General features: G+C 35.2%; 1 long non-coding RNA gene across 2 annotated transcripts, besides 1 other annotated feature; it reads right to left on the reverse strand.

Moving 5' to 3' along the window:
* Window positions 1-6,229: 6,229 nt before the first annotated feature.
* LOC105374827 (uncharacterized) lies at window positions 6,230-48,788 on the reverse strand. Of its 2 annotated transcripts, none has more exons than XR_940291.2 (3): window positions 22,524-22,607; window positions 19,230-19,423; window positions 6,230-6,294 (listed from the first exon to the last, which is right to left on the reverse strand). It is a non-coding gene; the product is annotated as an uncharacterized LOC105374827 (long non-coding RNA). The 2 variants fall into 2 exon arrangements; XR_940292.2 differs by lacking the exon at window positions 22,524-22,607 and adding an exon at window positions 48,629-48,788 and having other exon boundaries at window positions 6,245-6,294.
* Window positions 13,705-14,206: an enhancer, noted in NCBI's record as "OCT4-NANOG hESC enhancer chr2:81147049-81147550 (GRCh37/hg19 assembly coordinates)". NCBI's record gives its function as "activates a minimal SCP1, AML or CMV promoter by ChIP-STARR-seq in naive H9 embryonic stem cells {active_cell/tissue: H9 hESC(naive)}" and the evidence as "EXISTENCE:reporter gene assay evidence [ECO:0000049][PMID:30033119]".
* Window positions 48,789-72,089: the final 23,301 nt, after the last annotated feature.

Here is a 72,089-nt window from a genome sequence, read left to right on the forward strand (position 1 = left end):
TATAATATATATTATAAATATATGTAATATATAATATAATATACATAATATATAACATATATTATAAATATATAATGATAAATAATATATACTATATACTATATAATATAAATATATAAAATATAAATATACTTTTGCATAATTTTATATAATGTTTATATAACATTTTTATATATGTAAATATATTATAAAAGATATAATTTGTATATATTATATATTTGTACATAATATTAAACAATATAAATATTATATAATAAAATATGTTATAGGTATCAATATATATATTTATTTATATTTAATATTTATATATTATATTTATTTTCTATATAATATTTATATTTTTCTATATTTATATAATAAATAATATACAGATATATCTTTTTAAAGCATATATGTGTCATACTTTATCTTCATATAAATTATCATGTATGTATTTGTGTGTATATAGCACTATGTATATATATGCACACATGCACAATCACATATAAAATACCTGTGACAAGCATTTTCAACAGTTTTCTATCTAGCAAAATTTTTGAAAGAGAAAGCCAAAGTATGCCACTTCATAGTAAAGAAGATGCTTTAAATGTAAGAGAAAAATAACTTTTTCAACATGGAAAAGACAAAAATAATTGGAAATATTTATTGTTATTTGACTTTTGCCTCTAAAAACAATATAGATATATGAACTATACATTCTTCCAAAGTTGTCCTCACAAAGAATTTTGGAATATAATTTTCAATCTGTGTAAAAATAAAAGTTGTAAACTTTCAATTAGTTTTCAAGAATAACTTTGTATAATAATAAGGTAGATTTGCTTGTTGAGTTTGCTTATACACATCTTTGCATAATTAGTGGATAAGATTACAGAATACAGTTCATGACATGAACCAGTGACCCAATTTTTCATTTTGATTAATTTTTAATGAGAGGTACATTTTCAAATATATAGTTATTAAAATAAAGTATTACAATATATTGGACTTAGAAACATACCTTCAATTTAAAGTAATCTAAAGGGTTACATGAAAATTTTCTGGAATTAAATAACCATTGAATTATATTCTATTTTTTTGATTACTTCATTAAGATTTAATTCAAATACCATAAAACTCACCCACTTCAAGTGTGTAATTTAGTGGTTTTAGCATATTCAGAGTTGTACTACCATCACCACTATCTAATTTTGTTTCACTTATTTATTTTATTAATTTTAATTTTCTAAAATAATTTTTGGGGTACATAGTAGGCGTATATATTAATGGGTTACAAGAGAATTTTTGATATAGACATGCAATGTGAAATAAGCACATCATGGAGAATGGAGTATCTGTCACCTCAAACATTTATCTTTTGAGTTACAAGCAATCCAATTACACTCTTTAAGTTATTTTAAAATGTACAATTAAGTTATTGATTATAGTCACCCTATTGTGCTATCGAACAGTAGATCTTACTCATTCTTTGTAATTATTATTTTTTGTACCCATTAACCATTTCTACCTGCCCTCTCATCCCTCCACTACACTTCCCAGACTCTGGTAATCATCCTTTTACTCTCTGTCCATGAGTTCAATTGTTTTGATTTTTAAGTTTCCCGAATACATGAGAACATGTGATGTTTGTCTTTCTGTGCCTGGATTATTTCACTTAACACAATGATCTCCATTTCCATTCATGTTGTTGCAGATGACTGGATCTCACTCTTTTTTATGGCTGAATAGTATTCCATTGTGTATATACACCACATTTTCTTCATTCATTCATCGCTGATGAACACTCTGGTTGCTTTCAAATCTTAGCTATTGTAAACAGAGCTGCATGTAATGTAGAAGTTTAGGTATCTCTTCAATATACTGATTTCCTTTCATCTGGGTATATAACCAGCAGTGGGATTGTTGGATCACATGGTAGCTCAATTTTTAGTTTTTTGAGGAACCTTCAAACTGTCCTCCATAGTGGTTGTACTAATTTACATTTCCATCAACAGTGTATGAAGGTGCCCTTTTCTCCATATCCTCGCCAGCATATGTTACTGCCTGTCTTTTGGATATGTGCCATTTTAACTGGTGTGGGATGATATCTCATTATAGTTTCAATTTCCATTTCTCTGATAATCCGTGATATTGAGCACCTTTTCATATGCCTGTTTGTCATTTGTATGTCTTTTGAGAAATGTCTATTCAGATATTTGCCCGTTTCTTGATCGGATTGTTAGATTTTTTTTCCTGTAGAATTATTTGAACTCCTTATATATTCTGGATGTTAATTTCTTCTTAGATGGGTAGTTTGCAAATATTTTCTCCTATTGTGTGGGTTGTCTCTTCAATTTGTTGATTGAATCCTTTGCAGAAGCTTTTTAACTTGATAGATCTCTCATATAGTCTATTAAAAAGCTTTTTTAGTGTTAATAAGGAAATCATTTAAGATCTTTATCTTTTAGTTATTTTAAAATGTTGATTTTAAGGTAATATAGTGTTATAAATATATTACATGTGTTCAATGAGATAATCCTGTAACACAAATTATTTAAAATTTGTAAACCAATAGAAGTATACATTTTTGGTGTGCCTGGTAATGTTATTTCATAAACAAGCCTGTGTAATTAAAAACATTTGAATTCTGCTGCTCTGGTCAAGGTAAGTCACCTGCATTTTCTATAAGGGACTTGGTGCTGACTTAGATAAATCCTAATTTCTTTTTTTTTTTTTTTTTTTTTTTTTTTTTTTTGAGACGGAGTCTCGCTCTGTCGCCCAGGCTGGAGTGTAATGGCGTGATCTCGCTCTCGCTCACTGCAAGCTCCGCCTCTCGGGTTCACGCCATTCTCCTGCCTCAGCCTCCCGAGTAGCTGGGACTACAGGTGCCCGCCACCACACCCGGCTAATTTTTTCTATTTTTTAGTAGAGACGGGGTTTCACCATGTTAGCCAGGATGGTCTCATTCTCCTGACCTCGTGATTCCCCACCTTGGCCTTCCAAAGTGCCGGGATTACAGGCGTGAGCCACTGTGCCCAGCCAATAAATCCTAATTTTTTATACACGATATACTGTATCTTTTGGTCCACAAATGACCTCTCCTTTTTTTAAAAAAAAAAGCTTTTTAAGATATATAGTTAGATATTTTTAAAAAGTAAGAAATATCTATGGACCCACCATTCTAAACAAAAGCTAGGACCTTGACAGTAGCCTGCCTTGAATCCTATGCTTCCCATGGACATATTTCCTGCATCCCCATATCCATAGGGGTCACACATCCTGAATCCTATGTTTGTCCTTCTTGCTTTCCTTTTAAATGAGATTTTATTGTTTAAAGTTTCATTTTCTTCTAAAAATATTTTTAAATTTTATTTGTTTCACACTTTAGAGAGAGGGTATCATATTTACGGGCCACTTAGGGATTTTGCTTTCCCCCTTAATGTTGTCTTATGAAGGTCCATATCATTGCATGTTGCTGTAGTTCATTTGTTTTGACTCCTAGAACATATTGCATTGTTTGATACGCCACAACTTATTTGTCTACTCTCCCACTGACAGGCATTTGTGCAACTTCAAGTTTTCTGTATTTGATCAGTAGCTCTAAAGACATTAGCAGAGATGTCTCCTGATAAACTAAGTAAGCATTTCTCTTGCATAGATAATGCTGGGTCATAATGTAGGTAAAGAATTAATTTAAGGAGGTGTTTGCCCAAGTGTTTCTGTTGATCTATCAGGGTTTTTCCCATTTTATCTTGACATTCAAAGCATTTCTAAGAAAAATTTCCTGTTATCTTATGCAATAAGACCATTGTATCTAAAACTCCTAAACAAAAATTCTGGAGACAACATTATACTAAAGGAAAGCAAAACATATGATGGCAAATGACTTCATAATCTCTGTCTCTAGCTCGACACTTTCTCCCCAAGGCAAACATAACCACAGTCTTGTATGAAGATTCGTGCCATAATATTTAACTTTTCTCCAGTGACACACTTCCCTATGGGTGTTACATGGCAACATGTAGAAGAATTCTCAAAAATTCTCTTTACTGAAGATTTCTTTGTAATAATCTTGGAAAAGAACCGTGGCTCCCCTAACCCACATCCTACCGCTCCATGCCATTTCTTCCTTCTCTTTTGCTCTGGCCCAGAATGCTGGAGATATCTTTGGGCTCATATACAATTTATCTGCAAATTTGGTTGGTTCTTCCATCAAAGTATGTCTCAAATGGCACTTCACAGCCCTCCCTTGCTGTCACTCAGCTCCAAGTTGGTATCATCTCCTACTAGAGTAGTATGATAGAGGTATATCTTCTTCTATGCTTGTGTCCTACAGACTCTTCTCACATAGGAAAAGTAACCCTTTAAACACATGAATTTCATTACTTCTCTTCTGAAAATACCTCAGTAGGTTCTCAATGAGTTAGCATAAAATTCCAACCCCTTATCATGGGCTTACAAAGACCCTGCATGCTGCAGCCTTTAACTAACTCTGATTGCATTCCCTATCACTCCCTTCTGGCTTCCTCCTCTCCTGTCTCAGTGTCTTCTTTAGTTTAACTGAAATGAGTCAACAATGACTCTGCATCAGCACATATGAGTTGTTCTTTACTCTGAACATCCTTTCTCCAAAATTGACAGAGAGCATTTTTTTCCACATATTAACTTACCTGCCTCACTTTAAGAATGTTGCTGTTCAAATGTCATCTCTTGATGCCTTACCTTACCATCCTTTCAGAAATTAACCTCTTCATTATCACATTACCTCGTTTTAATTTTCATCAAAAAACCTATCACTCTCAGATAGATCTCATAAATACATTTGCTTATCTGTTAACTGTAATTCTCCCTGACTAGAGTATAAAATCCCTGGGGGACAGATTTGTTCTGTCTTGCTCACTACAGGCTCTCCAGCACCTATTAGAGTATAAACACATGGTACTACATTCAAAAAAGTCTTGAATGAATACATGAGTCTATCTATTTCATCTAGAGACTTCCAGAACTTTCAAAGTAATTTTCTCTATACTTCATGTTTTCTTTCTTAAGATTTTAACTAATAATTCAACAAAACAAGTTTTTATCAAGATATTCATTTTTGAAATCTGCTTTTCAATGTTGGGCTTCTGTGAAAAAGTTCTGTGCATAATTTCATTTTTATAAAGTATTCTGCTGAAAAAATTAAATATCACTGTTAGATATAATCATCTCAATAACACAGCTAGGATTGTACCATATACCTGTTTTATTGATGATTATATTAGACCTCAGAAGCTTTAAGTAATTTGTCCAAATCACATAGATCTTAAATGCTATGGCTCAAATGGGAGTCATTTTTGCTTCACTGTAAAGCTCGTGGTTTTCTCAATTATCCGCGTCTTTAGGTCCTCATTATAATGAAGGTGAGTGCATTGAATGTAAGATGTGATACAGGACCAGAGATAAATTAAGTATGTTGATATACAGAGATGATACCACTATTTTCAAATAATTTCTCAAAGAGCTATGTTTAAATTGTTGAAGTAGAGGGACATGGGAAATACATTGATGGATGTTGTATAAGAGGCTCTGTTTTATATTAACAGGAATCACATAATATAGTCTGAAAGGCAGAATGGTCATTGGATACATGGGTTTCTTTCCTGAAACTTTAGCACACTGGATATGTCAATCTATATGCCATGCCAAGAGCATTTCTCTGTAAATGATTAGGAGAATGGGCTATCCATGATCCTGCTGCCAGAGGTGACTCAGTAGCACCAGTTGATGCTGGCTGCTGTTCACACAACCTTATTGTATGAACAGAAACATGGGGGAAGGGAGAAGTGATACATGGCCATAGGAAGAGCTACATCTTCTTTGATTTGGTATTGCCATGTTTTTCCCTAAATAATGAATGTGGGAATATTTTCAACCAGTAAAAAGAACAAAAAATTAATAAATACCCATAAAACAAAATTCAAATCCCTTAATGTAAAAGAAGTGTATAAAATTAAACTGTAGACAACAGATAAAAGCCAACAATACCACTGTGAATTATCACAAAACTACTTAATTGCATGAAGATAAAAATCAGGGAGAATAAATTTGAGGAAGTGCAATTAAGACTAACTTTAAAGAAATTGAATTTTATTTCCTTGTTCTAATTAAAAACAAGCAAATAAAAAATAAACAGCTGTTGCAATTACTTGGCTTCAGTTAAAAATGTCTATATTTGGGCTTCTTTTCTTTCATTTTTACTTGACATATTTACCTTTTGAGGGAAGCTGACCAAATGTGGAGAGTCAGAACTGTTCTGTAGAGTGTCAGCAAAGTGCACTAGTAATTAAGACACCAAACACAAATTAGTAAACTTTGAAGCTCAGCCAAGATCTGACTGTGGAAAAATGCAATTATAAACAAAACCATGAAACTTTATTGGGAAATATAAATATTTTAACTGTCATTAAGGACCTTAAGAAATAAAGAAACCTCCAAAGAATTTGTTCTGACATTCTTTTTAGATTCTTAAAGTATTATTTTCTTTCTCAGATATGCATTTTTCGTTTGAATGTTCTTTTTATGTGGCATAATATAAAAGCTTTACACAACCTAAATCACAATAGTTTTCCCCATTTAATTCTGCAGGGATAGGTTGAGGCTAAGGTCTTGGTGTCCTCTGAGTCATGCCAGACTGGAAACATTTGGAAATCAAGATGAGATATACCCACATATGAATGATGATGTTAGTAGAAACATTCAATTATAAGTAGTTTACTTGTTTGTCTAAGAGCAATACCAGTAAGATGGCACAACTGGCATCTAAGAAGATAGAGATCACTGTCAAGCATGTATGATGGTGGGACTCTCAGCTTTGGCAGAGAATTGATAAGAGCAAGGTGAGAGATGGATGGAAGGAGGAAGGGAGGGAGAGAGAGAAAGACAGAAAGAAAAATGTGTCACAGAGAATCTTTTTCACAAAATCAAGGGCTCCTAAACTAACAAACAAGCTTTTTACATCACAGTTGACATAGTGAGCAATTATCTGGGCATCTGGGTTGTTTGAATCTAAACGTAGTGGTTGCCAAAGTTTGGTGTATATTGGAATATGAATTCTTTAAAAAATTCTAATGCTTGGCTTCTACTTCCAGGTATTCCGATGTAATTGGCATGGGATAAGGCATAGGCATTGGAGTTCTTAAAGCTGCCCAGAAGAGTCTAATATGCAGTAAAGTTTGAAGAAACATGGGCTGAAGGTCAGGATTCACTCCAGAGATTCAATGCAGGGTTGATAGGTAGAAGGTAGAGAAGTAGTTCTAACTATAGGGGGAAGCTATTTTGATCGAGGAAATTTACAAGTTCCCAGGATCAATTGTGAGTCAGAAATAAGAATGGGAGCAACCCCTATTAAGTATTACCCCTATTAAGGTAATATGTATGCAATAAAGCTTCAGTAGTTAACACTGGGTGGTATTAGTCATGAACGGATAAATATCAATAGAAAAAATAGAGTTCAATATAGATCCAGACGTATGGCAATTTAGTACTTATTCAAGAAAACAACACAAATCAATGGTGAAATGAAAGAAAATTCATGAAATTGTGTTGGGACTATCAGTTAGTCATCAGGAAGGGTCACAATCTCCCAGCCTCTAGAAGCCTATCTCCAGGAAATTTAGGAATATTTTAGGGCAATAGGTTTGATGATCATAGGCAATTTAGGCAAGGTGATAGCTCTGATAGTTAAGGTGAGGTGTAATCATTTTTCTTCTGTTTTATATTCAGCAACTCCTCTAAGATTATAGGGGGTATCTTGTTTACATTAGTGCATCCCCAGATGTAACCACAATTTAAGCCACTATATTTTTTTAATTTTTAATTTTTGTAGGTACAAAGTAGGTGTATATATTTATGAGCTACATGAGATACTTTAATATAGGCATATGATGCCTAATAATCACATCATGGAAATTGGGTATCCATCCCCTTAACCATTTATCTTTTGGGTTATAAACAATTCATTTATACTCTTTTAGTTGTTTTTAAATGTTCTATTAAATTATTTTTACTATAGCCACCTTGTTGTGTAATCAAATAATAGGCCTTATTCATTCATTATAACTATTTTTTGTGCCCATTAACCATCCTCACCTTCTACATACTCCACACTATTCTTCCCAGCCTCTGGAAACCATATCTCTACTCCCTATCTCTGTGAATTCAATTGTTTTGAATTTTAGACCCCACAAATAAGTGAGAACATGCAGTGTTTGCCTTTCTATGCCTGGTTTATTTCACTTAACATAGTGACCTCCAGTTCTATCCATGTTGCTGTAAATAATAAGATCTCATTCTTTTTTTATGGCTGAATAGTACTCCATTGTGTATATATACCACATTTTCTTTCTTTATCAAATCATCTGTTGCTAGACACTTAGGTTGCTTCCAACTCGTGGCTATTGTAAACAGTGCTGCAATAAGCATGGGAGTACGTATATCTCTTTGATATACTGATTTCCTTTCTTTGGGGTATATATCCAGCAGTGGACTTCCTGGATCATATGGTAGCTCTATTTTTAGTTTTTTGAAGAACTTCCAAGCTGTTCTTCATAGCGGATATACTAATTTACATTTCCACCAACAATGTACAAAGGTTCCCTTTTATTCACATCTTTGCCCCCATTTGTTATTGCTTGACTTTTATATAAAAGCTATTTTAACTGGGGTGACATGATATCTCATTGTAGTTTTGATTTGTGTTTCTCTGATGATCAATGATGTTGAGCACCTTTTCATAGGCTTGCTTGCCATTTTTATGTCTTCTTTTGAGAAATGCCTATTCATATCTTTTGACCATTTTTTTAATCAAATTATTAGGGTTTTTTCCTTATAAAGTTGTTTGAGCTCCCTGTACATTCTGGTTATTAATCTCTTGTCTGATGGGTAGTTTGCAAATATTTTCTACAATTCTGTGGGTTGTCTTTTCACTTTGTTGATTATTTCTTTTGCTGTGCAGAAGCTTTTTAACTTGATATGATCCCATCTGTCTTATGTTTGCTTTGGTTGCCTGTGGGGATATGACTCAAGAAAATTTTGACAAGACCATGTCTAGGAGTTTCCCCAATATTTTCTTTCAGTAACTGCATAGTTTGAGGCCTTAGATTTACGTCTTTAATCCATTTTGATTTAAATTTTTATAATGACTTTGGGTGAGAGATACGGGTCTAGTGTCATTCTTCTGCAAATGGATGTCCAGTTTTCCCAGTACCATTCATTGAAAACTATCTTTCTCCCAGTGTATGTTCTTGACACTATGGTCAAAAATGAGCCCACTATAGGTGTGTGCATTTGTTTCTGGGTTCTCTATTCTATTCGACTGGTCTATGAATATGTTTTTATGCCAGTAATGTGCTGTTTGGTTACTATAGCTCTTTTTGCTTAGAATGGCTTCAGCTATTCTGAGTCTTTTGTGATTCCATATAAATTTTGGGATTTTTTTTTATATTTCTGTGAAGAATATCACTGGTATTTTGATAGAGATTGCATTGAATCTGTAGATTGCTTTGGGGAGTGTGAAAATTTTAACAATATTAATTTTTTTCAATCCATAAACATAAAATATCTTTCCATTTTTTGGTGTCTTTAATTTTTTTCATCACTGTACCATAGTTTTCATTGTAGAGATCTTTCACTTCTTTGGTTAAGTTAATTCTTACATATTTAATTTTTATTTGTGGCTACTATAAATGGGATTACTTTCTTGATTCCTTTTTCATATTATTCACTGTTAGCATATAGAAATGTTACTATTTGTAGGTTGTGCAACTGTACTGAGTTTGTTTATATATGCTAATAGTTTTTTGGTGTAATCTTTAGGTTTTTCTAAATATAAGATCATATTATATGCAAACAAGAACAATTTGACTTCTTCCTTTCCAATTTGGGTAAATTTTATTTCTTTCTCTTGTCTAATTGCTCTGTGCAGGACTTCCAGAACCATGTTGAATAACAGTGTTGAAAGTGGACATGCTTGTCATGTTCCAGATCTTACAGGACAGGTTTTTAGTTTTTCCTCATTCAGCGTGATACTAGCTATGGGTCTATCATATATGGCTTTTAGTATGTCGATGTATGTTTCTTGCATACCCAGTTTTTCCTGGGCCTTTTATCATGAATGAATGTTGAATTTTATCAGATGCTTTTTCAGCATCAATTGAAATGATCATGTGGTTTTTGTCCTTCATTGTGTTCATATGATGTATCACATTTGTTGATTTACATATGTTGAACTATCCTTGCATCCCAGTGATAAATTCCACTTGGTATGATGAATGATCTTTCTAATGTATTGTTGAATTTGGTTTGCTAGCAGTTTGTGAAAGATTTTCACACCAATATTCATCAGAGATACTGGCTTGTAGTTTTCTTTTATTGATGTGTCTTTGTCTGGTTTTGGTATCACAGTAATATAATACTGGCCTCATAGAATGAATGTGGAGGTGTTTCCTCCTTCTCTGTGTTTCAGAATACGTTGAATAGGATTGGTATTCATTCTTCTTTAAATATTTGGTGGGATTCAGCAGTGAAGCCATCAGGCCCCAGGCTTTTCTTTACTGGGAGAGTTTGAATTACAGCTTCTTTCTTGTTACTTATTATTTGTCTTGTCTAGGTTTTGGATTTCTTCATGGTTAAATATTGATAGATGGCATTTGTCTAGGAATGTGTCCATTTCAGCTATATTTTCCAATTTATTGGCATATAGTTGCTCATAGTAGCCACTGATGATCCTTTGAATTTCTGTAGTATCAGTTGTAATGTCTCCTTTTTCATCTCCTATTTTACTTAGATTATTCTCCTTTTTTTTCTTTGTTAGTCTTGTTAAAGTTTGGTCGATTTTTTTTATTGTTTCAGAAAACCAGCTTTTCAATTGATCTTTACTATTGTTTTCCTCATTTCAAATTCACTAACTTCTGCCCAGGCGTGGAGGCTCATGCCTGTAATCCCAGCACTTTGGGAGGCCAAGGTGGGTTGATCACCTGAGGTCAGGAGTTCAAGACCAGCCTGGCCAACATGGTGAAACCCCATCTCTTCTAAAAATACGAAAATCAGCCAGGCATGGTGGCAGGAAACTGTAACCCCAGCTACTCGGGAGGCTGAGGAAGAAGAATTGCTTGAACTGGGGAGGTGGAGGTTCAGTGAGCCAAGATTATGCCACTGCACTCCAGCCTAGGTGACAGAGCAAGACTCTGTCTCAAAAAGCAAAACGAAACAAAACAAATTCACTTATTTCTGCTCCAACCTTTATTATTTGTTTTCTTCTACTAATTTGGGGTTCAGTTTGTTCTTGCTTTTTTAATTTTGTAAGATACATCATTGGTTTATTTTAATTTTTTCTTCTTTTTTGATGTAGGCACTTATAGCTATAAACTTCCCTCTTAGTACTGCTTTTGCTGTATTTCATAGGTTTTACTATGTTGTCTTTCCATTATAATTTGTTTCAAGAAATTATTCAATCTCCTTCTTACTTTCTTCATTGATGGACTTATTATTTAGGAGCATATTGTTTAATTTCTGTGTATTTGTATAGTTTTCACAATTTTTATTTTTGTTGACTTATAGGTTTATTCTATTGTGGTCAGAGAAGATGCTTGATATTATTTCAATTTTTTTGAATGTTTAAAAACTTGTTTTTGGGAACCAATATAGGGTCTATCCTTAAGAATGATCCATGTGCTGAGAAGAAAAATTTGTATTCTGTACTGTTTGGATGAACTGTTCTATATATATCTATTATGTCCATTTGGTCCATAATGCAAATTATGGGAGATCTTCACTCTGGGAGATATTTCCAGTGCTGAAAGTAGTGTGTTGACATCTCCAGCTATTATTATATTGGATCCTATCTCTTTCTTTAGCTCTGATAATATTGGCTTTATATGTTTAGGTGCTTCAGTATTGGGTGCATATATATTTACAATCATTATATCCTGTTGCTGGATTGACTCTTTTATCATTACATGATAACCTTCTTTGTCTCTTTTTATAGATTTGTCTTGAAATCTATTTTGTCTGATGTAAGTCAAGCTACTCCTTTTCTTTTCTAGTTTCCATTTGCAGGAAATATTTTTTTCCATCCTTTTATTTTCAGTCTGCATGTATTTTTATAGATGAAGTGTGTTGCTTATAGGCAACAGACCACTGAGTCTTGTTATCCATCCAGATTCTGTTTGTCTTTTGATTGTAGAGTTTTCATCTAATTTACATTCAATTTTATCATTGATAAGTAAGGACTTATTCCTGCCATTTTGTTATCTGTTTTCTAGCTGTTTTGAGGTCTTCTCTTCTTTCTTTCCTTCCTTTCTGTCTTCCTTTTAGTAAAGGTAATCTTCTCTGGTGGTATGTTTTAATTTCTTGCTTTTAATTTTTTTGTATCCATTGTATTTTTTTATTTGAGGTTACTATGAGGTTTGCAAATAGTTTTCTACAACCCACTACTTTAAACAGATGACAACTTAACACTGACTGCATAAACAAACATGCAAAAATAAACTCATAAAAATGCTACACTTTAAGTTCATCCTCCCACTTTTTAACTTTTTGTTGTTTCTCTTTATTTCTTATTGTACTATGTCTTGAAAATTTTTCAGTTATTGTTTTTGATTGGTTCATTATTTAGTGTTTCTAATTAAGAATAGTTTATACAACATAATTACAGTGTTATAATATTCTTTGTTTTTCTGTGTGCTTACTATTACCACTGAGTTTTGTACCATGAGATGACTTCTTTCTGCTCATTAAAATTATTTTCTTTCAGATGGAGGTACTCCCTTTAGCATTTCTTGTAGGACAGGTCTGATGTTAATGAAATCCCTTAGCTTTTGTTTGTCTCCAAAGGTGTTTATTTCTCTTCCACGCTTGAAGGATGTTTTGGTCAGATATAATATTCTAGGGTAAAAGTTTTTTATCTGTAGGTAATTTAAATATGTCATGTCCTGGCCTCTAAGTTTTCCACTGAAAAGTCTGCTGCCAAACATATTGGAGCTTCATTGTATGTTATTTATTTCTTTTCTCTGGCTGCTTTTGGGATTCTTTATTGTTAGCCTTTGGGAGTTTGATTACTAGATGCCTTGAGATAGTATTTGGGTTAATCTGCTTGGTGTTCTATAAACTTCTTGTACTTGAATGTTGATATCTTTCTTTAGGTTTGAGAAGTTCTGTGAATGTTGTGGGAAGTCAGGGACCTGGAACAGAGGTACTGGCTGAAGCCATGGCAGAAGAACATGGATTGTGAAGATTTCATGGACATTTCTTAGTTCCCCAAATTAATACTTTTATAATTTCTTACACCTGTCTTTACTGCAATCTCTGAAGATAAATTGTGAAGATTTCATGGACACTTATCACTTCCCCAATCAATACCCTTGTGATTTCCTATGCCTGTCTTTACTTTAATCTCTTAATCCTGTCAGCTGAGGAGGATGTATGTCACTTCAGGACCCTGTGATGGTTGCGTTAACTGCACAAATTGTTTGTAGAGCATGTGTGTTTGAACAATATGAAATCTGGGCACCTTGAAAAAAGAACAGGATAACAGCAATGTTCAGGGAATAAGAGAGATAACCTTAAACTCTGACTGCCAGTGAGCCAGGAGGAACAGAGCCATATTTCTCTTCTTTCGAAAGCAAATGGGAGAAATATCATTGAATTTCTTTTCTCTGCAAGGAACATCCCTGAGAAAGAGAATGGGCCCCTGAGGGTGGGCCTCTAAAATGGCCCCCTTGGGTGTGGCTGTCTTCTGTGGTCGAGACTGTAGGGATGAAATAAACCCCAGTCTCCCATAGTGCTCCCAGGCTTATTAGGATGAGGAAATTCCGGCTAATAAATTTTGGTCAGACTGGTTGCTCTCAAACCCTGTCTCCTGATAAGATGTTATCAATGACAATGGTGCCTGAAACTTCATTTGCAATTTTAATTTCGCCCCGGTCCTGTGGTCCTATGATCTTGCTCTGCCTCCATTTGCCTTGTGATATTCTATTACCTTGTGAAGCATGTGATCTCTGTGACCCACACCCTATTTGAACACTCCCTCCCCTTCTGAAAATCACTAATAAAAACTTGCTGGCTTTATGGCTCAGGGGGCATCACGGAACCTACCGACATGTGATGTCTCTCCCGGACACCCAGCTTTAACATTTCTCTCTTTTGTACTCTGTGCTTTTATTTCTCAACCCGGCCGACGCTTAGGGAAAATAGTAAAGAACCTACGTGACTATCGGGGGCAAGTTCCCCGATATGTGAACATTTCTTTGAATAAGCTTTCTAGCCCTATCTCTTTCTCTGTCTTCTCTTTAAGGATAGTAATGCTTAGATTTGCCCTTTTGAGGCTATTCTCTAGGTCCTGTAGGCATGCTGCATTATTTTTTATTCTTTTTTCTTTTGTCTCCTCTGATGGCATATTTTCATATATCCTGTTATTAAGCTCACTGATTCTTGCTTCTGCTTGATCAGTTCTGCTATTAAGAGACTGATGCATTCTTCTGCATGTCAATTGCATTTCTCAACTCTAGAATTTCTACTTGTTTTTAATTATGGTAATATTTGTTAAAATATCTGATACAGTTTTGAATTTATTATCTGTTTTATTTTGAATTTTTTGAGTTTTCTTAATACAACTATTTTGAATTCTCTGTCTGAAAGGTCATGTATTTCTGTTTCCCCAGGATTGGTAGCTGGTGACTTATTTAGTTCATTTGTTGAGGTCATGTTTTTCTGATGATTTTGCTGCTTGTAGATGTTCATCAGTTTCTGGGCTTTGAAGAGTCAGGTATTTATTGTAGTCCTCATAGTCTGGGCTTCTTTGTGCCTGTCCTTCTTGAAAAGGTTTTCCAGGTATTAAAGGGGACTTGGGCCCCAAGCCCAAGAAGATTATTTTTGCAGACTTGTAGAGTTACTGCTTTGTAGTCTTCAATAGGATCCAGATAAATTCTCTGGATTATCAGGCAGAGACTCTTGATCTTTCCCTTTACTTTCTCCCAAACAGCATCTCTTTCTCTGAGCTGAGCCACATGGAACTGGGCATGCGGTGATGCAAGCAACCATTTGGCCACCACAGCTGGGACTACTCTGGGTTTAACCTGAAGCTGGCACACCACTGGATCTTGCCCAAGGCCAGCTGTAACCACTACCAGGCTACCACCTTTGTTTACTCAAGACCCCAGGGCTCTATAAACAGCAAGTCATAAAACTAGTCAGGTTTGTGTCCTTCCCCCAAGGCAGGTCTAAAGATACTGTCTGCAAGCCAGTGATTGGAATTAAAAAAAAAAACCTAGAAATTTATTTCTTCCTCTCTCACTCTCTTCCTCTCTGTTTTTTGTATATACTTTTGTGGGGTGACAAGGTCTCTACTCAGCTCATATTTAGAAGATTCTTTTTTTTCTCCAGAGAATCTCTCATCATTGTCATCAGTGTTAGGGGCCTCCTCCATTAAAATGGTTGAATTAGCTCCCTGACTGTGCCACAAATATACCGTAGGTAATTTTACTTATAACTTGGAGATCTATATCTGTTTTGATGACAGAGGCATATGCAGTAACATCAACAGTAAAGACATTTTGTAAGGTTTTATTGTGCCATCTGCTTTTAGGAGTGTGGATCTTGGCATGCCACCTAGTAACAGCTCCTCTTCTGCTCAAAGTGAACCCACATATTTTATAGGGTATCAGTCTTTCCCCTGATGACTCTATAGAATGGAAGCCAGTGCCCGGTTAGGACACAACCAAGAGTCACAGGATGAGAGTCATTCTTCTCAGCATAAAGTTCTGCCACGGTGTATGTTGAAATTGAGACACACAATAGGTCCAGGCTGAGGCTGAGACACACAAGCCAAGGCCACTATAAGAGGGGGCCTCAATTTCATATGACTCATAACAAAGACTGGGTAGAGCTCAGCAAATGCAGCACTGTGCAGCACAGCTGAAGGCACAAACTTGCCTGAAGGCAGCAACACAGCTCAAAGAGCTTGCTAGCCAGCAAGCAGCTGATCAAAAGGATTGCTCCACTGGCAGGCAGCAGAGCCAGTCATCAAGCCAAAGCAAGAGAAGAAAGACCCCTGCTAGTGGTGGATATCATCTACACATCCTGCTCATAGCACCACTGTTTCAGATATTCCACAAAAAGAAGACAGCCTCTCTCAACACTCAAAGTTTGAAAAGCTTGCTACTCACATAAGGGACTTCCAGGGAGAGTGAGGTGGCACAAACAGACATAGATTGGCTTGAGGGATGCAAAGTGAGTGGATCAGGCCTTATAGCGGATAGAAGTTTTCATGAGCTGGAATTTTGTGAGGTTTGAATTTCCGGCAGCCACCAAAGGAGGAGAAATGTGCAGGATTTCTTAGCTTATCTATTTAATAGATGTCAGACCAAAGGATTAGAAGAGGGAGAGGCTTAAAAGAAGTCAGCAGTCATACATCCAAAATATGGAGTCAGGCCTCTTATTACAGTTTTTAATAATTTTTAAATTTTGAATCTTGAGAAAATATTACACGTTCAAAAACTAAATAAACCCTCACCCTCATTCCCTCCAAAAATTGAAAGCAACGAGGAATCACTATAGGTGATTGAAACTATTATTTTCTATTCATAATTCCTTCCTATCTAAATTATTTCTCTATGCATTATTTTCTCAGGAGTCTCTTTTCTTGTTAAAAATAGGATCCAAGAGAAACATAAACAATTATTCATAACAGGAAGAAAACTTAGAAATTCTTTCATCTAATACCTTTCTGAAACAGGTTTTGAAACTAATTCTAGAGATTTAGTCTAAATGCCCAAAGTGGGGTTTAGAATTAGTCTTATCATAAATAATTGTTTTTGTTTCTTAGTTTGTTTTGGGAGTATCTGAAAGTAACCGTTAACATCTGCATTTCCATAAAGGTATGAGTTTCTCATAACCCCTGTCTTGATTTCTCCACATGAGCTTCTGTCTTTAAAAAAAGTTTTTTTCTTCTGGGAAAGGAACTGAATTTCAATTCATTTGGATAGAGTTTTGATCCTCATCAAAGGCTTGATAATAAAACACAAGCTTATCCTCTGTCTCCACGATGGTATTCATGACTAGAAACTGCTCCAAAGATTACACCAACTCTGTCCCACAGCACACCTCAGTGATGGCTGTCTGAAGATTTCTGTTGCCTAGACCTGTGTTGGCTTAGACAAGTTGAATTTTGCTGTATCGCTTTGAGGCCAGTTCTGTCTCTCACATGAAGTTCTGCTTTTCTCATTGGCTTTATCTGAATTGTCAACAGTCCTCAGAGCCAAAGCTTATCAGTGTTATAACTTCTTCTAATACCTTATTTTCTTCATGTTCCATTCTTTAGTGGGACAGGAAATTCAGATTTGGAGACATTTCTGAGCACATGAGAATATGATCCCCCTGCTTCCACATCTCCTGTTCTCTATCTCTGCTTGTATAGCTAAATAATACTCAACACAAATTATTCTGCATTTTCACAAAAAGCTCCTTTTTCTCCAACTAACTCAATCTAGTGTAATTTTGAGTACTTATTATACACAAAGGTTTAAGTGTAGAGACTGTCTTTTAACTTTCTTTTCCTATCACTCCCTACAATGCCTGAAAGAGCAGTCAATAATACTGGCTTTATAGAGGTCATATGGTACAGTTGTTTAGAATTTCTGAGTTATTCGTATACATATTATACACTCAAAATTTTGTTTAGATACTGCCAAATTTCCATTCTAGAAGTTGTACTGATTTGTAATACTTTTAACAATAAATATAGATGTCCATTTCTTTCTCTTCTTTGGGTTCACAGTATATAAATCTATAAAATACATTTTCTTAAATTTGCATTGTTGATTACTAAATAAGGTAAGCATCTTTTCACAAGTTAATTGGATCATAATTCTTTGCACATTTCTTTATAGGTTTGTCTTCTCAGTGATTTGGGAGACCTATTTACTGATATGAATTTTAATTGCTTGTCTTATTTCTAAGCTGCACAGATTTTAGAAGTGTTTTCCTTAATTTTTAATGACTTAAATTTTCAGTTAATTGTAGATTTACATGCAGTTTTAAGAAACAACACAGAGTGATTCTGTGGACTCTTTACCCAGTTTTCCTCAAAAGTAATATTTTGCAAAACTGTAGTACAATATCACAACCAGGATATTGACATTTGGGATATTGACAGTCAAGATACAGAACGTTTCTATCACCACAAGGATACCTTATGTTGCCCTTTAATAGGCAAATCTACTTTTCTCCCTCCCCTACTCACTCTGTAACCCTTAGCAACCACTCATCTGTCCTCCATCTCTATTATTTTGTAATTTCAAGAATGTTAAGTAAATGATATCATGCAGTATGTAATCTTTAGGGATTGGCTTTTTTCATACAATGTAATTACTGAGATTCATCTATGTTGTTGTACTAATAATCCATTTCTTTTTATTTCTGAGTAGTATTCCAGAGTGTGGATATCCCACAGTTTTTTAACCATTTATACACTGATGGGCATCTTGGTTGCTTACCAAGATGTCTGGGGCTGTTATGAATAAAACTGATATAAAATTAATGTGTAGGTTTTTGTGCGAACATAGCTTTTACTTCTATTTTCTTTGAAATTTTAAAATAACAATTTATAGAACTGGTGCTATTTAAACATTTGGTAGAATTCTAATCTTCCGGGCCCAAGATTACTTTTGGGGGAAGGTTTTAAAATTACAAATTCAATTTCTTTAATGGTTTTAGGACTATTCATGTGATCTTTTTTGTCTTGGCTAACTTTGCATTCTTAAGCTAGCTTATAGTTGGTTTTTAGTGATTGTTAAATTTTTTAGTTGAATTATCCTACTGATTATATGGATTTATCCCCCTGGTAAGATGGTTGTCCTGTCTTCTTTCTCCTTAGGGGCAGTCTTTCTCCCAGATGTAGGATTAATTGATTGACTTGCAACCTTAGTTTTGTAATAGATTCCAAAAAAGTCACTAATTTGCAATTTGTCTAGTTTTTTTCTTACAGTAAATGTAGAAGTATTGCCTTTGCCACTTTCTGTATTATTAAGCTATGGTCCTAAAATAGCTTCATTTGATATTAGCATTTTCTTTTATAAGTATATACTCTTCTGGCTTTGAGCAATAATAATAAAATGCAATACCTATATAGAAAATTTATAGTTTAAAAGTTCTTCCACATGTAGCCTTATTTTTACACTTCCTGTCATATTTGGAAAAAAAGTGGTGAAATCATTTACCCAAATTAATCCAGTTAGCGACACAGAAGGAAAGGAAATTAGAACTTCTAAATCCAAGCGTGTTGCTCTTTCCTGTGAATGGCCTGTCCTTTGTTCACCATCTCTTCTTCCCTGGTACCCTCTTTCTCCAAAATCTGTTACCTCCAAGGAGATCTTGGAACACATGGCATAATCTCAGTGTCATGGTGGACAATCTGAAACACAGAAGAAATATGAAGTAGTGTGTGAATTGGGCCCCAAACTATACATAGAAGAAATATGAAGTAGTGGGTTGAATTGGGCCCCAATCAAAAACTATCTGCCTATATTTCACACTTTGTATGCTTTAAAACAGTGGTTCTCAAATTGCATAAAGTGCATGAAGAATCACTTGGAGAGCTTGACAAAAACATAGGCTCAGGGATTCTCCTTCAGTAGGTGGTGGTAGGACCAATGCATTTACATTTCTAACGAGCTCACAGCTGATCCTGATGCTGCTAATTCTCAGGACCACTGAGTGAATAGCACTGTCTTAGACCTGTATTTCTTTAATGTGTTCATGGCTCACTCACATCCAAATCACCTAAAGTGCCCACTCCTGACCTACTGAATCAAATTAAGTGGAGGAGGGAGCCATGAAGCTAAACATAGCATGTCATGATTTCTATCTACACTATTGTTTGTGAAACTACACTGATGCAGGATTTTTTGCTCCTTAGCTCCACTAATCTAGGTTCTTGTCTAATGACCAGGAAGAATTAGGCATGCAGACACATTGAAGGGTGAAGAGAGCAGAATTTATTAAGCGAAAAGAAAACTCTCACCAAAGAGAGAGCATCCTGCAAGCAGGTTTTCATCTCCCAAATTGAAAACCAGGGCCACAACCAATGAGCTGAAGAGGCCAGGCTATACCCCTGCATAAGGCATGAATTCCTGGTGGCTCCACCCGATTTCCCCAGTGCATGTGGGCTTCTGTCTGCTGTGGGCATGCCCAGGCAAGCCCCCTGTGCAGGTTCCCTCATCTGTACAAAATATCTGGCATAAACACTTGTGGGGTGGGTCGGAGATTCTCCGGGGACCCTTCCCTATCTGCATAGGCCTTTGTCTGCCTCCTGCCTCTATCAACACCATGATTCTCAAACTTTGCTATGTATTGTATTTCCCTGGCAATATATTTCTAATGCTTTTATCTCATCTCTACACATTCTAATTTAATTGGCATGGGGAGCAAGCAGGGCATCAGGAATTATAAAAGCTCCCCAGGTGATAATAATATGCAGTGAAACCATGGGTCTGAGACATAAAATTGGAGCTGTTCTAGAGAATGTTAGTTATAACCACTGAGCAAGTTGAGAGATTCTTCAGTGTTTTTTGTAATTCAGGGTTAGAATTAGTTAAATCTGTTTTGTACCTAAAATTACCATGTTTATTCAGTAATAAAAAGAATTCTCTTCATGAAGTCCAAAGGCCTTGTTCTTAAAAGAAACACATATTTAATTCTGGAATTTAATGAAGTCAGCCATTTATACAGGATTTTATTACACAGTGTTTTAATTGGAATTTTAGTTGATCTTTTGCCGTTTGACACAAATCTAAAAGTCACAGGGAACAATTAAAACAATGTCATCATAGCCCCAAGATTTTACATTAATCTCCTAAACTTACTGATAGGGACATTCAAATATTCCAATAATTGAGAACATGCAGAAAGGGTAAAATGCTGGTTGACATATTTTTTTAAAAAAATGTGAGTGTGTATTTGTGTGTATGTTTCTGGGTGCATTTTTGAATAGCATGCAAAAATAATAGTTAGATCTCATGAGAAATGGCCTGTTTCCAAATAAATGTTATGAAACATTTGAAAAAAGATATACCAAATCTCCTATCAGTGTAGTTTCTTTTAAATGATTTCACTACATTTAATTTTTTTAAAAAGGAGGGATTGGTATGTTTTCTATTTGATGGCAGTCCAATGGACAAAAAACCTTTTGGTTAAAAAAATTTATATTTGTGTAGACTCTACTTTCTCTCCCTTTTGTATATTTAGAAACTATTTATCTGTTCCCACATTCACCTAAGCAGTTACAGTGACTTTTAGAGGTGCTTCTTCTCTCCAATTTTCAGTGATTCTTCACACTTCAGAGTTCAGGATTTTTTTCCCGGTGTAGATATAGGCAAATAGAAATAGATTCTCTCTCTCTCTCTCTCTCTCTCTCTCTCTCTCTCTTTCTCTCTCTCTCTGTCTCTGTGTGTGTGTGTTTGTGTGTGTGTGTCTTTCTCTCTCCCCACATCATCTTTAATTATCTTTAATTACTTGATTAAAGGAATATAAGCAAATTCTAAAGGTTGGTGTGGATATAGACAAATAGAGATATAGACATTCTCTCTCTCTGTCTCCCCCCTCTCTCTCTCTTTCTGTATGTGTGTGTGTGTGTGTGTGTGTGTCTTTCCATCTCCCCACATTGTCTTTAGTTATCTTAAATTACTTGATTAAAGAGATATAAGCTAATTCTAATGGTTGGCATTAGCTGTATCTAGTATCTTACAGAAAAAAACCACAAAATTCCTGGACTAAAATCAGACAAATCAAGAGGTATAATGTGTAGCATTAAAATAGCTAAGGAAATACAGACTTTCATTATAATTAGCTTCTGATGGTGGGTTTTCTACAAAATCTTCCACTTTTCTAATAAGATAACCTTAAAGACCCAGGACAAAAGACCAGTTTTTAAAACTAAAAAGAATAAAAGACTGACAGAAAAATATTACTATCTATGAGACATTTTTTTCTAAGATAAGAATGAATTTGGATTAAGAAAAATCTACCTTGTTCAAAAACTAAGACCAGTTTTCAATGTGGCAAAAACATAAGGAAGCCTTTTGCAAATATCTAATTTAGTGGTCTTATGTGGATTTCACATGTTATTGTATCTAGCAAAAGGGAGAAATCTAAGAGTGGAAAATATTGCCTGAAGACGAAATTCATAATTATTGAATAAAAAACCCAATTAAAAGAAAATTGAAAGCTAAATAAAAAAGCAAAACAAAAATCACATTACTAGTTTGAATAAACCTCCCAGAACCGAGAGAAAAAATAAGAAAGAGATTAATATGAAGTACAAAAGCTTATGTGCTAAGAATGATATCAGCTAAAATAGTAAAGTAGGTAACTCCAAGCACAAGCAAAAACTGCCACAATCCACTTTGTCAGAACTCAGGAAAATAGGAAAAGATCTAAAATAACCAACTGAACACTGAATCAAGAAAAAGATAATTTAAAAATAGTAGAAATATTTCATGGTCTTTTTTACTTACCCTTGTCCTATCCCCTTCCCGCCTTGGTGGTTGTCTTCAAGATTGCCGCTTACATTCTCATTGTGGAACTCAGGTTCCCTATTTCTAAGGAAGCAGAAAAGATCTTACTTTTAAAGAATTGTTTTAGTCTGTTCTAACCTTTCTAAGGCCTGCCTGAAAGACTGAGGCAACATGTACTACCTTTGTTTAGCAAATTATGGAAATTACTCCTGGCAGAAAAGTGGAAGGCATTTCTTGACAACATTGTAAGGCAAACACCCAACCCACAACTACCTGGGGAAAAAGATTACAACTGAGACAAACAATAGAAAGCCTAAAACTTAAAAGGAAATACTAGGAATATACTCTTTGAGAAATCAGAGCATTCAGAAGGGCTCATGTATACCAGGGAATTTAGAAACTGACATGCATGCCCAAGGCAGAATTCATGCTTAGAAAAGTCCCAAGAAGACCTCAAGCTTGCATCTCTGGGTGATCCTGATTCCAAGCCTCAGTGTAAGCAGGACGGACAGTCTAAGAGTCATACATGGCTGAGTTGAAGGAGTGCTTTACCACAATGGCAATGTGTGAAGAATTGGAAGGTTACTTCCCTCCCCTTCCTTCTCCTTCTCTTCTTCCTCCCTCCCTCCCTCTCTCGCAATCCCTCTGTAAAATATGAGCAGAGCATAAGCTAAAGAAAAAGAAGGATGGGCACGGTGGCTCACGCCTATAATTCCAGCACTTTGGGGAGCCGAGGTGGGCAGATTGCCTGGGCTCAGTAGTTCACGATCAGCCTGGGCAACATGGTGAAACCCCGTCTCTACTAAAATACAAAAAATTAGCCAGGCGTGGCCATGTGCGCCTGTAGTCCCAGCTACTTGAGAGGCTGAGGCAGGATAATTGCTTGAATCTGGGAGGCGGAGGTTGCAGTGAGCCAAGATCGTGCCACTGCACTCCAGCCTGGGTGACAAGGTGAGACTCCATCTAAAAAAAAAAGAAAAAAAAAAAAGAGACTGCAGATACCACACTTGACAACGAAAAGAGACTTCACAAAAATAATTTGGAACTCTCACTAAATAACAAAGTTATAGTCCACAGCAAACAATAAAAACAAACCTTGAAGAGGGAGAAGAATCTGATTTCCATAGTTACTACATTATATGTAAAAAATGTCCAGTTTTCAGCAAAAATTGCAAAGCGTACAAATAAAAAACTATGACACAAAGAAGAAATTATCAGAAACCGAGGAAGCCCTGACATTGGATTTACTAGAAAAAATTAAGTATCTCAAAGAGTTAAAGAAAACTAAGAGAATAATATCTGAACAAATAGAGAATATCAATAAAGAGATTAAAATTGTGAAAAAGAACCAATCAAAATCTGGAGCTTAACAATACAATAACAGAAGTGGCAAACTCACTAGAAGGTTCCAGTGGCAGATTTGAGTGGGCTGAAGAAAGAATCAGTGAACTTGAATACAAGTCAATTAAAGTTATCTAATCTGAGGAGTAGAGAGACATAAAAATGAAGAAAAATGAAACTTGTATGACACCATTAGCATACCAATATATACATCATAGAAATCCAAGAAGAAATATAGAGAGATAAAGGGGCAGAAAGAATATTTAAAGAAAGAATGCCTGAAAACTGTGAATTTGATAAAAGACATGAATCTATACCTTTAAGAAGTACATTCAACTCCAAGAAGGAAGAACTCAAAGAGATCCACAAGGAAACATATTATAATAAAATTGTTGGAAGGAAAAGCAAAAGAGTGAATTTTGAAAACAAAAAATAAGTGACTCATAATATAAAATGGATCTTCAATAATATTAGCAGCAATATTCTCATTAGAAACCTGGAGGCTAGAAGGGAGTGGGATGGTGTATAGTTCATTTTTACACTGCTATAAGGAACTACCTGAGATTGGGTAATTTATGAAGAAAAGAAGATCAATTTACTCAGTTCTGCAGGTGAAGCATGACTGGGAGGCTTCAAGAAACTTACATTCATGGTGGAAGTTGAAGGGGAAACGAGGACCTTCGCATGGTGGCAGGAGAGAGAGATCAAGAGGGGAATTGCCACACACATTTAAACCATCAGATCTCATGAGATCTCACTATCATGAGAACAGCAAGGGGGAAATCCACCCCCCATGATCCAGTAACCTTCTACCAGGCCCCTCCTCCAATTCAACATGACATTTAGGTAGGGACACAAATCCATACCATATTGGATGGCATTTTTAAAGTGCTAAGTGAAAAAAAAGCGTCAACCAAGAATTCTTTATTCAACAAAACTAAGCTTGTTTCAAAAATGAATGAGAACATAAGACATTCCCAGATAAACAAAATGTTGTTGCTAATAGAACTATCCTACAAGAAATAATAATGATGGTCTTTCAAGCTGAAATAAGATGTCACTTGACAGTAATTGGAAGGCATATAAAAAAACTAAACAACCCTCATAAACATAACAATGTAGGTAAATGTAAATGCCAGTGCTATTGTATTTTTGGTCTGTAACTCCTCTTTCTATTGTCTATATAATAAAAGATAAATTTATAAAATGATAATTCTGTCTACGTCAATGGGTATATAGTATAAAGTTGTAATTTATGACAATAACAAGGTAAAGGAAAGTGACAGAGCTGTAGGTTAGCAAAGTTTTTGTATGCTATTGAAGCTTAGTTGGTATAAATTCAAACTAGAGTTTTATAAATTTAGAATGTTAATTGTAGTCATCCTGATAATCACTAAGAATATGGCTAATATATATGTGTATATATATGTATATATGTATACGTATTATATATGTATAATATGTATATATGTATATATTATGTATATGTTATATATGTAATATATGTATGTATATATTATATATCATATATAATATATAATGTGTATATATGTATATATGTATGTATACATGTATATACTATGTATATATTGTATATATTATATATGTATATATACATATACATATATAATATATACATATATTATATACAATATATACATGTATATTATATACGATATATACATATATATTATATACAATATATACATAGTATATAAATGTATACATACATACATATATACATATTATATATGTATATATGTATACATAAATGTATATATAATATATATACATATATAAATGTATACATACGTACATATACGTATATGTATATGCATATATGTATATATGTGCATACATATATATGTATATACATATATGTACATATGTACATATACGTATATATGTACATATGTACATATACGTATATATGTACATATGTACATATACGTATATATGTACATATGTACATATACGTATATATGTACATATGTACATATATACATATATATGCATATACATATATATGCACATATATACATATATGTGCATATGTACACACATATATGCACACATACACATATATGTACACACATGCATGCACACATACACATATATGTACACACATGCATGCACACATACGTATATATGTACATACATGTATGTGCACATACGTATATATGTACATACATGTATGTGCACATACGTATATATGTACATACATGTATGTGCACATACGTATATATGTACATGCATGTATGTGCATATACGTATATATGTATATGCATGTATGTGCACACGTATCTACATATATGTACATATATACGTATATATGTATCTACATATATGTACATATATACGTATATATGTATCTACATATATGTACATATATACGTATATATGTATCTACATATATGTACATATATACGTATATATGTATCTACATATATGTACATATATACGTATATATGTATCTGCATATATGTACATATATACGTATATATGTATCTGCATATATGTACATATATACGTATATATGTATCTGCATATATGTACATATATACGTATATATTAGCCATATTCTTAGTGTTTATCAGGATGACTACAATTAACATTCTAAATTTATAAAAATCTACTTTTAATTTATACCAACTAAGCTTCAATAGCATACAAAAATTTTGCTAACCTACAGCTCTGTCACTTTCCTTTACCTTGTTATTGTCATAAATTACAACTTTATACTATATACCCATTAACGTATATAACATATATATATTATATATACATACAAAGGATGACATTATATGTTAATAAAAAAGTCAATTCATCAAGAAGATATAACAATTTTAAATACATAAGCAACAAACAACAGAGTCCTAAGATATATGAAGCAAACATTGTCAACATTCAAGGGAGGAATAGATAATTGTATAGTAATAGTTGGAGACTTCAATGTCTTATTTTTCATAATGAGAAAAAAATCTAGACAGAAGTTTAAGAAGAAAACATAAGATTTGAACAACTCTATATAACAACTAGACCTAACAAATATATAGAATACTCCACCCCACAATAGCAGGAGATATGTTATTTGCAAGTCACATGAAACATTTTCCAGGACAGATCATATTTTGTGCCACAAAAAGTCTCAACGAATTTAAAAAGATTGAAATAATAAAAAGTATCTCCGCGCCACTGCACTCCAGCCTGGGCGACAGAGCAAGACTCCATCTCAAAAAAAAAAAAAAAAAAGATCTTATCTGGCTACAATGGAATAAAACTAGAAATCAATAGCAGAAAGAAAAATGTAAAATGTACCAATACATGGCAAGGAAACAACAAATTCTTAACTAGCCAATGAGCCAAAGAAGAAATCACATGTGGAATTTGAAATACTTTGAGACAAATAAAAATAAAAACAACATAGAAGAACTATAGAATGCAGAGAAGGCAGTGCTGAAAGCAAATGTATAGCTATAAATACTTACATTATAAAAGAAGAAAGATCTGAAATCAAAAACCAAACTTTATACTTAAGGATCAAGAAAAATAAAGGAAAACTAAGCCCAAAGCTAACAAAAGGAAGGAAATAATAAAAATTAGACCGGAAGTTAATTAAATATGAAAACAATAGAGAAAATTAATAAACCCAATGTTTTACTCCTTAAAAAAAGACAAAATTGACAAATCTTTAGCTATAATGACTAAGAAAAAAACAGAGAAGACACAAGTAACTAAAATCAGAAATAATAGTGAAGACATTACTGTTGATCTTATAGAATTAAAAGAGATTATAAGATAATGTTCTGAATGATTGTATGCCAACAAATTAGATAAATGATGAAATAAACTGCAGGGAGTATTCAAATTGCATAAAATGATCCTAGAAGATCTTAGACCTATATTAAGTAAATAATTGAACCAGTAATCAAAAACTTCCAACAGAGGAAAGTTGAGGACCAGAGAGTTTGATTGGTGAATTGTAACAAACATTTAAAAAGTAATTAACACCAAATTTTCTCAATCATTTCCAAAATATAGGAGTTGAAAGCACTTTCCAATCATTTTATGAGGCCTGTATTACCGATACCAAAGCTAGGCAAAGACTATTCATTATAAATATAGATTTATCCTAGGAATGCAAGAGTAGTTCAAAATAAGAAAATAATCAATTATAAGACCTCATATTTATAAAATGAAGGAAAAATCCACATGATGATCTCTATTGGCGAAAGAAAAGCATTTGACAAAATTCAGCACGCTTTCATGATTAACACACTGAGAGAACAAGAATAAAACACATCTTCTTTAATGTGAAAAAAGGTATTGATGAAAAACCTGCAGCTACCATGATAACCAATGGTGAAAGACCGAAAGCTATACTGCTAAATTGAGGAACAGGGTAAATACGCACATTTTTATGAGTGCTGTTCAATATTGTCCTGGAAATTCTAGCCAGAACAATTAACTAAAAAAAAGAAATAAAGAATTGAAAAGTAAGAAGTAAAACTCTCTCTATTTGAAGATGACATGATTGTATATATACAACATTTCTGACTTTCCACAAAAAGCTACTATAGATAATAAACATTCAGTATGTTGTAGTGTACAAGATCTATATGCAAAAACCAGTTGTTTCTATATACCAGCAACGAACAATGCTGTAAGAAAATTATGAATAGAATTCCATTTACAATAGCATTCAAAGAATAAAACAACTAGAAACAAAAAAGCACAGGAAAGTGAAAGACTTGTTCACTGAAAACTACAAAATAGTGCGGAAAGAAATTAAAGAAAAGCTAAGTAAATGCAAAGACATCTCATGTTCATGCATTGGAGGAGTTAATATTGTTAAGATGCCATTACTAACCAAAGTGATCTACAGATACAATTCAACTCATATCAAAATTCCAATGACCCTTTTTGCAGAAATGAAAAAGCATATCCTCAAGTTCATGTGGAAATACAAAGGCCCCTAAATATGTAAAACAATGTTTTAAAAGAATTACAAACTCATGCTTCCTGATTTCAAAACTTACTACAATGCTACAGTAACCAAAATAGTGCAGTAGTGGCATAGAGTAGACATATAAACTAATGGAATGGAATTAAGAGTCGACACGCAAAACCATACGAATATGGTCAATTGATTTTGAACAAGAAGGCCAAGACGATTCAGTAAGAGTGCCAAGACTCTTTAACAACTGGCACTGGGACAATTGCATATTTACCTGCAAAAGAATACGGTTTTACTTTTACCTTACAACAAATACAAATATGAAATAAAAATAGGTCCATGACTTAAAGAGCTAAAACCACAGATCCCCTAAAAGAAAATGTAAGAGTAAATCTCAATACACTCGAATTTGGAAATGGACTTTTGGTATAATGCCAAAAGTATGAGCAAAAAAATATTATATGTATATATTATATATATATTATATATATACATGCACAAGCACACGTATACATATATATGTATGTGTATGTGTGTATATATATATGACTTCATCAAAATTAAAATTTTGTGCATTAGGGAAACCATCAAGACAGTAAAAAGAGTATGCACAGAATGGGGAAAAATATTTGAAGGTTGTGTTTCTGACAATGGTCTGCCATCCAGAATATATAAAAAATACCTACAAGTCAACAACAAAAAGACAAGCAGCCCAATTTTAAAAATGGGTAAAAAACTTGAATACACATTTCTCTAAAAATATACAAATGGCCAGTGGCACATGAAAAGATGGTCAACATTATTTGTCACTAAGGAAAAGCAAATCAAAACCACCATGCAATGCCTCTTCTCATTCCCAAGGATTGCTACAGTAATAATATAGATTTTATAAAAAAAGGGGGAATAACAAGTACAATTGGTTCTCCAAATCTATGAGCACCAGAGGACTGGATTCAATTAACTTCACATCAAAAATATTTGGAAAAAAAATTCTACAAAATTCTGAAAAGCAAAACTTTCATTTGCTCTGCATCAAGCACTATGTTGAGTCCACGCAATTAAAGTGCTGTGTAGGCATTCTATTCAGTGCTATAAATAATCTAGGGATGATATAAATATATGAGAAAATGTGCATAGTTTACATGTAAATGTGGTGCCATTTTATATAAAAGACTAGTGGATCCCCAGAGTTTGGTATCTGGGCATGGGGTCGTGGGGGAAAGAGAATGGGGGTAGGTCCTGGAACCAATCCTTCACAGATATCAAGAAATTATTTTATTACCAAGGATGTAGAGAACCATTAACATTGCTCATGGGAACGAAAAATGGTGCTGCCACTGAGGAAAATATTTTGGGGGTTCCTCAAAAAGTTAAACATAGAATTATCATATGACCCAGCATTTCTACTTTTAGGTATATGCCCCCTGAAATTAAAAACAGGCACTCAAATACTTACTTGTACCTGAATATTCTTGGCAGCACTATTCATAATAACCAAAAGATGAAAGTAACCCAAATGGCCATTAAGAGATGAGTGGAGAGAAAATTTATGTTATATACATATGATAAAATATTCTTCAGCTGCAAAAAGGGAATAACGTTATTGATACATGCTACAACTTAGAGGAACCAAAAAAAAAAAATCCAAGTGAAAAGAAAACAGAGACAAAAGGGGATATGTTCTATGATTCCATTTGTATAAAATATTCAGGATATATAAATCCATCGATACAGAATGCGGATTCATAGTGTCAGAGGCTGGGGGAATGAGGGAATGATGAGTAGCTGCGTAAAGGGTTTGAGATTTCTTTTGGGGGTGACAAAACTATTTTGGGATGAGACGAACATGGCAGTTGCACAGCATTTTAAATATACTAAATGCCATTGACTTTTCACTCTAAAATGTTTAATATTATATTATAAGTAATTCACCTTAACGATGTGGTAGACAAACTAATGTAACTTAACATATGTATGTGTGTGTGTGTGTATATATATTTTTTAAAGAAAAAAGAAGGACAATATAGTTATTAAACTAAATATACATATATATACACATTTCAAAAGGAAAGGAGAAAAGGGAATCAAACTAATAATAAAAATTAATATTCCCTTCACTAATAGGCCCACTCATGCCAACATTAACTTATGCATATTCTTTTTAAATTCTGAAATACGAAGTGAAAGAGTGAAATTATAAAGGCACTCAAGAATTTCAGGTCTAATTAAGTAACATTCATTTGTGAATGCAAAATAATTTATTTCTTTTCTTCTTGTTTTCTTTCTGTGTTTTCCTTCCTTCCTTTTTCCCATGCCTTCCGTATCCTTTCCCTTCCCTTCTTGCTTGCTTTCTTCCTTTTCCTTCCTTCTTTCCTTCCTTCCTTCCTTCCTGTCTCTCTGTCTCTGTCTCTCTCTCTCTCTCTCTGTTACCACTTATATTTAAGGGCAAACTAATATCTCTCTTCCTTGCTCTCTCTCTCTCTCTAAGGTATTATTTATATGTGGAAGCAAATATTTCTTTTTTTCTTTCTCTTTTTGAGAATATATCCACCTGCTTCCTGGGGGGCGATAGGTAGGGAAGAGGATCCTTTCTTACCACAGACCTCCTTCTGCTGCAATAGCTGGTTCCCCAAATAACAACCCTTCCTTTCACTCCTCATTACCCTTCTTTTTTTTCAAGTACAATGACTTATATTAATACCTTTGTGAATGAGCTTCTCTTGTCTGGAAAGTTCTATCCTTGTTTTTATGTGCCCTTCCTCTGTTTTATCCAAGTCTTTGCCCACATTTCTTATCCAGGAAGTTTGACCATTCTGTATAAAATAGTACTCTTTTTTTTTTCTGTATTTCCTTACCTTGTTAAATTTTTCTTCTTAGCACTTATTACCATCTGATACATGAGGTTATTTTTAATTGTCTCTCCCTACTGAATGTACCTTTGTTAGGAGGGATTTTGTTTGGTTTGCTATTGTATTCTTCTGCTTAACTTATAAAACATGGTAAATATGTATTTTATTGAACCAATGAATTTATTGAACACAGGAGTAAACCAACAAGTGTCTCTTGAGTAACTCTTATTTTCAAGACACTCAACCACACATAGTTGAAATTATTTCAGGAAAAGGAATTCTAAGCAAAGAAAGGAAATGATAATGTAGTTTTGGAATCAATGAGTTTTACCTGGCTAGAGAAAAATACTCATTCTGGTACGTCTTGTGAAATGAAGCATTAAATAATTTGTAGGAGCCAAATCATAAAACATTTAATGTTAGACTAAGAAATGCCTGGTATCTCGTTGGCAGTAGGGAGAAGGAAGAAAATTGAACGACACAGGAGGGATTCTAACATTAAGGGTTAGGATTCCCTGGAAATGTATGTGCTAAAATTTAGCAGTAGGATACAAGATTCACAGGCCTGGTCAGCAATAAAGGCTGAAAATATGATGGATGAGAACTTAGATACCCGGTCAGAAAGGAGGCTGACTGTTGGTAGAACACTTTGGATATGATTATAACTGAAATGATGGTGCTCTTCAGTTCAGAGATTGTGGGAACTGGGAGAAGAGTTGCATTAGAGAATCAAGCTGTTATAAGCTAGAAGTCAAGGCAGAGAAAACAGCGCAGTCAGCAGTAGATAAGCAAGTATGTGGCAACACAACCAAAGTATCCTGAGATTGAACTATTGAGTATCACAGAAAACCTGATACCATCAGTGTAATCATGTTACGGCAATGAAAGAAAACATAAGTTAAAGAAGAAATGGGGAAATAAAGCCCTAAAAATATAAGACCAGATAGACTGAAAAATGCCCTGATTAGGGAGCACTTGAGGTGCCATTAGCTGTGGACTTTTAGAGCCAGCTAGAGAATATTGCGTGCTAGAATCTGACATAAATTCTGTTCAAAGAGCCTGTTGTATGGGATTTAAGGGAGACTTTTTCTTGATTACGTATGGAAATTGAAGTATGGAGTCACTGTATACCTTGTATGAGTGTTAATTTTTTTTTTTATTGTAACAGTCCTAAATGCCCATGAAAACCTGAATTTAAGAAGTGGTCGGTAATACATCAGGAAAATTGATAATGTCTAAATAGGAAAAATAAGACCAAACTCAAGTATGGAATTTTTACACTTTTGTCTTTAAACTTGTAGAAAAAAAAGAATTTACTGTGGATATTTAGCTTTCTAGAAGGTGTGTATATAAAATGCGCCTTAAAAGGAGGATATCAAAAGTCGTCCTGACACCTAAATATTGCCCCAAATGTTTGTACATTTATCAAGAAGAGTAACCCTTGGTTCAGACTAGCCCTCTAAGAAGGTTGCAATTAAAATGCACTCATTATCATTCTGAGTTCAGTTTTAATAGGAAATATTGAAAAATGCATCAATTCTTTATCTCTTTGGATTGTGAAATTTGGGAAGAACATATTTTTCCATGATTGTTAAGATCATTATGGAACTAGACTACAGAAGAGAATAATCAAAAATAAAAAGAAATGGTTGGAAAAATATAACTAAGAAAAACAAATTTACATACAAACATGTCCTCATGTGGTCACTATTACATCACTCTGCTTTGATTCTCTGTATAATACTAATTACTAGCTTATATATATGTTTATAGATCTATTTTTTATTTGTTCTTTGTGTACCCCACTAGATAACTTCTTTGTTTTTTATTGTATATATAAGTTTATATGATCTTGGAGAATTTAGGAAGCATAATGTTTAAAAATTAGAACGTAGACTGGGCTCGGTGGCACGTGGCTGTAGTCTCAGCTACTCAGAAGGCTGAGGTAGGAGAATTGCTTGAGCCCAGAAGTTCAAGTTCAGCCAGGGCAACATAATAACATAATGGAACATTGAATATATTTAACAATATGGCCTAATGTTTCAAGAAATTTCTCATTCCTCTTTAAGGCTAGAGTCTCTGACCATGGCCCTGGTTTATTGAAATCAAGTAGCTTAGGGAATCAATAGTCCCTTAGAATATGATTTTCTCCCTCTCAATATTTTATTATTTCCCCTTTCTGCCTAACCCATCTTTTTTGGAATAGTCTTCTCTCCCTCATGCTAGAAAAATCATTCATTCATTTGTTCTATCTGTCTGTTGATATTCACACATTGATTTATTTTTCTGTGTATGTGATTTCCTCAGTCAAGAACTAAAATCAGTTATAATCTCCTCAGTCAAGAATTAAAATCAGTTATAATCCTTGGCTCATGACACATTATCATTATGGACATTTTATATATATTCAGGTACTCAGTTATTATTAATTATTAGAACCCACTACCCCAAACAAAAGCTTGAAATTGTATAATACTCTATATTTATTTCATTATGTAATAATCCTTTAGTAACTTGTCCTCCAGGATCCACCTCCATCTAAGGGAATGATCACCCAAATCCCATGTTCATCTTGCCATTATGTTTCTTTGTATGTGTTTCTTATTGCATAACAAGTGCCCTTAAAAATTTTTTTTGTAATTTAGTTTTTTAACTTTGCAAAAAACAGGTAATATGTAATCTTTTGAGACTTATCTTTTTGTATTATGTAGCTAATATTTATCCATATTGTCATGTGTGCCTATAGTTTATTTTAAATGTTATATACTAATTTCATTGTGTGAATACAGCAGAGCTCATTCATTCACTTCACCTTTTGTTGATGAGTATTTTATTATTTATATCTTTAAAAATTATTATTATAAACTGTACTGTTATGAACATTCTTGTGCATATCACATATCGTATCTGACATTTAGTTATTCATGTTATGCATATTTGTTGGGTACCTACTAAGAATAGGCATCATACAATATGCTGGAGGAAGAATGGAGATGAGAAGAAAGTAAATTGTCATGAAATTTGCAATAAAGAGAGTGTTCTCTCTGACCATAAATGTTAGGTGACACAATAAGCTTGTTCTCTTAAGAAAATTTGATTAAAACATTCTTCTTGTGTTACATGAAAATAAAAGAAAAGATAGAAAGAGAAAGAGAGGAAGGAAGAAAGGAGGAAAGGAAGGAAGGATGGACTGAGGGTGGCGGCAACATTGAACTTAAAGAACCGAGCTAAAATGAATTGTCCTTAGCAATTACTTTCCATTTTTCTTTAGTTGTAGAAATTTTTGTGAGTGGGTTTTCTTATTAATCTCATAACATATTATATAAGCAGTCAGACTATGACCTTGTAAAGCTCATCAATCTTCTTTAAGACTGAAAAAGATTTAGTGCAGGTATTTTTTTTTCAAGCCATGTTGTAGATTTAAAAATTTTTATTACAAGCTGTTAGCAAATCAGTGGACAGTTAGGCACACTGATCCAAACTGATAAACTAGAAGGAGTGCTGCTGTCCCTATGGAATTTCTTTCAAGTAATAGGAAAAACTTGCTGAGAACACTTAAATCATCAAAGACAGATTAGGTAGATGAATATGTGACTTATACTTTTTTCCAATATATAAGAAGACCATTTCCTGATAAACTTATCATTTCAAATGCTGCCAACCGAAACCTTAACTGTTCTTTGTTCTTCTGTTGGAGAGAAATGGAAAGAGAACTGAGTGGAATGAGGGTATGTGTAGGAAGCTGCAGTAAGTCTTTTAAGGATCCTCCTAGGAAGACCCATAGCTTGCCCAAGGAATGAGTCTGACTCTCTCTGAATGCTTGTGTAATTTATCCAGGCAGAGCAGATCAGTGATTCTTCTCTAATCCTGTAAGGCTTGTAATAGCCTTCTCTCCCTCATATTACAAAACCCATTCATACTTTTGTTCTGTCTGTCCATTATTATTCATACACTGATTTATTTTTCTGTATGACATTGTCCATCTAGCTATATCTACATCTATCAATGTCTATTTATATCATCTATCTGTATATCATATCACGTCATATATATCACATATCTTGCATTCTCATGTGTTAGTGATCCTGGCTGGACTAAGAGTTTCTCAAGAGCAAAACTCATGACTTGACCATATTTTTATTTATTTCACTACTTTACACTATTCAAATGCCTACTTTATGTCTGACATTGGCCTACATTTTAGTATATAAAGCTTGTATGTTTGGCTTTGTTGTAGTTAGAATTCCATTTCCTACATTTTTAATCACATATTTCCTCCTCTTGTAGTTGGGCCCTCACTGCCTCATCTGATCAAAACTTGCTTGATGACAGCCCTACTCAGACCAAAGTTAAGGAAAAACATTACTGGGAGGCATAAAGTCTTATTTTGCCAATATAAGATGATTTAAACCTTGATAGAGCTGGTGATTTCAGAGAATGAAGACTGCAAATCACTGACTAAAACCTCTCAAACAAATATTTCAGAGAACATGTTTGGGAAGAATGCTCTAAGGGAAAAAAGAAAAATAAATTCACTTCTAACACTCATGGAACACTTTCATGTTTACAAAGCATTTGTTGAGTCCCATGTTATATATAGATGCTCTTTGACTTATGGTGGGGTTATGTCCCAATAAACTCATCAAAAGTTGAAAATATCATAAGCTAAAAATGCATTTAATACATCTTACCTACAGAACATCATAGCCAAGCCTACCGTAAATGTGCTTAGAAAACTTACCTTAGCCTGTTACAGTTGGGCAACCATCTGGCAATGCAGTACACGGTAGCACACAGGTTGTTTACAGTAGTGATCACATGCTGACTGGGAGCTGTGGCTAGCAGCCTCTGTCCAGCATCACTAGAGAGTATGGTACAGTAAATCACAAGCCCAGGAAAAAATCAAAATTCAAAATGTGAATTATGGTTTGTACTAAATGTGTATTGCTTTCACACCATCGTAAAATCAAAAAAATCTTAAATCAGTGTAAGTCAGGACAATCTGTAGTTCTTTGAGGCAAGAGGAGGGAAACATTCCCATTCTAGAAAGGAAAAATTTAGTTTTATATTTGGCAAAATGCTATCTTGGCTAGAATGTAAGTCTACCCGTTTGAATTCCAAGACAGCTTCTAAGGCACAACTTTGTACTTAGTGTCGATTGTGTTGAACTTTTCCCTTCCCCAGGAGAATTATCTCCTTAAGCGTAAGTTCAGCATGCTGGGATAATCACAGAGTGAGACAGATGCAGAAAGAACTGTGTTCTGTTTTGTACAATCTACTTCTTATCTATGTGAAAGAGAGTTTGGATTTAAGAATCATACAAAATGCTGAGCAGATAAAACACGTTGGGACATCTGAGGAAAGACTCTGGACAGGTGAATTCAAGTTATTCTGTGGCTCTTATAATAGCAATTTATTATGAACTATTATAGTACCAAGAAAGTATTTGATTGCAAAAGCTATATTTTAAAACAACTGAGGGTAGAACGAGCCGAAGAACATCAAAACAGAGTTAGCTCAAGAGAGTCAAGAAACATTTTACTCATTTTTTTTCCCCAGAAGATAGGCTTTGAACCTAGTTCCGCCTGTGCTTTTTTCAAGATTATGGTCAGACACAACTGAAAGGGATTGGGGAGAACCTTAAGGCCAAACCCACTGATTCAAAAAGTAAGACACTAGGGCCAAGGGAGGATAGCTTGATATTTACAGTAACTTAGCATTGTTGTCTTAAAGGCCTTTTGTGAATGTTTAACTACCACACACAGGCACACGCACAAACATGTGGAAAACAACACATAGGGATCGGTCACATGTGGTATCCTACAGTGTCAAAATGCATTTATGCAGACTTCTAAGGATAGATTCCCTCTCATACTATACTGACTTGGCTGATTCTAAACATTCTACGATTAGGTCATTTTGATGCTTCCAGGTTCTCATCAGATATAACAATAGAATGTTGTGTTATTTTAGATTGGAAGAGTCTTCATCCAAATTGGAAAAATGATAAAAGGATGCTTTCTACAAAACATTACCAAAAGAAAGAAAAAACAGCCAACTGTGCAATACTAAAGATATTACTCTGCCCTGGAGTCTATTGGCCCTGACATTCCTCAGAAAAGCATAAGGATCTCTTGGGTACAATCCTGTTCTCTATTCTTTTAATATGAAACAAAGAGATGTATTTGTTATAAGGCAGTGTTTTAAATTTCTATTTATTGTTTACATATTTTTCAATCAGCAGAAACTTTTTATCAAACAGTTTTTGCTTCAATGAAAGCCCAATATGTATGACAGAAAAAAGTACAGCTCGTTGGGTTGAAGCTGAGAGAGGGCAAGCATCAAACCCCACCTTCTTGTCCCCTTATCCATTCATGACAGTCTCAAGAGTGGATCTTTTACTGCGATGGTACTCAAAGTGCAATTCCCAGATGAGCCGCATTACTGTCATCTGGACACTTCTTGGAAAAGCTAGACCTGCTAATCAGAAACTCTTGGGGTTAGATCCAACGCTCTGGGTTTGTATAAGCCCTCCAGATAATTCTGATGCATATTTGGGTTTGAGAAACTCTGTTTGATGATTCAAAACTTGGTTACCACTGGTGTAGCAAGTATAATCGAATCCTGGACTAAGAGGCAGAGGATATAAAATATAATTATGGATCAATTAATCTATAATATGAACTTGAGAAAGTCATTGAATCTCTTTAGGCCTCTGTTTTTGTGTACTATTAAGTTGGTGCTAGCTTTCATATCTTCCTAATGGATAGTGTGAGAATAGTAAAAACTTTGAAAATTTAAAAGTATTTTACATGCAAGAAATGTCAAATACATCAATGTTGTAGAAGAGAGCAACTAGAAATAGACTCATCTTTATATAGGAATTGCATATCATTAGTGTGATTTATTCAAATTGATGTATTGGGGCATGCATTTAAAGGTAAAATTCATAATTTTAAATACATAATTCAAAAAATGAACACAATAAAAATTCTAGGGTTCTTAAATATTTAACCATTAAGAATACTTAGTTTTACTCAGTGTACTTCAAATATTTATTGAGTAAATTCAATGTACCAAGACAGAACAAAGTTAATATTTATTGATTATTTGTATGCCTAAATGCATACATTATTTGTTTAATCCTCACTACCAATCTATTTGTTAATTGTAATTATTATTTATGTTAGACAGATATGGAAATTGAGGCTTACATAGGTTTTATAATGTGCCCAAAGATATGTAACTATTGAGTGGTGAACACCAGGTTAAAATAAGTCTAATTTTATGCAAGTTTTTTTTTTATAACTGCTCTGTTTATAAAATTATAGAGCCTAATTTGAGGAAAAAGACCTTTTAAGATTTTCTTTTTTTTTTTTTTTTTTTTTTTTTTTTGAGACGGAGTCTCGCTCTGTCGCCCAGGCTGGAGTGCAGTGGCGGGATCTCGGCTCACTGCAAGCTCCGCCTCCCGGGTTCACGCCATTCTCCTGCCTCAGCCTCCCAAGTAGCTGGGACTACAGGCGCCCGCCACTACGCCCGGCTAATTTTTTTTGTATTTTTAGTAGAGACGGGGTTTCACCGTTTTAGCCGGGATGGTCTCGATCTCCTGACCTCGTGATCCGCCCGCCTCGGCCTCCCAAAGTGCTGGGATTACAGGCGTGAGCCACCGCGCCCGGCCGACCTTTTAAGATTTTCAAATTTCTAATTATTGAACTGATTGACCTTGAACTTGGCAAATTTAAAAATATGAGAAAACTACTAAAAATTGTTTTTATATAATTACAGTAGAGAGAAGGTCTTTATAAATAAAAACCAAAACCCAAACACCAAGAAAAGACACATTGGTAATGTAAACATTCCAATTTTAATACACTGAATGATATCTTAAGCAAAGAAGAGACTGCAAGGAAAAAAGTCTATTTGTAAGTATTTCACATATAGGAAGGACTAAGATTTATAACACATAGGAACTTCTGTAAATGAATAAGAAAAAATGTTGAACAACTTAATAGTAACATTAGCAAACTTACAGAAAGGAAATTAACAGTAGAAATGTAAATCTTTAATAACTATATAAAATGAGGTTTGTTCTCATGATCTAAGGGATTCCTATGAAAACAATAATGCTAAAAATTAACAAAAATTAGACATTACATATATTCAATATTGTTTAGGGCATTAGAAAACAGATCCTTTCATATATTATTTCTAAGAATGTAAATTTGAATAGATGTTTCGGATAGAAAATGAAAGTAGACATTTGTCAGTAACTGTGAAACTATAAGTTAACATATTATTTGAGCCATAAATTGCCTTTTGTAGACATATTCTAATGGAAGTGTTGCATAGGCCTTCACAGACGTATTTTCAAGGAGTTTATTTGTAGCCATGATTGTAGAAGCAACATCTAGGAAAAAATTCCCTTAGTTACTAAATTATTAAAATATTATTTTATCTCACATTATTAAAAATTATATAGTCATCACAACAGGTTGATATGAATCTAACATAGAAAGATACCCATATTAAACCAGAACCACTAAATCAAGTCAAAAACATTGGCAAATGATATGAGTTTATTGACCTCATTCAAAACATTTTTACATACTTACATGCACATGAAATTCATATACATTCAAAGAAAGAGAAATATAAATCATGTTGTATGTGCATTTGTTTTTGACATCAGGCGAATAAATTTTAATACTGTCCATTCTTCTTTCAGATAAAACTAGAAGGAGGGATACCTGTGTAAGATTTTGATTATGTTTCAGAAAATACATCATGTTGAACTAGCTGTGAATAATTAAAGCTTCTAAGGTGGAGGTATGGTATGAGTTGTTCTCTGTTTGGTAAAGCACCTAATGAATTATATTTATCCTCTCATCATGCACAAAAGCAGCTCTTGTCAAGGCCAGTGATAATTTTCCACTGAAAAAAATGGTGGATGGATTTTTGGAGTTATCCTATTTATTAGTAAATTTTAAGTGGTTGCTTGCACTGTAGGTTTTTCTCTATTATGGTAAAGCTTCAGTGAAAGTCTTATTCATAAAACTCCCTTGTATCAGTAGCACTTAGAAAAGTGTAGAGTGGTTCACACCCTGTAATCCCAGCTACTTGGGAGGCTGAGGCGGGAGGACCACTTGAGTCCAGACTGAGGCTGCAGTGAGCCATGGTCACACCACTGCACTCCAGCATAGGCAACAGAGTGAGACCATATTTCAAAAGAAAAAAAAGAAGAAAATAAATAAAAAGCATGGTACTAGTACAAGAACAGACTCATAGACTAATGGAACAGAATAGAGAGCCCAGAAATAAGACCACACACCTACAGCTATCTGATCTTTGACAAACCTGACAAAAACAAGCAATGGGGAAAGGATACCCCATTCAGTAAATTGTTCTGGGATAACTTGCTAGCAATATGCAGAAAATTGAAACTGTACCCCGTCTTTACACCGTATACAACAACCAACTCAAGATGGATTAAAGACTTAAATGTATAACCCCAAACTATAAAAACCTTAGAAGACAACCAAGGCAATATCATTCAGGACATAGGCATGGGCAAAGATTTTACAACAAAGACACCAAAAGCAATTGCAACCAAAACAAAAATTGACAAATGAGATCTAATTAAACTAAACGGCTTCTGCCCAGGAAAAGAAACTATCAACAGAGTAAACAGACAACCTGCAGAATGGGAAAACATTTTTTCAAACTATGCATCTGACAAAGGTCTAGTATCCAGCGTCTATAAGGAATTTAAAGAAATATACAAGAAAAAAAGCAAACAACCCCATTAAAAAGTGGGCAAAGGACATGACAGATGCTTTTCAAAAGGAGACATACATGGGGCCAAAAAGCATATAAAAATCTCAACATTACTAATCATTAGAAAAATGTAAATGAAAACCACAGTGAGATACCATCTCACAGCGGTCAGAATGGCTATTACTAAAAAGTTAAAAAGTAACAGACGCTGGCGAGGTTATGGAGAAAAAGGAATGCTTTTACATTGTTTCTCGGAGTGTAAATTAGTTCAACCATTGTGGAAGACAGTGTGGCAATTCATCAAAGACCTAAAGTCAGAAATACCATTTGACCCAGCAATCCCATTACGGGGTATGTACCCAAAGGTTCTATTATAAAGACACATGCATGCATATGTTCACTGAAGCACTACTCACAATGGCAAAAACATGGAATCAATCCAAATGTCCATCAATAATAGACTGGTTAAAGAAAATCTGGTATGTATGCACTATGGAATACTATGGGGCCATAAAAAATAATGAGATCATGTCTTTTGTGGGGATGTGAATGGACTGGAGGCCATTATCCTTAGCAAAGTAACTTTGGAGCAGAAAACCAAATACTGCATGTTCTCACTTATACATGGGAGCTAAATGTGAGAACACATGCACAGTTAGAGGGGAACAACACATACTGGGGCCTACTGGAGGGTGGATCATGGGAGGAGGAAAAGAATCGGGAAAAATAGCCAATGGATACTACGCTTAATACCTGGGTGATGAAATAATTTGTACAACAAACGACCATGACACATGTTTACCTGTGTAACAAACTTGCACATCCTGCACATGTACCCCTGAATTTAAAATAAAAGTTAAAAAAAGAAAGAAGACTGAAAAGACTTTTTTTATGATATTGATAACAGTACTATTTATAATACCAATAAATTAAAATTATTTAAATTCCTAGCAAAAATGTAATATTATTATACCTCTAGTTGAATAAATATTTATACCAAAAAATAGAAAAAGGAAATAAATAAAAATCAAGTCTGTAATGGAAAAATCACCCCAGAAAAGGAGCAATAATCAGTTAGGCAATACTACACAATTCTAAGTTGTGCTGTTTATTTACAACTTGATATGTGCTGGAGAAAGAAATTCATTCCTAAGATGGAGAATTCATTAGAAGAAGAAAACTGGAGCAAGAGGTAACTAGAAGAAATGTAAAGACTTTATAATTCTCAGACGTATTTGGGAAAATCTTTACATGCATTTCACACTGAGCCTATTTTACCTCAACAATTAAAATCATAAAAATTAAAAACAGGATTATGAATATAAGTATAAAATATTACTCAAAATTCCCTATTGTTCTGCACTCTTGTGCCCCTGCTGGTATATCATTAATGAATGTTCTCACATAACGTACCTAATCAGCCCTGCTTTGTTGCTCGGGACAGAGAAGGGCCCTGGCCCTGGTTAATATATGAACTGTTCTCTCTACAACACTCTTAATACCTTGATTCCCTTTGGGGTTATCCACAAAATTGCAGCTCTGTGCCAGCAACCCCACCACTTCTCTGGTCCTTCACTGAGTATCCAAGTACTTCTGGGGGAAAGCATCAAACCAAGCAGATCTGTGTCATTAGAAATTCATAATCCTTGAAGTAGGTTCAAAAGTCCCCTATCCAACTTTTCCATATCTCACTCTCAGATGACCATGATGCCTACTGTATGGGCAAGAGAAGAGTTTTTTATAAATGATCTAACCAATTTTCAGTAGTTCCACCTATTAACTCCTTCTGTCTCTTTTCCTTTTTTTTCAATGTAATAAAAATATCTCCACGCTGTGCCTAGAACCCCATTTTATTTACTTCTGTTTTTTTTTAAATTTATACAGTCCAAGTATTTGAACACCTCTTTATATTTCTTTTCAATCCTATTCCCTCTCCTTTATTCTCAAAGTCAACAACTACGTGTTTGAACCTATAAAGTCTACATTAATTCCTTTTAAAATGAATATCATTCTCTTTTGCGTGTTAAGGCTGTAACTTTTGTATTGTTCCCCTCTCTTTTGTATCTCTTGCCACCCCTTGCCCCTGGTTATTTCCATTAGCATATAACATCCATCTTAAGAAGAATTCAAAATTCATATTTCCTGCAGCTACTTCCACAATTTTCTATTCCCATTTATAATACTCTGTGAAAGAACAGAAAGAAAACTGCTATGTGCACTTCTTTTTGTGCCTTTCTCAATCTGTTTCCCTACCCCTCTACAGAAATTGGTGTTGTCCAAGACACCAATCAGGTGCACAATGTCAAATTAAGCATTCATTGTCTGTACTTCATAATACTTGACCTACTAGCATTAGATTTTGCTGCTCATTCTCTTCTTGAAACAGTTTATATGGATTCTGGAACACCACACATTTCTAGTTTGATGTATATTACATTGAATTTTCTATGTAGATAGATGATTGTGGTGCCTGAAAATAATCACCATTTTATCTTTTCCCTCCTAAACCTCATACCTCATCTTTTCTCTTGAATTATTATTTTTTATTTTTTTTATTTTTTTGAGATGGAGTCTCGCTCTGTCACCTAGGCTGGGGTGCAGTGGTGTGATCTCAGCTCACTGAAAGCTCTGTCTCCTGGGTTCACGCCATTCTCCTGTCTCAGCCGCCCAAGTAGCTGGGACTACAGGTGCCCACCACCACACCTGGCTAATTTTTTGTATTTTTAGTAGAGACAGGGTTTCACCATGTTAGCGAGGATGGTCTCGATCTCCTGACCTTGTGATCCACCTGCCTTGGCCTCCCAAAGTGCTGGGATTACAGGTATGAGCCACCGTGCTCACCCCCTTGAATTATTGTAATATAAAGGAAATATGAAATCCGATGGTGATAACAAAAATCCCAAGCCTTGTTTCTGACATACAGCACATGTACCACTTCTCATTAATTTTTTTGTCATGGGGTATGTGGCATTTATCAAGTTAAGGAACTTTGGTTACATTTGTGGTTTTGGGAAGTTTGAAAATATAAAGAAAAGATGAACTTCAGAAAATAAATTTCATGAATCTGTTAAGACCATGATAACATTTATTTCTTTATTTTTTTTTTCTGAAACAACTTGTATAAGATTGAGATTATATGTATTGCTTGAGCATTTGCTAGAATCCACCCATAAAATTACTAGGCCTAGGGTAGATAATGCATTCCGACATTATTTTCTTTACTGCTTATTGTTTTTTTCTTGAGTCACTTTCTGTTCTCTTTAGAGAAAAAATTCCTTATGTAAGTGTCCCACCATGACCCAAAGGCAGAGACAAAGAAGTCTTTTGTCACGGTATTTTTGTTGCATTTTGTTTCTGTTCTCCTCATTCAGACTTTCACTGAAATTATAGCCTTCTGAGAGTTCCAATTTGATGCAGGTTTCTTAATTTGCCCCCCATCCTTTCTTGTTTTTGGCTCTAGGACTTGTCACCTGCCTCCTGTGGTGACCATTCTAGGTCTGCACTGCTGTTAGTAGGACAGTAGTTCTGGCTTTAGTTACGCTAACCACTCTGGATTCCAGTCCCAGCTTCATTTTTCATCTCCATGGATTCTTTTTGACTTGCCTTCCAGCTCAGCCATGCAAGTGAAATTATGTTGCTATATATGAATTTCTGATTTGTCCAAGAGCTAATCTGTCAGATTATACAATGCAGAAGTTCTGTTTACTATTACTTTTCTAAAAATACTTTTTATAATAATTTCAAGTATGTAGCTAAGAAAGCAGTGACATCCTTCCAGCATCCTATTTATTTTTGTTTAAAATTTTTTCTTTAAATAGTAAAATATATTGTAAAGAGTATATGAAATATGTAACTACATTTTAAAGAAAAACCAATAAAGAGAATACCTGTGTAGCCATCACCTAGACTAATAAACATGTATCACTTTCACCCCAGAAGTCCCTCTGTGCCTGTCAACAATCATAGCCTCATCCAAACCCCTCCATCAGATGGTCACTCTTCTGGCTCTTAAGTTAATAATTCCCTGAAGTTTCATTATAGTTTTACCACTTGTTTGTGTATCCCTAAACAATATATGTTAATTTTGCCTGGCTTTTAAATTTATGCAAGTGTTATTTAGCTGTACTTCTTCTTTATTTATTTTGTTGAACACTATCAAGATGTTTAATCTCATACCAATATGTGCAAGTGTGATTCATATATTGTATATTTCATTTTATCGGTTATTTATTGAAAATTATAAGGATTGTTTATATATACAAACATTTATATATTGTATATATAAATACATATAATGCAATAAAAACACTAATATAAACTATCTAAACTTATCTTCTGGTACAAGACTTGTCTGAGGTAATGAGATTTTTTTTTTTAACCTTTAATTTTACATTCAGTAATACATGTGCAGATTTGTTATATAGGTACAGTGCATGCAACAGAATTGATAGACAAATTATTCCATCGCCCAGAAAATCATCATAGTACCCTATAGGTAGTTTTTGGATGCTCTCCCTCCTCCCACCCTCCACTTTCAGATAGGCTCTGGTGTCTGCTGCTCCCTTTTTGTGCCCATATGTACTCAACATTTATCGCCCACTGAAAAATAGAACATGTGATATTTGGTTTTATGTTCCTGTATTAGTAGTTTTCTTAGGGTAATGTCCTCCAGCTTCAACCATGTTGCTGTGAAGGACATTATCTCATTCCTTTTTACGGTTGTATAGTATTCCATGGTGTATATTTACTATATTTTCATTATCCAGACCACCGCTGTTGGGTATTTATGTGGCTTCCATGTCTTTGTTATTGTGAATAGTGCTGTGATGAATATACATGTGCATGTGTCTTTATGGTACAACAATTATATTCCTTTGGGTATATACCTAATAATTGGATTATTGAGTCAAATGGCAATTCTGTTTTAAGTTCTTTGAGAAACCACCAAACTGCTTTCCACAATGGCTGAAATAATTTACATTCCCAACAGCAGTGTATGTGTTCCTTTTCTCCACAACCTCATCAGCATCTGTTATTTTTTGACTTTTTAGTAATAGCCGTTCAGACTGGGATGAGACGGTATCTCATTGTGATTTTGATTTTCATTTCTCTAATGATTAGTGATGTTGAGCATTTTTTCATATTCTTGTTCAAAACTCAAATCTAATTCCAAATTGTTTCTCTCTTAAATTAGAGATTTCTTATTTATTCTATGAGTCGGTGGTCTTACTATTCACATGGTCACCTAAAAGAGGCCACGTATGTGTCCTCTTTTGAAAAGTGTTTGTTTGTGTCCTTTGTCCTTTTCAGTGCAATAGCTGAATCATAGAGTGTGTACATGTTTAACTTTGCTAAAAAGCATCAAAATATTTCTAAAAGGGTTTCACCAACTTTTACTCCTAAGAGTAAATAAGATATTTTAATTGGCTAACTATTCATGGCGATATTTAATTTTATCATTTTTTTTGTCAATCTGGTGTATGTGAAATACTATATTATTTTGGATTTATTTTTGTATTTCCTTACATGCTAATTACATGTGAATCCTTTCATATATTTATCTGCCATTCATCTTTTCTCTTCTGTAATTGCATGCTCACATTTTCCCCCTAGTTTTTCCCTTTTGAGTCATTAAGCTTTTGTTGTTGTTGATAATTTTATATATACCATATATTAAATGCTTATTTACTGAATGTGCCTCAGATATCTTTTCCCAGAGTGTCACCTGTCTTTTCACTTTCATTATGGTCTCCCTGAATAAAAAAAAAATCTTAAATTTAATATTTTTGAATTTATTTTGCATTATGTTCTGTGTTTTTTAGAGATCTGGTCATTTCACTGTTTAAACATAGATTAAAACTATAATGCCATGGTAAGGCACTAACTGTCACATTAATTACAGTTTTTTACTTCCTCTGTAAATGAAACTCTTTGCAAATTTGTTATCTTTGTTTATTTCTTTTTTATAAACGTGTGACTGCCTTTGCTTCAGTGACAACTTCTTGGTTTTCCTTTGTCTTCTAAGTGAGATAGTATTCTACCGCACACCATTTAAAAGTTATTTTGGTCCATTGTCTGTCTTTACTCTATTGTTCTCACTCTCTAGATTATTTCTCAGGTAACTTCTCACACTCTCATGATTTCACTTACTACCTCTCAACAAGCCATCTCCTGCGGGTCCTTGGACTCATATATCGAACTTCAGCTAGACATGTACACTTAGATATCACACAGAAAACTCAAATCTAATTCCAAATTGTTTCTTTCTTAAATTAGAGCTTTCTTATTTATTCTATGAGTTGGTGGTCTTACTATTCACATGGTCACCTAAACTAACAACTTAAGTGCCATCCTTACTACCTTCTTTTCCATACTGCAACATCTTATTTACTGAGCCCTATTTTTCTTCTTTAAGCATTCCTCAACTCTACCTTTTTCTTTTTATGCACATTGTCAAACTTCTTGTTCCTCCTCACCTCATGTAGAAGTAATTAATGTTTTTTGACAGACCTTGTAATTCTGAAACTGACCTTAAGCACAACTACCAGTGAACCATCCAAAATGAAAGGTATTAGAGTTTTATGACATCAATAAACACTATCTTTTTTCTTCCCTCCCTGAACAAATCAATTAGAGATCAAAATGTTACATTTATTATAGAAAAGCAGACAGTAGAAAGTGTCTTCAAATCTAGAGTAAGAGACAGGTCAACACTCCGTTAAATTTGACAGACAGCTGCAATCAGTCAGGAGCACAGCTGATCAATCAGGTCTCCCGCATAGTGTCATAGGTTGCCACTCTAAGCCATCCACTCAGTGAAGGAGCAGACCAGAAGGCACTCTCAGAAGGAAGGCATACCCAAGAGATAGCCTATAAGAGGGTGATCATTTTCCTTCTAACTCCTCAATTAGATAATTCCATTTATACTCAGTGGGAAGCAGGGAGTAGGAGGTGGGGAAAGAGGCAGGGGATGTTTATTTAAGGGAAATCCTAGATCAAAGGAAATCACTTATCCTATAATAAAATCTCCCAAACATTTTAATTGCCATCCATCTCTTACAGGCTATTATCTAAGCTTCTCAACATGGCATAATAGAGAACATCTTTTTTCCTTTACCCACATCCTCTATCCTCCACCATCTTGCCATATTCTCCCTTGCACTTCTATATCTAGCAGCACTTACTTGTTCATTGTTTCCAATATTACTTGTTCTGTGTCTTGATTTTATACTTTGGGGCATCTTAACTCTCTCTCCTAGAGTGTTTCTGAGTTTATCATCAGATATCAGTTATCTATTTCACTCCTATGTATTCTTTAAGTATAAGCTTGAGCTTCATTTTTTTTTTCAGAGAACCTTTTGTATCTTCCATTCCAACTGCTTTAACTGACACTCCCTTTTGCGTCTATAATACTGTGTTCCATTTTCTATGATAAAAAAGTTTTTGTGTTATAGTGATCTATTTATGTGTGTCTCCAACACTAGGATGTGAGCTTTTCAGTGTGGATATCCTCAGACACTAAACACATTGCATGGATTCAAAATGTTTGATAAGTGAATCTTACTTTCCCTTAAACTTTTGACCTGCTTGTCTAATCTTAGTTATGTTTTCCCCTTGGATTTGACAACATGTTTGGCTTCTTAGCTTTGATTTCTTTCATTTTTTTAGACATGAGTTCATTCTTAACCTTTCTTGGTCTCAGCCAACTCCCACTAGATCAACCTTGTCCTTCAGGGCCCCATCAGAAGTCCACCTGCATTTAGCCTGCATTGCACAGATGAGATATGAAACCTTTTTTTTGTCTTCCCTTGTCTCATCTCCTCCAGAGATTTCAGCTTAGAACTCTATATAGGATATAAAAAATGAAAACTGTCTTCAAATTTCTGTGCTAAGGGGGAAAAAAGGCATATATTTTTCAGCAAACATTTATTAAATGTTACAGTCAATGTTCTTTTTATTTTTTACAGTGTAATCATGTGATCATGACAGCCTAGCATCAGAAAACTGAATGTAGGGAGCCAAATTTAGAATTATAATCAAATAAAAATTTTCAAAATTAATCTGGCACATAGTTATATTACACACAACAGTTATGCATATGAAAATATGATACTAATAGTAAATAGTTATCACAAATAACTGTCAGCAATATTACTTCCTCATAGTGAAGACAATTATTAGTATTTCTCTTTGTTCATTCTCTGGTATCTAGAAGCAGCAGCAAATGTTTATAGCTTTCCCTGATAGCAGGTGTAGTTTAATCCTCATCCCTTACACATACTTATGCTGAGTTTTACTGAAATCTTGGATCTACTTAATTTTCTTCTAAATACCTAGGATTCTTTTACATTTTTTATTATACTTTAAGTTCTGGGATACATGTGCAGAACGTGCAGGTTTGTTACATAGGTATACATGTGCTATGATGGTTTGCTGCACCTATCAACCCATCATCTAGGTTTTAAGCCCTGCATGCATTAGGTGTTTGTCTTAATGCTATCCCTCCGCTTGCCCACCACCCCCTGACAGGTCCTGGTGTGTGATGTTCCCCTCCCTGTGTCCATGTTTTCTCATTGTTCAACTCCAACTTATGAGTGAGAACATCTGGTGTTTGGTTTTCTGTTCCTGTGTTAGTTTGCTGAGAATGACGGTTTCCAGCTTCATCCATGTCCCCGCAAAGGACATGAACTCATTCTTTTTTATGGCTGCATAGTATTCCATGGTGTATATTTGCCACATTTTCTTTATCCAGTCTATCATTTATGAGCATTTAAGTTGGTTCCAAGTCTTTGCTATTGCAAATAGTGCTGCAATAAACATACTTGTGCATGTGTCTTTTTAGTAGAATGATTTATAACCCTTTGGGTATATACCCAGCAATGGGATTGCTGGGTCAAATGGTATTTCTGGTTCTAGATCCTTGAGGAATCACCACTCTGTCTTCCACAATGGATGAACTAATTTACACTCCCACCAGCAGTGTAAAAGCATTCCTATTCCTCCACATCCTCTCCAGCATCTGTTGTTTCCTGACCTTTAACAGTTTGAAGTCAGGTATCATAATGCCTCCAGCTTTGCTCTTTTTGCTTGGGATTGTCTTGGCTATACTGGCTCTTTTTTGGTTCCATATGAAATTTAAGGTAGTTTTTTTCTAATTCTGTGAAGAAAGTCTATGGCAGCTTGATGGGAATAGTATTGAATCTATAAATTACTTTGGACAGTGTGGCCATTTTCATATTAATTCTCCCTATCCATGAGCATGGAATGTTTTTCCATTTGTTTGTGTCCTCTCTTATTTCCTTGAGCAGTGGTTTGTAGTTCTCCTTGAAGAGGTCCTTCACGTACATTGTAAGTTGGATTCTAAATACCTATGATTCTATGCTTCTAATGCTGATCATGACCTCCTACATGATAATTCTGTAGTGGAATTGGTAACTTCTCATTTGCTGTTCAGGTCCCTCAGTACAAGAGCCTATGGATAGCTAATACACCAGATGGCCAACTAGGCAACATCAGATGAGAGTGAGAAAAACCTCTTTAGCTCATAGCGGTGCACAAGGTGATTGTGTCAATTAAGATTCATTGATAGCATCACATACTAACTTCATTCAAGGCTCAGTGTCTATGAACTTACTCACATCTGGGAATTCGGTGAGTGTTGTAACCAAAGTAGTTTTAGATGAGTAAATTCAGTAAAACCTTTATGAATTGTTTGTACTCTTCTTTAGTACTCTGTGATATGTTAACTACAGTTAGAGAGCTCAGATCAATTTACTTCCTAGAATACGATTATGTCATCATATCTGTTTAACTGTATTTAAACACCACAGTTAAAACTTGTCATCAGCTATGACTATAATGCTGATAAGATCCATATTTCTTCTAGGAGTTAGTTGCTTCTATATCCACTTCACAATCTTAAAATTTCCGGTTTTACTGAGAAGAGGTATCCAGTTTTAACTATAAACATTCTTACCAACACTTTCGATCAGCAGAAAACATATATAAATTGTTTTAAAAAATATTTTATTGTTTTTCACATCAATGTATTCCTGATGATAAGGAAATTAAGTCATCTGAACACTGTCAAATAATATAGTGAAGGAGAACATAGGAAAACAGGAAGTATTTAAATACTTTTTCAAATATTTAAACATCTTTCCCTACATTATGTCAGTTTTTCTTTGGCCTTACAAGTCATTTATGTTGGTTAGCCATAAACTAAGGTTTCATTAACCAATCTAATTAACTGTTGAAAATGAAGACAAATGCCTCAACAACCTTATTTAATGCAGGATTTCCTATAAGTGCACATATAACAATAAATTGAGTCTAATCCAAGTTAAGATCTTACTTTCTTGAGTAAGCATTCACTAAATTGATCCTCCATTATTTTTGAACAATATAAGTTAGTGAATTACTATATTTCTTTCTGGACTTAACTTTGATTCTGCTTTTTACTCTGTAGACAATTTTGAATGTAAATTCTTATCTCCGAGTGAACAGTAATGAAAGGAGGGTCACGACTCTTTCAAACAAGGCAGCTCTTTTAAAAAGCATTTCAAAAGTCCTCTGGGTCCTCTAAGAAACACTGATTACAATTATTAGGTTATAACTTTATTTAAAAAGTCAGGATCTTAACTTTCATATAAGAGATCTGACAATGTTGTACATTCAACTGGAGTTGTAATTTATTAACCCACAAAGTGACTCTGTGACCTTGGTTTTCAGGAGTGTCAGCCTGAAGTTTTAAGGGACCAGAAATTATTACAGCAATGTCATATACTTTCTCAGATTCAGTTCCTGGCTTAAGACAAGAAGTTGGAGGTTAAAGTTTGTTTCCTCCTGCCCTATTATCTAATGGTATTATAGAAACAACCATCTTGTTTTGTTTTGTTTTTGTTTTTTAATTTCTCATTTCCTTTAAATTGTTGGAATGGGAATACCTATCTGATCTCTGCCAAATTCATCCCTAATGATGACCTTTTCTTAGGTTCATACAAGTCAGAACAATTCATCATGGACAATCATTTTGCCATTCTCAGTATATAAACAGGATTTTATTTACATTTCACCTATTTTTAGATTCTAATCTATAGAGAATATCTCATGTTGTTTCTGGGGATTCATTGACTGTAATCATTTGTTTAGTACCAATTTTTAAGTCAGACATAATTCTTCAGTTGAAAGCAGTTGATATAGGTTCTTACTAAGTTTTAGGGGAAAATGGGGACAGATATTAGAAAAATATTGGGGTATTTCAAATAAATGAAAGCAAAGTTGACTATGAAAATATTGGTAAGAATTTGGACAAGGACATTTCTGAGGATATTGATTTCAGAATTGATAGGTTGTTGTTCTAAGGACTCTTATCAGACTATCAGATGATTCAACTTGATTGACTATCTATTTCCACAATGACTTAAAGTAGGTCCTTTATTCATCACTTAATAGGTAAAATTGTATATGAAGGAAGGACTGAAAAGAATAGCCTCTACAGTGAAAAATAAAATAATATGAATAAAGTTTACATTTTAGCATCTGGAACTAATGACCCAGAACAGAGCGAGATAAATAAAAAATATTTCTAGGTATATTCAGTCTTAATGAATAGACCATTATCCAAGTTGAAGCATCTAACAAGTGGTTTAAAAATTGGATATTAGAGCATATCAGAAATGGAGGTAAATATTTGGAAATTATTTTATACACATGATTTTTAAAAATTTGCTTAAGTTCCTTGTAGATGCTAGATATCAGAACTTTGTCAGATGCATAGTTTGCAAAAATCTTCTTCCATTCTGTAGGTTGTCTGTTTTTTTCTGTTGATAGTTTATTTTACTCTTCAGAAGCTCCTTAGTTTAATTAGATATAATTTGTCAATTTTGCGTTTGTTGCGATTGCTTTTGGCATCTTTGTCATTAATTATTTGCCTGTTCTTATGTCCAGAATGGTATTGCCTAGGTTGTCTTTCAGGCTTTTTGTAGTTAGGGGTTTTACATTCAATTTGTTAATGGACCTTAAGTTGATTTTTGTATATAATGTAAGGAATGGGTCCAGTTTTAATCTGTATATGGCTAGCCAGTTATCCCAGCACCATTTATTAAATAGGGAGTCCTTTTCCCATTGCTTATTTTTGTTAGCCTTGTTGAAGATCAGACAGTTCTAGGTGTGTGGCCTTATTTTGGGGCCCTCTATTCTGTTCCATTGGTCTATGTGTCTGTTTTTGTACCAGGATCATGCTATTTTGGTTACTGTAACCCTGCAGTATAGTTTGAAGTGAGGTAGCGTGATGTCTCCAGCTTTGTTTTTTTTTTTTGTTTGTTTGCTTGTTTGTTTTTGTTTTGTTTTGTTTGTGTGTGTGTGTGTGTGTGTGTGTGTGTATGAGTGTGTGTGTAGGATTGCCTTGTCTATTCAGGCTCTTTTTTGTTTCCATATACATTTTAAAACAGCTTTTTCCAGTTCTAGTTATTTCACCACCTTAGCTCTATTCCTAATTATTTTATTCTTTTTGTGGAAACTGAATGGGATTGTGTTCCTGATTTTGTTCTTGGCTTGACTGCAGTGGGTGTATAGGAATGCTAGAGATTTTTCTACATTGGTTTTGTGTCCTGAGATTTTGCTGAAGTTGTTTATCAGCCTACAGAGCTGTTGTGCCTAGACTATGGGGTTTTCTAGATATAGAATCTAGAAATAGAAACTAGAATATAGAATCTGGAAATGCTGTCTGCAAATAGTGATAGTTTGACTTCCTCTTTTCCTATTTGAATGTCTTTATATCTTTTTCTTGCCTGATTGCTAGTTTATTGAGAGATTTTAATATGAAGGATGTTGAATTTTACTGAAAGCCTTTTCTGCATCTACTGAGATAAACATGCGGTTTTTGTCTTTAGTTCTATACATGTGATGAATCACATTTATTGATTTCAGTATGTTGAGCCAACCTTGCATCCCAGGGATAAAACCTACTTGATTGTGGAGAATAGGCTTTCTGATGTGCTGCTGGATTCAGTTTGCCACTATTTTGTTGAGGATATTTGAATCCATGTTCATCAAGGATATTGGCTTGAAGTTTTTTTTTTTTGTATCTCTGCCAGGTTTTGGTGTCAGGATGATGCTGACCTCATGGAATGAGTTAGAGAGAAGTTCCTCTTCCTCAATTTTTTGGAATAGTTTTGGTAGGAATGGTACCAGCTCCTCTTTGTACATCTGGTAGAATTTGGCTGTGAATCCATTTGGTCCTGGCCTTTTTTAGTTGGTAGGTTATTCATTACTGATTTAATTTCAGAGCTTATTATGATCTGTTCAGGGATTCAATTTCTTCCTGATGGGGTCTTGGGAGGGTGTATGCATTCAGGAATTTATCAATTTCTTTTGAATTTTCTAGTTTATGTGCAAACAGCTGTTCATAATACTTTCTGTAGGCTATATGTATTTCTGTGGGGTCAGTGATAATATCCCCTTTGTCATTTTTAATTGTGTTTCTTTGAATCTTCTCTCTTTTCTTCTTTATTTGTCTAGCTAGTGGTCTATTTTATTGAATATTTCAAAAAACCAACTCCTGGATTCATTGATCTGAATGGTTTTTTGTGTCTAAATCTCCTTCAGTTGACCTATGATTTTGGTTATTTTTTGTCTTTTGCTAGCTTTGGGGTTGGTTTGCTCTTGGTTCTCTAGTTCTTTTAGTTGTGATGTTAGACTGTTAAATGGACATCTTTCTAACTTTTTGATGTGGGCAGTTGGAGCTATAAATTGCCCTCCTAACACTGCTTTAGCTTTGTCCCAGAGATTCTGGAATGTTGTATCTTTGTTCTCATTAGTTTTAAAGAACTTCTTAATTTCTGCCTTAATTTCATTATTTACCCAAAAGTCATTCAGAGGCAGGTTATTTAATTTCCCTGCAATTGTATGGTTTTGAGTGATTTCATTAGTCTTGATTTCTAATTTGTTTTGTGCTGTGGTCTGAGAGAGTCTTTGGTATAATATCAGTTCTTTTGTGTTTGCTGAGGATTGTTTTGTGTCCAATTGTGTGGTCAATTTTAGAGTCTGTGCCCTGTGGCAATGAGAATATTATATACTCTATTATTCTTCGCTGGAAACTTCTGTCGATGACTATCAGGCCCATTTGATTCAGTGCTGAATTTGGGTCCTGAATATCTTTGTAAATTTTCTACCTTGATGATCTGTCTATTACTGTCATAATACTATTATGGTGTGGGAGTCTAAGTCTCTTTGAAGGTCTTTAAAAACTTGCTTCATTAATCTGGATGCTCCTGTGTTGTGTGCATATATATTTAGATAGCTAGGTCTTCTTGTTGAATTTAACCCTTTACATCATTATGTAATATCTTTCTTTGTCTGTTTTGGTCTTTGTTGGTTTAAAGTCTATTTTGTCTGAAATTATGATTATAATCTCTGATTTTTTCTGTTTTCCATTTGTTTGGTAGATTTTTCTCCATCCCTTTATTTTGACCCTGTGGGTGTCATTGCCTGTGAGATGGATCTCTTAAAGACCACATACGATTAGATCTTGGTTCTTTGTCCAAGTTGCCACTCTATGTCTTTAAATTGGTGCATTTAGCCCACTTACATTCAAAGATAGGATATATGTGGATTTGATCCTGTCATCATGATGTTGGCTGTATATTCTGCAGACTTGTTTGGTTCTATACACATTTTAAAACAGCTTTTTCCAGTTCTAGTTATTTCACCACCCTAGTTAGCTCTATTCCTAATTATTTTATTTAATTAATTAGGAATTAAATTAATTCCTAATTTAATTAGGAATTAAATTAGGAATTTAATTTAATGTGTGACTGCTTTATAGTGTTCCTGGTCTGAGTACTTCAATGCATTTTTGTAGTTACTGATAACAGTCATTTCCATATTTAGTGCTTCCTTCAGAAGCTCTTGGAAGACAGGTCTCATGGTAACAGATTTCCTCAGCAATTGCTTGTCTGAAAAGGATCTTATTTCTCCTTTGTTTATGAAGCTTACTTTGGTCAGATATGAAATTTTTGGTTGGAATGTCTTTTCTTTAAGGATGTTGAATATTGGCCAGGTGCAGTGTCTCATGCCTATAATTCCAGCACTTTGGGAGGCTGAGGTGGGCAGATCACTTGAGCTCAGAGGTTTAAGACCAGCTCGGACAACAAAGCAAACCTATTCTCTACCAAAAATACAATAAATTAGCCCTGTGTGGTGGCATGTGCCTGTGGTCCCAGCTACTTAGGAGGATAAGGTGGGAGAATCACTTGAGCCTGTGAGGTGGAGGTTGCAGTGAGCCGGGATTGTACCACTGTATTCCAGCCTAGGGAACAGAATGAGACCCCATCTCAAAAAAAAAATGTTGAATATTGGCCCCCGATCTTTTTTGGCTTGCAGTATTTCTGCTGAGAAGTCTGTCATTAGTCTGACTGGCTTCATTATGTAGGTGACCTGACCTTTCTCTCCAGCTTTCTTCAACATTTTTTCTTTCATTTTAACCTGGAAGAATCTGATGATTATGTGTCTTAGGGATGATATTCTTGTGAAGTATGTTAGTGGGGTTCTCTGCATTTCCTAAATTTGAATGTTGGCCTCTGTAGCTAGGCTGGGGAAGTTTTCATGGATGATATCCTGAAATACGTTTTCTAAGTTGCTTCCATTCTCCCCATCTCCTTCAGGGACACCAATGAGTCATAGATGGGGTCTCTTTACATAATCCCATAGTTATCTAGTTACCAGGGGTTTTGTTTGTTCATTTTCATTCTTTATTCTCTATTCTTGTGTGATTGTCTTATTTCAGAAAGCCAGTCTTCAGGCACTGAGATTTTTCCTCAGCTTGGTCTTTTCTGCTGTTAATACTTTTTATTGCATTATGCAGTTCCTGTAGTGTGTTTTCCACTTCTATCAGGTTGGTTGCACTTTTTTCTCTACTGGCTATATTGTCTGTCAGCTCCTGTATCATTTTATTGTAATTCTTAGCTTTCTTGGATTGGGTTTCAATGTACTCGTTCATCTTGATGATCTTTGTTTGTATCCAATTCTGATTTCTATTTCTGTCATTGCATCCATTTCATCCCAGTTGAGAACCCTTACTGGAGAGCTAGTGCAATTATTTGGAGGAAGGAAGGCACTCTGGCTTTTTAAATTGTCAGAGTTCTTGCAGTGCATCTTTCTCATCTTTGCAGGCTGCTGGTACTTCAGTCTTTAAAGTTGCTGCCCTTTGGATGGGTGTTTTTCTTTTATCTTATTTATTTGATGATCTTGAGGGTTTGTGGTATAAGGCAGGTTCAGTCAACTGGCTTCATTTCTGAAAGATTTTAGGCAGCGAAGGCTCAGCTCACATATCCTGGACTGTGTGCTCTAACTCTGAGGGACTGATATTGGCCCTGACATTTTAGTCTGGCCGCTCTAGTTTTGAAACTCATTGTGCTGGGGTGGTTGAGGTGCTCTTGGACTTCTGGTCACAGCACTTCAATAGGTAGCACCAGCCAAAGCGTCTTTTAGGGAGGTGGCAGTGGGATCTGTCCTCATTTTCATGTGCCGGTAGCAGCAGCAGCAGCAGCATGGTGGGATGCATGCTCATCAGCTGTAGCAGTTGCTAGCAGGTGCCAAGGTGCCAGCCTCCACGTAGGCATTCACAGCACTGAAGGAAGCAGCGTGGCTCAGGGTGTGGGGCAGAGGATCCCCACTGGTGACTGTGTTTGCAGTCACGGTGTTGGTGGTAGTGGGGTGCTGTCAGGTGCAGGATTGTATACATCCTCTTTGTGTGCTCATGTAGGCAGAGGTGGCCCCTAAAGGGCAGAGGAGGGCCAGCTGTTCTACACGCCTAGTTTCACTCTGGCAGCAGGTACCCTGAGAATCCCACTTGCAGCTGGCATCTGAAGTCCAGTCTTATCAGGGATCTTGACCACCAACTTGTGGGATCTGAAGCTAACTGAAGATAGTGACAAAATCAAATTGAGTTGTACGATACCCTTCTGGTGTTACAGAATTGATTTCCTAACCCATATACCAACTAAAATGTTTAGATGATATTATGAAGACATTGCAAATAGTTAAGTTCTTCAGCGTGCCTTTATAAGAAATAAGTAGGACCTTTAAATGAAAACTATATAACTCCCCTAAGCCATTTAAGTAAAGGCTTGAAAAACAATCCCATGAACCTTCCTGAAAGCCTTAACATTGACATATCTCCAAATTAATATGCTCATAGCAATTAATATGCTGAAAGCAATTTTGAATTAATATCAGTGAAAATGTTGGTGAATATGACAGAATAATTCCATATTGTTTGAAAGTTAAATACAACTTCGTGTTTGCTCTCAAGATTCTACCAAGTAGAATATAGAAAAAGATAAAAGCACTGAATTATAATAAAATGTGATTTAGACATAAATAAAGATCTTCAAGGAAAAAGGGGAGAGATAAACTATCAACTTTTTAAATGATAATACAGAATACTTTACAATAAAATTATTATTTGGCCTATTTTTTTCCAGGGTGAGAATAATTTCTCTAGAGGAATAAAGCAGAGAGGAAATTCTAAATAGAAAATATATTTGAACAAATAAATGCACACATACAAAAGAATATCTATGTTATATCAGTATATTTTATTCACCAATATAATCAGCCCTCCAGAAAATGTAGCTTCCTACACAGATTCTAGCATATAATCCTCACTGCTTACTTGATGTGCCTGTATTCCCAGAGCAGACAGGTGGCCAGTGTGGAAGAATGGAACTGTACCTATTAATAAAATGGGATTCAAGTAATAATAATGCTGTGCCACAGTATGATTATGAACTTTACATGGACTAAAATATGCATCTTGGTTTGTATTTCTCCAAAAAGGAAAGACCTGTGTACAGATAATTTAATGGAGATGATATCCTAGATATTATACGTGATGAGGTAGGAGAAGTGAGATAGGGAAAAAGAAAAGTCAGCGAAGAGTGTGTTCATGAGTGGATTACAGCTAAGAATAATTGAGTTTCAGTCTTTTTTGGATTCTTTGAAAAATCATATACAACTAGAATCTTCCTCCTAGATGAGAGGGAGGCTGGGGCATTTATCCAGAGATGTCCATCCCCGTTGATTGCCTGTTGCCGTCTGGAGTATGAACTCGTTTACTTTTTTAAGTTGTGGTTGATTGCAGTACAGAGACATCCTATAATGACGGAAATAGCCTTTAAGCAGAGAATAAGGAAGATGCAGTGATATAAGATTGTATGCTATCAGCCTCCTAAAAACTCTACTGCAACTGTTGATAACAATCTGGATAAATGTATATGGATCAGGGCCTTAAAACCTGCTAGCATATGTGTTTATTCCCTGAAGATTATCTGAAAAAATTAGCTAATCAGCTTGGTTTTCTATACCTTTGTGGTTGTACTCAACATTATAAGGAGGTTTACCTTGCATCCTCTTTTTATATACAGAAAGATATGCTCCCATACTCACCAAGGAGGGTATCATTAGTAGTGACCATAATATAAGCAGCGAGACGGTGAATGTGACATGTATCCAGTAGAAGATGGCAGAGAACTGGCCACCCATTGTCTTAGATCTTTTTACTCTGTGCTCCTACTGACTTGAAATTATATAGAAAGGACCAAAAAAAGTCTGCCTCAAAAGATCGTATGAAATTTATTGACATTATGATGCCAAATAACATCGTGGGAAAACCTTTCACATTGAATAATGTTTGATAATAACTTCCCAGTTCAGCTTTTCCTCCACTCTCTCCCTAATGATACACGTTCCAATAAAAAATGGCAACACAGAGAATGAGGAAATAAATTCCTCAATCTGCCCCTTACCAGCACTTTAAAGAAAAATGTTTTCAGAGAGATTCTTTAAAATATTTAACTTTTCTCCCCCAAGATGGTGGATTCGAGGCTTTTAGCATGCCTCCACCACTTGGAAATAGCAAAATAGTACATAAAGATCAACTCTGTGAGGTTTAATTCAAGAAGGAAAATGAGAGTTCACCAGAATTGTGAAGAACATCTCAGATCCCAGGGAGGAAAACATGGGCATATAGCCTCCTGACAGCATCTGACTGATAAAAGTGGGTGAAGCCTCTATACATCACATAGGTAAGAGAGCCTCCCTCTGTGACCCACCTTTCCACGTGGGATCTGAGCAACTCCAACTGAAGGAGAGCACATCACTTTTCCCTAGCCCTGGAGCTAATTTGGGGAGAGGCTTGGAAACACTGAGAAGAAAATACAACAGGAAAAGTTGCAGACGTTTTCCCAAACATAAGACGAAAAGCAGGACACCATTTTTAATGTGGGTACATACAAAATCATTCTTTGGTGACCTAGCAGTCACTTTAGTCTTGGGTCATAGATTGGAGTGCTTGCTCTTGAGTAGAGTAGGGGTATCCACAGCCAGAATTGTGAAAAGTGCCTCAGCAGTAGATGGTAAAATAGTGCTCTCTCCCATCACTGGCCTGAGGATGGAGGAGAGCTGCTACAGCTACAGTTTCTCTGGGGTGATGAGACTTACAGCCAGGGCCAGCTTAGTGACCTAGAATCATCAGCCTACATCTGTCATTGCTGGGTGCCCCAACCTTCTTCCCTGAGATCATGAGGCAGTGGGGCCCCCTCCACTCCACCCCAGGCAGATCTCCAGGCATCTGGAGCACCCACTGTCATGGACTAGCAGCCTGCGTTAGTCCATTTTGCATTGCTCTAAGAGAATAGCTGAGACTGGATAATTTATAAATGAAAGAGATTTGTTTGTCTCATGCCTCTGCAGGCTGTACAAGCATGGCACCCATATCTACTTGGCTGCTCATACGGCCTCAGAAAGCTTAAAATCATGATGGAAAGTGAAGGGGGAGCAGGCACATCATACCGTGAAATAGGGGTCAAGATAGAGGAAGAAGTTCCAGACTCTTTTAAACAACCAGCTCTCACATGGACAAAGAGAGTGAGAACCAAGTCATCACTGAGTCATTCATGAGGAATCCTCCTCTGTGACCCAAACACCGCCCCCCAGATCTCATCTCCAGTGTTAGGGATGACATTTCAATATGAAATTTGGAGGGGGCAAATATCCAAACCGTATCACCAAGCCTGAATTGCCTCACCCATCCTGTGCAGAGATCCTGATGCAGAGGCCCTTCTCTGCTTTATACCCAGGCAGATCTGCAGGCATTCTGAGCACTCGCTCACCTGGATCAGCAGCCTGACCCACTCCACCTTCTTGTGCAGAGATCCTGGTGCAGAGGGGCCCTCCCTGTTTCATCCCCAGGGAGATCTCCCGGCATTTGGAGCACCCACTCACCTGGTTCAACCTAAGGCACCCCACCCTTCCTCGGCTTAGATTGTGGTGCAGTGGGGCACTCTCCACTCCACAGTCAGGCAGATTTCCAGGCTTTCAGAAGACTTGCTCACCTGTATTAGCAGCTTGACCTGCTGCACCTTCCTGTGCAAAAATTCTAGTTCAGTGAGGGCCATCTCCACTCCATGCCCAGGCAGACCTCCAGGCATTCAGAGCACCTGTTTGTCTAATTTAGCAATCTGAGCTGCCACACCCTTCCTCTTCAGAGATTGTGATGCAGTGAGACCCTCTACATTCCAAGCCAAGGCCAATCTCCAGGCATCTGGAGCACCCACTCTTCTGGATTAGGAGTTGAGGCTGCCCCAGCTGCCCATACAGAGAACATGAGGCCAAAGAGGTTTCCCAGATTTACGACTGGGCATATACTTCTGGGTGCTTGGTGGTGCCACCCACTGGAGCACCCTTGGCACTGTGCTTGTGCCTGCCATCCATAGAGGTTCCGTAGGTATGCTGGCCAGGTCCATCCACATGCAACTTGCTACCTGCCTCCCACCCAACCAAGTGGCTGAGCAAGGCGCTCAGATCACTGTACACTTCATGGATCAGCCCCACTGTATAAGGCAACAGAGACCTTCCCCTGTAAACAAGGATTAAGTATACACCCGACCACTTTGGCCATAACAGATCTTACTCATAAGTGCCGTCTACTGGCTTATCTATTGAACTGCACAGCAAAAGTGCTCAGGGCTATAGGAGTAAAGCCAATAGGCCCTACCCAACATTGTCTACATTCACACCACCTAGGGAAGGGGAAGAAGGGAAAGAGAAAACAAAAATATTTGAGAGAAAGAAAGAAAAGAAAAAAAAACTGATCCAAATGAAAATAATTGCAAAAATTAGAAGTGCTGGCATCTCTAAATGAGAAGTAACTAGCCCAAGAATTCTGGCACCATGAAAAATGTGAATGTAGTGACACCACCAACGGATTATACCAGCTCTACAGCAATGTTGCCTAAACAAAATGGAAACTCAGAAGTGACAGATAAAGAATTAAAAGTATGGACTACAAGAAAGCTCAGAAAGATCCAAGAGAAGGTTGACAATCACCACAAAGAGACTTCTAAAAAACCCAGGAAGTGAAGGAAGATAAATATATTTAATAGAAATCAGTTAGAGCTTCTGGAATTGGAAAACTTACTTAAGAAATTTCAAGATATAATTGAAAGCCTTATTAATAGACTAGATCAAGCAGAAGAAAGAATTTCAGAGCTTGATGGCCGTCTTAGCAAAACAAAAATAAAGAAAAAAGAATTTAAAAAAGTGAACAAAGTTTCTGAGAAAAATGAGATTATGTAATGTGACCAAACCCACAAATTATTGTTATTCTTAAGAGAGAAGGAGAAAAAAATAAACAACCTAGAAAACATTTGAGAGAATAATTTAAGAAAATTTTTCTAATTTTGCAAAAGAGGTAGACATTGGGTTATAAGAAATCCAGAGAATGCCTGCAAGGTACTATACAAAATCAGTATCACCAAGGCATATAGTCACCAGATTGTGCAAGGTCAGTGCTAAAGAAAAAATCTAAAAGGCAGCTAGAGAAAAAGGTCAGATCATCTACAAAGGGAAACCCATCAGGCTAATGGCAGACTTCTCAGGAGAACTCTTACAAGCCAGGAGAGATTAGGGGCCTATTTTCAGCATTCTTAAAGAAAATAAGTTCCAACCAAGAATTTTATATTCCACAAAACTAAGCTTCATAACTGAAGAAGAAATAAAATATTTTCCAGACAAGCAAGCACTAAGGGAATTTGGTACCACTAAACCAGCTTAACAGGAAATACTTAAGGTAGTTCTAACATGGAAATAAAATAGTAATACCTCCTACCACAAAAACAGAATTAAGTATATAGCCCACAGACTCTATAAAGCAACCACACAATAGAATCTACAAAGTAATCAGCTACCAACTTCATGACAGAATCAAAATCTCACATATCAATATTAACTTTGAATGTAAACAGTCTAAATACTTTACTTGACACAGAGTGGCAAGTTGGATTAAAAAAAAAAAGACCTAACCCTCTGCTGTCTTCAATGTCACATGTAACAACACCTATAGACTCAGAGTAAAGGGTTGGAGTCACATGTCACATGTCTCCATGTCACATGTAACAACACCTATAGACTTAAAGGGTTGGAGAAACCCTATCATGCAATTGGGAAAAAAAGAAAAAAGAGCAGGAGTCATGATTCTTACATGAGATAAAACAGACTTTAAACCAATAGCAGTAAAAAAAAAGGACAAAGAAGGGAGTTACATAATGATAAAGGGTTCAATCCAACAAGAGAACGTGTATATCATAAATATATATGCACTCAATATTGGAACACCGAGATTCATAAAATAAGAACTTCTAGACTACAAAAAGATGAGCTAGCAACAAAATAATAGTGAGAAATTTTACCACCCCACTGACAGTGTGACACTGAGGCTGAAAACTAGCACAAAATTCTGGACTTAAATTGGACACTTGACAAATTGGACCTAATAGACATCTATGGAATCCTCTGCTTATCAACCAAAAAATATACATCCTTCTCATCTGCACACAGAACACATGTTTGGTTATGAAGCACATCTCAATGCATACAAAAAAAACTGAAATCATACTAAGCATACTCTCAGACTACAGTGAAATAAAAATAGAAATTAATAACAAGCAGATATTGCAAAACCACACAAGCACATGGAAAATAAACAACTTGCTCCTGAATTACTTTTGGGAAAAACACTGAAATTGAAGCAGAAATCAAAATACTCTTTGTAACTAGTAAAAACAGAGACATATACCAAAATATCAAGTATACAGCAAATGCAATGTTAAGATGGATGTTTATAACACCAAACACCTACACCTACATCAAAAAGTTAGAAAGATCTCAAAGTAGCCATCTAACATTGCACATAGAGGAACTAGAAATACAAGAAAAAACGAACTCCAAAGCTAGCAGAAGAAAAGAAATAACTAACATCAGAACTGAAAAAAATTGAGACCCAAATATCCAAAGAATCAACAAAACCAACAATTAATTCTTTGAAAGAATAAACAAGATTAATATATCTTTATCTAGATTAACAAATAAATAAAGGGAGAAGATCCAAATAAACAACTCAGAAATGACAAAGGTAACATTACAACCAATCACACAGAAATACAAAAGATCTTTAGAGACTACTATGAACATGTCCATGCACACAAAATAGAAAATCTAGTAGAAATGAATAAATTCCTTCAGATACACAAACCTACCAGGATTGAAACAGAAAGAAATTTGACACACTTTGCAGACCAATATTGAGTTCCAAAATTGAATCAGTAATAAGAAACCTACCAATAAAAAAATATTTGACTAGATGGATTCATAGCCAAATATCACCAGAGGTACAAAGAAGAGCTGGTACCAATTGTACTGAATCTCTTTAAAGTAATTGAGGAGGAGGGACTCCTTCCTAATTTATTCTACAAAGCCAGCATCACTCATTGCAAATCCTGGCAAAGGCACAAGGAAAAAACAAAACTATAGGCCAATATCCCTGATGAACATAGGCACAAAATTTCTCAACAAAATACTAGGAAACTGAATCCAGCACTTCATCTAAAACTTAATTCACCACAATCAAGTAGGTTTCATTCCTGGGATGCAAGATTGGTTCAACAAATGCAAATCAATAAATGTGATTCACCACATAAATAGAATTAAAAACCAAAACCATATGATCCTCTCAATAGATGTGGAAAAAGCTTTCAATAAAATCCAATATCCCTTCATTATAAAAACCCTCAACAGACTAGGCACTGAAGGAACATACCTCCAAATTATAAAAGCCATCTGTGAAAAACCCACAGCCAACATCGTACTGAATGGGCAAAAGCTGGAAGAACTCCCCATAAGGAACAAGACAAGAAGGTCCACCCTCACCATTTCTATTCACCATAGTACTGGAAGTCCTAGCTAGAACAATCAGGCAAGAGAAAGAAATAAAAGGCATCCAGTAGGAATAGAAAAAGTCAAACTATGTCTCTTCACTAACAATATGATTCTATACCTGGAATATCCTAAAAACTTTGTCAAAAGTCTCCTAGAACTGATAAATGATTTCAGTAAAGTTTCAGGATACAAAATTAATGCATAAAAATCAGTAGCATTTCTATACAACAATAACATTCAAGATGAGAGCCAAATCAAGAACAAATTCTATTTATAATAGCCACACAAAAAAATAAAGTATCTAGTAATATGTCTAACCAAGGAGGTAAGAAGTTTTTACAAGTAGAACTACAAAACACTACTGAAAGGAATCACATGTAACACAAACAAATGGAAAAACATTTTATGCTCATTGATTGGAAGAATCAGTATTGTTAAAATGGCCGTACTGCCTAAAGCAATAAAAGATTCAATCCTATTGTTATCAAAATACCAACATCATTTTTCACAGAATTAGAAAAATACTCTTCTAAAATTCATTTGGAACCAAAAAAAGAGCAAAATAGTAAGGCAATTCTAAGCAAAAAGAACAAAGCTGAAGTCATCACATTATCTGACTTCAACTATACTACAAACCTACAATAACCCAAACAGCATGGTCCTGGTATAAAGACAGACACACAGACAAGTGGAAAAGAGTAGAGAATCCAGAAATAAAGCCACACACCTACAGCCATCTGATCTTCAATAAAGTCAACAAATATGTGCAATGAGGAAAGGATTTTGTATTCAATAAATGGTGCTATGATAGCTCACTAACGATATGCAGAAGAATAAAATTTAACCCCAACCTTTCCCCATATATAAAATTAATTAAAGATGAATTAAATATTTAAACATAAGTCATCAATATATAAGAATCCTGGAAGAAAACCTAGGAATCGTCATCTGGATTTTGGCCTTTGAAAAGAATTTATGACTAAGTCCTCAAAAGCAATTGCAACAGAAACAAAAATTGAAAAGTGGGACCTAATTATACTACAGAGCTTCTGCACAGCAAAAGAAACTGTTAACAGAGTAAACGGCTATCTGACAAATGGAAGAAAATATTCACAAACTGTGCATCCAACAAAGTTCTAATATCCAGAATCTATAGGAACTTAAACAATTCAACAAGCAGAAAACAAATAACCCCACTAAAAAGTGGGCCAAGGACATGAGCAGGCTCAAAAGAAGACATATACACAGTGGCTCATGCCTGTAATCCCAGCACTTTGGGAGGCCGAGATGGGTGGATCAACTGAGGTCGGGAGTTTGAGACTAGCCTGGCCAACATGGAGAAACTTCGTCTCCACTAAAAATACAAAAATTAACCAGGCCTGGGGGTGCATGCCTGTAATCCCAGCTACTTAGGAGGCTGAAGCAGGAGAATCGCTTGAACCCAGGAGGCAGAGGTTGCAGTGAGCTTAGATTGTGCCATTGCACTCCAGCCCGGGCAACAAGAGCTAAACTCCATCTCAAAAAAATAAATTAATTAATTAAAAAAAAAGATACACAAACATTGAAAAAAGCTCCACATCATTAATCGTCAGAGAAATGCAAATTAAAACCGCAGTGAAATACCTCTCACACCGTCAGAATGGCTATCTATAAAAAGTCAAAAATTAACAGATCTTGCTGAGGTTATACAGAAAAGGGAACACCTATACACAACTGGTAGGAATGCGAAATTAGCATTACCGGGTATCTACCCAAAGAAAAGAAATTATTCTGCGAAACACACACACACACACACACACACACACACACACACGCTCCTGTGTTCATCTATACACTATTCACAATATAAAAAAGATAGAATCAACCTAGACGCCCATTAATGGTAGATTGGATAAAGAAAATGTGGTGCATGTACAGTATGGAATACTCTGCAGCCATAAAAATGAATAAAATCATGTTCTTTGTGGCAAAATGAATGCAACTGGAGGCAATTGTCCTAAGCAAATCAATGCAGGAACAGGAAGCCAAATACCACACATTCTTATTTATAAGTAGGAGATAAACACTGAGTACACATAGACATAAACACGGCAAGAATAGACATTGGTAACTACCAGAGGAGGGGTAAGAGGAAGTAGGATAAGGGTTGAAAACTGATTATGGATACTAGGCTCACTACCTGCGTGATGGGTCAACCTTACTCCAAACTACCACTAAATGAAATCTACCCATGTAACAGACCTGCACATGTACCCTTTGAATCTAAAATAAAAATCAAAGTTTTTTTTTTTAAGTTTTTGTAGATTTTTGGTATGTTTTGCTCTATAGTGTCAGGCCAACAACATGAAGACTTTCTAAATGGACCAAATTTCTGTCATCACAGTTACCACAGCATCGCTTGGATTAAACCTCAAGTCTAATAAGTCAGATAAACATCAAAAGGCAGCAAGCTTCCACGGAAATTGTGAAAAATGTAACCTAACGATGTTCTAAGGCAAGAGAAAAGTAGGTTTTCACCAGATTGCTCCAGTTTTAACTGGTAATATCACAGTCCATACTCATAAGAGGAAATAGCCATCCTGCATACCATGGTCTTCCAGGAGCTGGCCCTCTGACCTTCTGTCATACCATCTCCTTTTCAGCCCTAATCATCATGCTCCAGTTGACCTGGCCATTACAAAAGTTTTTTGGGCCGGGCGCGGTGGCTCACGCCTGTAATCCCAGCACTTTGGGAGGTGAATCACTTTAAGTCAGGAGTTCGAGACCAGCCTGGAGAAACCCTGTCTCTACTGAAAGTACAAAAATTAGCCAGATGTGGTGGTGGGCACCTGTAATCCCAGTTACTTGGGAGGCTGAGGTAGGAGAATCACTTGAACCCGGGAGGCAGAGGTTTCAGTGAGCCGAGATTGTGCCACTGCACTCCAGCCTAGATGACAGAGCAAGACTCTGTCTCAAATAAGAAAAAAAAAAAAAAAAAGAAAAACAAATGTTTTGTTGTTGTTTGTTTGTTTGTTTTAAATATACCAAGCTCATTTTCCTCACAGAGCTGCTTTATCTGCCTATTCTTCTTTTCCTCCAAGTTATCACATGACTTATAACTCTGGTGACAGCTCAAATGGGACCTCTTCAAAGATAACTTCCATCCCCACTCTAATGTTGTTCTCGATACAATCTGAACTAAAATATATTAACCTATTTTATTTACCTTATATTTTATCTCTGTAAAATTGCATCAACCATGTATTAATTGTATCCCTTCACTCCCCAGTATAAATTCCACATGAGCACAAAACTTGGCCATTTCATTCAATCCCTAATGTCCCAAATTTTGTCTATCTATGGGTAAGTCCCCAAGATCTTAGATATGATAAGAATGTATCATGAATTCATTTTTACTGATCAGGTTTCAGATCCCTGATATACCAATGTGGCAAGAAGTTTAATGTTACTGTAATGAGACCAAAAACTCTGAGTTGAAAATGAGAGGTAGATTTTTTTTTCTAGACTCATCATCTTTATTCAGCAATCCCAGTATCTTTTCCCCAAATTTCTTTTTTTCTTTTCTTCTTTCTTCCTTCCTTTCTTTCCTTCTCCTTCCCTCCCTCCTTCCTTCCTTCCTCCCTCCCTCCCTTTCTTCCTTCTTATTCTTTCTTCCTTTCCTTTCCTTTCCTTTCCTTTCCTAACCTTCCTTCTCTCTCTCTTTCCTTTTTCTTCTCTTTCTTTTTTTTTCTTTTTGAGACAGAGTCTCACTCTGTCACCCAGGCTGGAGTGCAGTGGCATCATCTCAGCTCATTGCAACCCCTGCCTTCCCAGTTCAAGTGATTCTCATGCCTCAGCCTCCCGAGTAGCTGGGACTAAAGGCATGCACCACCACGCCCAGCTAATTTTTGTATTATTGGTAGAGATGGGGTTTTGCCTTGTTGTCCAGGCTGGTCTCAAACTCGCCTCATGTGATCTGCACACATGAGCCACCACGCCCGGCCCCAAATTTCTTTTAGATGTTCTTTGATACAAATGATAGCCAGCTACTCTTTTAATTACCATCAAGTGAAAGGGGAGGATTACAGATGGAAAAGAAAGCATGAGATAGAGACAGTGTTTATGCCCAAAGCAGCTAATCCTGAATGGATTTTGATGGAAGAGAAGTCACTTTGACCAAATTTAATCCAAGGAATAAAAGTTTTAGCTGTATTCTGAAATTGTCCTCTCCTCCGGCTTATATAGCCACTAGAAATATATTACCTCCCCAAGGAGTGTTTCTTTCCTGGTGATATCAGTATCTAATGTGTGTGATAAGTAAACAAATTGGCAGGATTAACTGGAGGTGCCACAAATGAGAAGGTGTAAGCTGCATTTGTGTGCGGATGTGTTAAGGAGAATGAGAAGTGACATTGTTCTAATCTAAAATTAAAATTAAAATTAAAAAAAGGAGAAGTAGGGGAGAAGGAAGAGGGGTGCAAATGAAATCGAACCAGCACTTTCAGCTGCTTTGAAGTGTTTTTCTCTAACAGAGCTGTGAATCAGCAGGTACACCACACACCTCCTTGACATTTGTGCCAGAAAAAATGTCATATACAGAAAAATGTATCATACACACACACACATACACACACACACACACACACACACACACATATATAAATAGCTGTTGGGCTAACTTTGCCTCTTCATAAATTGAGAAAGAATTAACTTAAATAGATGCTTTAGAGTGGCAGAAGTAGAGGTGTCTTGAGATTAGTAGCCTTGACCTTAAGTAACATTACAATAACTTTGAGACCACATTTGCAAAGTCTCACTATCCTCACAAAGAAAGCCTGACTCTCATACATCATTGCTGGCAGTATAAATGAATAAAACCATTTGAAATGCCATTTGACATAGTTACCAAGTTAAAAATGTATCATGTCTTTGACCAACTGAGTATTTTTTTGTTGGGAATTTAATCTGTGGATTATACTAACATAAATACCAGTATGAACATGGTTCTTGCAACATTGCCAGTGTTCACAAAGATCTAAAAACAACTGAAATGACATTAATTAGTAATTGGTTAATGATTTATGATACTTTTGTAAAATGTCAATATTATTCAGCCATTGAGAACAGAGAAGTATTATGTATTCATGTGCTGATGTGAGAAGATAACAGAGATATTTGAAGTGAGAAAAGAAAGTTACAATACGCTGAATATAATGTGATCCCAAATTTGTTATGCAAACACGGGCAGGACTTTTAATTTCTAAACCAGCTAAAATGCATGCAATTAGTTAACAGAATTTAAAACTCATCAAAATGAATAAATCTCCATTGTTACTCATTCTGGAGCAAAATAGAGTTGCTCATATAAGCAGTAGCTGTTTTTCTTCATAGAATCCTCCCTTTTGACTTCTAGTTTGAAACTCATATTTAAATCACTGTTCATCTCCTTTGCCTACGACGTACTAATTTGTGTGACATAGCTGTCCATTTGGCATTCTTACCGGTTTCTTAGTATATAAACTTCAGCTTCTAATAAGGATATTTGCCTTTTTGAGATACCTCTCAGTGTCCCCAAGTTGAACTTCACATACTTCACGGAGTCCATATTTTAAGTCAGATAAGTCCATATTTTAAGATATCTGAAATGTGTTTTACACATTTTGTTCATATATGTGAATATTTATTCAACATTCATCTAGTTGCCTTTGTGAGAGATCATAACGGAAAATTAGAAAAGTTGTTTTGTTTATATTAATTAATTGAACAACCCTCCTCATATCTTATTAGCATCAAAGTCCAGAATTTCCATCTGGAGTGCTTTCACTTCTCTTTACTCCTCCCCAACTTGAAGTCCTAAGAATGCTTGGGCTAATTTGGTCTAAAGTGTTGCTTGAGTATCCATTTTTAAGAAGAAGTGAAAACATGATTTTTTTTTTTTAACTTCACTAGTATCACACTTTACTCCTGGACAAGCGCAGTTCAACAGGCAAAGCTTGTCTATAACAACTATACACACATGCTTATTTGAATACTTCCTGTGGCCTCAGGAGTTCAGGGAAGCCAATTTTTCTTCCTCAACAGTGATAAATTGGGCTTCCCCAAGTTGCAGTTATTATTATCGGGCTGGTTTCTTTTAAATTTATCACAAGTTCCCTAGGTATAAGCTGAACTTCAGAAAGGTACAAGTTTCAGAGATTGCCTCTCATAGACCTAGGAAGCCAGTCTTGTTCCATGACTGCTAAAGTGGTGGGGTAGCTTTTCAAAGGATAAGAAGTCATATTATGCCCCATTTCCTTGGACAATCAGACTATTCATTCTATATCCGTCTACCTCTGCTTGTAATTATAAGGTGATTATCTGTTTATGCCAATATGGTGAAATAGCTGATAT

Source organism: Homo sapiens, chromosome 2 (genome assembly GCF_000001405.40).
Source record: "Homo sapiens chromosome 2, GRCh38.p14 Primary Assembly".
Taxonomy (NCBI): Eukaryota; Metazoa; Chordata; class Mammalia; order Primates; family Hominidae; genus Homo; species Homo sapiens.